The sequence below is a fragment of the Chiloscyllium punctatum genome, chromosome 7, assembly GCF_047496795.1.
Source record: "Chiloscyllium punctatum isolate Juve2018m chromosome 7, sChiPun1.3, whole genome shotgun sequence".
NCBI lineage: Eukaryota > Metazoa > Chordata > Chondrichthyes > Orectolobiformes > Hemiscylliidae > Chiloscyllium > Chiloscyllium punctatum.
The window spans coordinates 30,386,411-30,456,411 of record NC_092745.1 but is presented as its reverse complement, the minus strand read 5'-3'; positions in this window follow the sequence as shown (position 1 = coordinate 30,456,411).

The following is a 70,001-nucleotide window of genomic DNA, read 5'->3' as shown; positions in this document are numbered from 1 at the left end:
GCTTCTGCATCAGTACTCCCAGTTCAGTCTGTTGTTCCTGTATCTGTTCTCACAGTTGGGTGTGTTCTTTCTCCTGCTGTACTCGCATTTCGGTGTTTTGTTTGTCTATCTCTACTCACAGTTCAGTGTGTTGTTTCTCTATCTGTACTCGCAGTACAGTGTTTTGTTTCTCTACCTGTGTTTGCAATTCAGTGTGTTGTTTCTCTGTCTGTACTCTCAGTTCAGTGTCTTGTTTCTGTGTCTGTACTCACAGTTCAGTGTGTTGTTTCTCTATCGATACTCGCAATTCAGTGTGTTGTTTCTGTATCAGTACTCCAGGTTCAGTGTTTTGTTTCTCTATCTGTAATCACAGTTCAGTGTGTTGTTTCTCTATCTGTAATCACAGTTCAGTGTGTTGCTTCTGCATCAGTACTCCCAGTTCAGTCTGTTGTTCCTGTATCTGTTCTCACAGTTGGGTGTGTTCTTTATCTAGCTGTACTCTCAGTTCAGTGTGTTGTTTCTCTATCTGTACTCTCCGTTCAGTGTGTTGTTTCTGTGTCTGTACTCGCAGTTCAGTGTGTTGTTTCTGTATCTGTTCACACCGGTTGGTGTTTTCTTTCTCGAGCTGTACTCTCAATTCAATGTTTTGTTTCTCTATCTGTAATCAAAGTTCAGTGTGTTGTTTCTCTATCTGTACTCACAGTTGAATGTGTTAGTTCTCTCTCATTACTGTCAATTCAGTTTGTTGTTTCTCTATCTGTACTCGCAATTCAGTGTGTTGTTTCTCTGTCTGTACTCTCAGTTCAGTGTGTTGTTTCTCTGTCTGTACTCGCAGTTCAGTGTGTTGTTTCTCTATCTGTACTCACATTTCAGTACATTGTTTCTTGATCATTACTCTCAGTTCAATGTGTTGTTTCTCTGTCTGTACTCTCAGTTCAGTGTGTTGTTTCTGTGTCTGTACTCACAGTTCAGTGTGTTGTTTCTCTATCTATACTCTCAATTCAGTGTGTTGTTTCTGTATCAGGACTCTAGGTTCAGTGTTTTGTTTCTCAATATGTAATAACAGTTCAGTGTGTTGTTTCTCTATCTGTACTCGTAAATTAGTGTGTTTCCTTTCTGTATCAGTACTCTAGGTTCAGTGTTTTGTTTCTCTCTCTGTAATCACAGTTCAGTGTGTTGTTTCTCTATCCGCAATCACAGTTCAGTGTGTTGCTTCTGCATCTGTACTCCCAGTTCAGTCTGTTGTTCCTGTATCTCTTCTCACAGTTGGGTGTGTTCTTTCTCTAGCTGTACTCGCATTTCGGTGTTTTGTTCGTCTATCTCTACTCACAGTTCAGTGTGTTGTTTCTCTATCCTCACAATTCAGTCAGGTGTTTCTCGATCTGTAATCTCAATTCAGTGTGTTGTTTTTCTATCAGATCTCTCAGTCGATCTGTTTACTTAGTTCAGTGTTTTGCTTCAGCATCTGTACTCCCAATTCAGTGTGTTGTTTCTCTGTACTTACTCTCAGTTCAATGTTTTGTTTCTCTATCTGTAATCACAATTCAGTGTGTTGTTTCTCTAACTGTACTCTCAGGTCAGTGTGTTGTTTCTCTATCTGTACTCTCAGTTCAGTGTGTTGTTTCTGTGTCTGTACTCGCAGTTCAGTGTTGTTTCTGTATCTGTTCTCACAGGTTGGTGTGTTCTTTCTCGAGCTGTACTCTCAGTTCAATGTTTTGTTTCTCTATCTGTAATCACAGTTCAGTGTGTTGTTTGTCTATCTGTACTCGCAGTTCAGTGTGTTTTTTCTCTATCTGTACTCGCAATATAGAGTTTTGTTTCTCTATCTGTGTTTACAATTCAGTGAGGTGTTTCTCAATCTGTAATCACAGTTCAGTGTGTTGTTTCTCTATCCGTAATCACAGTTCAGTGTGTTGCTTCTGCATCTGTACTCCCAGTTCAGTCTGTTGTTTCTGTATCTGTTCTCATAGTTGGGTGTGTTCTTTCTCTTGCTGTACTCGCAGTACAGTGTGTTGTTTCTCTAACTGTACTCGCAGTTCAGTGCATTGTTTCATGATCGTTACTCTCAGTTCAGTGTGTTGTTTCTCTGTCTGTACTCACAGTTCAGTGCGTTATTTCTCAGTCTGTACTCGCAGTTCAGTGTGTTGTTTCTCTATCTGTACTCACAGTTCAGTGCATTGTTTCTTGATCGTTACTCTCAGTTCAATGTGTTGTTTCTCTGTCTGTACTCTCAGTTCAGTGTGTTGTTTCTGTGTCTGTACTCACAGTTCAGTGTGTTGTTTCTCTATCTATACTATCAATTCAGTGTGTTGTTTCTGTATCAGGACTCTAGGTTTAGTGTTTTGTTTCTCAATCTGTAATCACAGTTCAGTGTGTTGTTTCTCTATCTATACTCGTAAATCAGTGTGTTTCGTTTCTGTATCAGTACTCTAGGTTCAGTGTTTTCTTTCTCACTCTGCAATCACAGTTCAGTGTGTTGTTTCTCTATCTATACTCGTAAATCAGTGTGTTTCGTTTCTGTATCAGGACTCTAGGTTCAGTGTTTTGCTTCTCAATCTGTAATCACAGTTCAGTGTGCTGTTTCTCTATGCGTAATCACATTCAGTGTGTTGCTTTTGCATCTGTACTCCCAGTTCAGTCTGTTGTTTCTGTATCTGTTCTCACAGTTGGGTGTGTTCTTTCTCTAGCTGTACTCGCAGTTCCGTGTTTTGTTTGTCTATCTCTACTCACAGTTCAGTGTATTGTTTCTGTATCCTCACAATTCAGTGAGGTGTTTCTCGATCTGTAATCTCAATTCAGTGTGTTGTTTTTCTATCTGTACTCACAGTCCAATGTGTCAGTTCTCTCTCATTACTGTCAGTTCAGTTTGTTGTTTCTCTATCTGTACTCGCAATTCAGTGTGTTGTTTCTCTGTCTGTACTCTCAGTTCAGTGTGTTGTTTCTCTGTCTGTACACACAGTTCAGTGTGTTGTTTCTCTATCTATACTATCAATTCAGTGTGTTGTTTCTGTATCAGGACTCTAGGTTTAGTGTTTTGTTTCTCAATCTGTAATCACAGTTCAGTGTGTTGTTTCTCTATCCGCAATCACAGTTCAGTGTGTTGCTTCTGCATCTGTACTCCCAGTTCAGTCTGTTGTTCCTGTATCTCTTCTCACAGTTGGGTGTGTTCTTTCTCTAGCTGTACTCGCATTTCGGTGTTTTGTTCGTCTACCTCCACTCACAGTTCAGTGTGTTGTTTCTCTATCCTCACAATTCAGTCAGGTGTTTCTCGATCTGTAATCTCAATTCAGTGTGTTGTTTTTCTATCAGATCTCTCAGTCGATCTGTTTACTTAGTTCAGTGTTTTGCTTCAGCATCTGTACTCCCAATTCAGTGTGTTGTTTCTCTGTACTTACTCTCAGTTCAATGTTTTGTTTCTCTATCTGTAATCACAATTCAGTGTGTTGTTTCTCTAACTGTACTCTCAGGTCAGTGTGTTGTTTCTTTATCTGTACTCTCAGTTCAGTGTGTTGTTTCTGTGTCTGTACTCGCAGTTCAGTGTTGTTTCTGTATCTGTTCTCACAGGTTGGTGTGTTCTTTCTCGAGCTGTACTCTCAGTTCAATGTTTTGTTTCTCTATCTGTAATCACAGTTCAGTGTGTTGTTTGTCTATCTGTACTCGCAGTTCAGTGTGTTTTTTCTCTATCTGTACTCGCAATATAGAGTTTTGTTTCTCTATCTGTGTTTACAATTCAGTGAGGTGTTTCTCAATCTGTAATCACAGTTCAGTGTGTTGTTTCTCTATCCGTAATCACAGTTCAGTGTGTTGCTTCTGCATCTGTACTCCCAGTTCAGTCTGTTGTTTCTGTATCTGTTCTCATAGTTGGGTGTGTTCTTTCTCTTGCTGTACTCGCAGTACAGTGTGTTGTTTCTCTAACTGTACTCGCAGTTCAGTGCATTGTTTCATGATCGTTACTCTCAGTTCAGTGTGTTGTTTCTCTGTCTGTACTCACAGTTCAGTGCGTTATTTCTCAGTCTGTACTCGCAGTTCAGTGTGTTGTTTCTCTATCTGTACTCACAGTTCAGTGCATTGTTTCTTGATCGTTACTCTCAGTTCAATGTGTTGTTTCTCTGTCTGTACTCTCAGTTCAGTGTGTTGTTTCTGTGTCTGTACTCACAGTTCAGTGTGTTGTTTCTCTATCTATACTATCAATTCAGTGTGTTGTTTCTGTATCAGGACTCTAGGTTTAGTGTTTTGTTTCTCAATCTGTAATCACAGTTCAGTGTGTTGTTTCTCTATCTATACTCGTAAATCAGTGTGTTTCGTTTCTGTATCAGGACTCTAGGTTCAGTGTTTTGTTTCTCAATCTGTAATCACAGTTCAGTGTGCTGTTTCTCTATGCGTAATCACATTCAGTGTGTTGCTTCTGCATCTGTACTCCCAGTTCAGTCTGTTGTTTCTGTATCTGTTCTCACAGTTGGGTGTGTTCTTTCTCTAGCTGTACTCGCAGTTCAGTGCGTTGTTTCTCTATCTGTACTCGCAGTACAGTGTTTTATTTCTCTACCTGTGTTTGCAATTCAGTGAGGTGTTTCTCGATCTGTACTCTCAGTTCAGTGTGTTGTATCTGTGTCTGTACTCACAGTTCAGTGTGTTGTTTCTCTATCGATACTCGCAATTCAGTGTGTTGTTTCTGTATCAGTACTCTGGGTTCAGTGTTTTGTTTCTCTATCTATAATCACAGTACAGTGTGTTGTTTCTCTATCCGTAATCACAGTTCAGTGTGTTGCTTCTGCATCTGTACTCCCAGTTCAGTCTGTTGTTCCTGTATCTGTTCTCACAGTTGGGTGTGTTCTTTCTCGAGCTGTACTCGCAGTTCGGTGTTTTGTTTGTCTATCTCTACTCACAGTTCAGTGTGTTGGTTCTCTATCCTCACAATTCAGTGAGGTGTTTCTCGATCTGTAATCTCAATTCAGTGTGTTGTTTTTCTATCAGATCTCTCAGTCTATCTGTTTACTCAGTTCAGTGTTTTGCTTCAGCATCTGTACTCCCAGTTCAGTGTGTTGTTTCTCTGTACTTACTCTCAGTTCAATGTTTTGTTTCTCTATCTGTAATCACAATTCAGTGTGTTGTTTCTCTATCTGTACTCTCAGTTCAGTGTTTTGTTTCTCTATCTGTACTCTCAGTTCAGTGTGTTGTTTCTCTATCTATACTCGTAAATCAGTGTGTTTCGTTTCTGTATCAGTACTCTAGGTTCAGTGTTTTGTTTCTCTATCCGTAATCACAGTTCAGTGTGTTGCTTCTGCATCTGTACTCCCAGTTCAGTCTGTTGTTCCTGTATCTGTTCTCACAGTTGGGTGTGTTCTTTCTCTAGCTGTACTCGCAGTTCGGTGTTTTGTTTGTCTATCTCTACTCACAGTTCAGTGTGTTGTTTCTCTATCCTCACAATTCAGTGAGGTGTTTCTCGATGTTTAATTTCAATTCAGTGTGTTGTTATTCTATCAGATCTCTCAGTCTATCTGTTTACTCAGTTCAGTGTTTTGCTTCAGCATCTGTACTCCCAGTTCAGTGTGTTGTTTCTCTGTCTGTACTCTCAGTTCAATGTTTTGTTTCTCTATCTGTAATCACAATTCAGTGTGTTGTTTCTCTATCTGTACTCTCAGTTCAGTGTGTTGTTTCTCTATCTGTACTCTCAGTTCAGTGTGTTGTTTCTGTGTCTGTACTCGCAGTTCAGTGTGTTGTTTCTGTATCTGTTCACACAGGTTGGTGTTTTCTTTCTCGAGCTGTACTCTCAATTCAATGTTTTGTTTCTCTATCTGTAATCAAAGTTCAGTGTGTTGTTTCTCTATCTGTACTCACAGTTCAATGTGTTAGTTCTCTCTCATTACTGTCAGTTCAGTTTGTTGTTTCTCTATCTGTACTCGCAATTCAGTGTGTTGTTTCTCTGTCTGTACTCTCAGTTCAGTGTGTTGTTTCTCTGTCTGTACTCGCAGTTTAGTGTGTTGTTTCTCTATCTGTACTCACAGTTCAGGACATTGTTTCTTGATCGTTACTCTCAGTTCAATGTGTTGTTTCTCTGTCTGTACTCTCAGTTCAGTGTGTTGTTTCTGTGTCTGTATTCACAGTTCAGTGTGTTGTTTCTCTATCTATACTCTCAATTCAGTGTGTTGTTTCTGTATCAGGACTCTAGGTTCAGTGTTTTGTTTCTCAATATGTAATAAGAGTTCAGTGTGTTGTTTCTCTATCTATACTCGTAAATCAGTGTGTTTCGTTTCTGTATCAGTACTCTAGGTTCAGTGTTTTGTTTCTCTATCTGTAATCACAGTTCAGTGTGTTGTTTCTCTATCCGCAATCACAGTTCAGTGTGTTGCTTCTGCATCTGTACTCCCAGTTCAGTCTGTTGTTCCTGTATCTCTTCTCACAGTTGGGTGTGTTCTTTCTCTAGCTGTACTCGCAGTTCGGTGTTTTGTTCGTCTATCTCTACTCACAGTTCAGTGTGTTGTTTCTCTATCCTCACAATTCAGTCAGGTGTTTCTCGATCTGTAATCTCAATTCAGTGTGTTGTTTTTCTATCAGATCTCTCAGTCTATCTGTTTACTTAGTTCAGTGTTTTGCTTCAGCATCTGTACTCCCAATTCAGTGTGTTGTTTCTCTGTACTTACTCTCAGTTCAATGTTTTGTTTCTCTATCTGTAATCACAATTCAGTGTGTTGTTTCTCTAACTGTACTCTCAGTTCAGTGTGTTGTTTCTCTATCTGTACTCTCAGTTCAGTGTGTTGTTTCTGTGTCTGTACTCGCAGTTCAGTTTTGTTTCTGTATCTGTTCTCACAGGTTGGTGTGTTCTTTCTCGAGCTGTACTCTCAGTTCAATGTTTTGTTTCTCTATCTGTAATCACAGTTCAGTGTGTTGTTTGTCTATCTGTACTCGCAGTTCAATGTGTTTTTTCTCTATCTGTACTCGCAATATAGAGTTTTGTTTCTCTATCTGTGTTTACAATTCAGTGAGGTGTTTCTCAATCTGTAATCACAGTTCAGTGTGTTGTTTCTCTATCCGTAATCACAGTTCAGTGTGTTGCTTCTGCATCTGTACTCCCAGTTCAGTCTGTTGTTTCTGTATCTGTTCTCATAGTTGGGTGTGTTTTTTCTCTTGCTGTACTCGCAGTTCAGTGCATTGTTTCATGATCGTTACTCTCAGTTCAGTGTGTTGTTTCTCTGTCTGTACTCACAGTTCAGTGCGTTATTTCTCAGTCTGTACTCGCAGTTCAGTGTGTTGTTTCTCTATCTGTACTCACAGTTCAGTGCATTGTTTCTTGATCGTTACTCTCAGTTCAATGTGTTGTTTCTCTGTCTGTACTCTCAGTTCAGTGTGTTGTTTCTGTGTCTGTACTCACAGTTCAGTGAGTTGTTTCTCTATCTATACTATCAATTCAGTGTGTTGTTTCTGTATCAGGACTCTAGGTTTCGTGTTTTGTTTCTCAATCTGTAATCACAGTTCAGTGTGTTGTTTCTCTATCTATACTCGTAAATCAGTGTGTTTCGTTTCTGTATCAGTACTCTAGGTTCAGTGTTTTCTTTCTCACTCTGTAATCACAGTTCAGTGTGTTGTTTCTCTATCTATACTCGCAATTCAGTGTGTTTCGTTTCTGTATCAGGACTCTAGGTTCAGTGTTTTGTTTCTCAATCTGTAATCACAGTTCAGTGTGCTGTTTCTCTATGCGTAATCACATTCAGTGTGTTGCTTCTGCATCTGTACTCCCAGTTCAGTCTGTTGTTTCTGTATCTGTTCTCACAGTTGGGTGTGTTCTTTCTCTAGCTGTACTCGCAGTTCAGTGCGTTGTTTCTCTATCTGTACTCGCAGTACAGTGTTTTATTTCTCTACCTGTGTTTGCAATTCAGTGAGGTGTTTCTCGATCTGTACTCTCAGTTCAGTGTGTTGTATCTGTGTCTGTACTCACAGTTCAGTGTGTTGTTTCTCTATCGATACTCGCAATTCAGTGTGTTGTTTCTGTATCAGTACTCTGGGTTCAGTGTTTTGTTTCTCTATCTGTAATCACAGTACAGTGTGTTGTTTCTCTATACGTAATCACAGTTCAGTGTGTTGCTTCTGCATCTGTACTCCCAGTTCAGTCTGTTGTTCCTGTATCTGTTCTCACAGTTGGGTGTGTTCTTTCTCGAGCTGTACTCGCAGTTCGGTGTTTTGTTTGTCTATCTCTACTCACAGTTCAGTGTGTTGTTTCTCGATCTGTAATCTCAATTCAGTGTGTTGTTTTTCTATCAGATCTCTCAGTCTATCTGTTTACTCAGTTCAGTGTTTTGCTTCAGCATCTGTACTCCCAGTTCAGTGTGTTGTTTCTCTGTACTTACTCTCAGTTCAATGTTTTGTTTCTCTATCTGTAATCACAATTCAGTGTGTTGTTTCTCTATCTGTACTCTCAGTTCAGTGTTTTGTTTCTCTATCTGTACTCTCAGTTCAGTGTGTTGTTTCTCTATCTATACTCGTAAATCAGTGTGTTTCGTTTCTGTATCAGTACTCTAGGTTCAGTGTTTTGTTTCTCTATCCGTAATCACAGTTCAGTGTGTTGCTTCTGCATCTGTACTCCCAGTTCAGTCTGTTGTTCCTGTATCTGTTCTCACAGTTGGGTGTGTTCTTTCTCTAGCTGTACTCGCAGTTCGGTGTTTTGTTTGTCTATCTCTACTCACAGTTCAGTGTGTTGTTTCTCTATCCTCACAATTCAGTGAGGTGATTCTCGATGTTTAATTTCAATTCAGTGTGTTGTTATTCTATCAGATCTCTCAGTCTATCTGTTTACTCAGTTCAGTGTTTTGCTTCAGCATCTGTACTCCCAGTTCAGTGTGTTGTTTCTCTGTCTGTACTCTCAGTTCAATGTTTTGTTTCTCTATCTGTAATCACAATTCAGTGTGTTGTTTCTCTATCTGTACTCTCAGTTCAGTGTGTTGTTTCTCTATCTGTACTCTCAGTTCAGTGTGTTGTTTCTGTGTCTGTACTCGCAGTTCAGTGTGTTGTTTCTGTATCTGTTCACACAGGTTGGTGTTTTCTTTCTCGAGCTGTACTCTCAATTCAATGTTTTGTTTCTCTATCTGTAATCAAAGTTCAGTGTGTTGTTTCTCTATCTGTACTCACAGTTCAATGTGTTAGTTCTCTCTCATTACTGTCAGTTCAGTTTGTTGTTTCTCTATCTGTACTCGCAATTCAGTGTGTTGTTTCTCTGTCTGTACTCTCAGTTCAGTGTGTTGTTTCTCTGTCTGTACTCGCAGTTTAGTGTGTTGTTTCTCTATCTGTACTCACAGTTCAGTACATTGTTTCTTGATCGTTACTCTCAGTTCAATGTGTTGTTTCTCTGTCTGTACTCTCAGTTCAGTGTGTTGTTTCTGTGTCTGTATTCACAGTTCAGTGTGTTGTTTCTCTATCTATACTCTCAATTCAGTGTGTTGTTTCTGTATCAGGACTCTAGGTTCAGTGTTTTGTTTCTCAATATGTAATAAGAGTTCAGTGTGTTGTTTCTCTATCTATACTCGTAAATCAGTGTGTTTCGTTTCTGTATCAGTACTCTAGGTTCAGTGTTTTGTTTCTCTATCTGTAATCACAGTTCAGTGTGTTGTTTCTCTATCCGCAATCACAGTTCAGTGTGTTGCTTCTGCATCTGTACTCCCAGTTCAGTCTGTTGTTCCTGTATCTCTTCTCACAGTTGGGTGTGTTCTTTCTCTAGCTGTACTCGCAGTTCGGTGTTTTGTTCGTCTATCTCTACTCAGTTCAGTGTGTTGTTTCTCTATCCTCACAATTCAGTCAGGTGTTTCTCGATCTGTAATCTCAATTCAGTGTGTTGTTTTTCTATCAGATCTCTCAGTCTATCTGTTTACTTAGTTCAGTGTTTTGCTTCAGCATCTGTACTCCCAATTCAGTGTGTTGTTTCTCTGTACTTACTCTCAGTTCAATGTTTTGTTTCTCTATCTGTAATCACAATTCAGTGTGTTGTTTCTCTATCTGTAGTCTCAGTTCAGTGTGTTGTTTCTCTATCTGTACTCTCAGTTCAGTGTGTTGTTTCTGTGTCTGTACTCGCAGTTCAGTTTTGTTTCTGTATCTGTTCTCACAGGTTGGTGTGTTCTTTCTCGAGCTGTACTCTCAGTTCAATGTTTTGTTTCTCTATCTGTAATCACAGTTCAGTGTGTTGTTTGTCTATCTGTACTCGCAGTTCAATGTGTTTTTTCTCTATCTGTACTCGCAATATAGAGTTTTGTTTTTCTATCTGTGTTTACAATTCAGTGAGGTGTTTCTCAATCTGTAATCACAGTTCAGTGTGTTGTTTCTCTATCCGTAATCACAGTTCAGTGTGTTGCTTCTGCATCTGTACTCCCAGTTCAGTCTGTTGTTTCTGTATCTGTTCTCATAGTTGGGTGTGTTTTTTCTCTTGCTGTACTCGCAGTTCAGTGCATTGTTTCATGATCGTTACTCTCAGTTCAGTGTGTTGTTTCTCTGTCTGTACTCACAGTTCAGTGCGTTATTTCTCAGTCTGTACTCGCAGTTCAGTGTGTTGTTTCTCTATCTGTACTCACAGTTCAGTGCATTGTTTCTTGATCGTTACTCTCAGTTCAATGTGTTGTTTCTCTGTCTGTACTCTCAGTTCAGTGTGTTGTTTCTGTGTCTGTACTCACAGTTCAGTGAGTTGTTTCTCTATCTATACTATCAATTCAGTGTGTTGTTTCTGTATCAGGACTCTAGGTTTCGTGTTTTGTTTCTCAATCTGTAATCACAGTTCAGTGTGTTGTTTCTCTATCTATACTCGTAAATCAGTGTGTTTCGTTTCTGTATCAGTACTCTAGGTTCAGTGTTTTCTTTCTCACTCTGTAATCACAGTTCAGTGTGTTGTTTCTCTATCTATACTCGTAAATCAGTGTGTTTCGTTTCTGTATCAGGACTCTAGGTTCAGTGTTTTGTTTCTCAATCTGTAATCACAGTTCAGTGTGCTGTTTCTCTATGCGTAATCACATTCAGTGTGTTGCTTCTGCATCTGTACTCCCAGTTCAGTCTGTTGTTTCTGTATCTGTTCTCACAGTTGGGTGTGTTCTTTCTCTAGCTGTACTCGCAGTTCAGTGTGTTGTTTCTCTATCTGTACTCGCAGTACAGTGTTTTGTTTCTCTACCTGTGTTTGCAATTCAGTGAGGTGTTTCTCGATCTGTACTCTCAGTTCAGTGTGTTGTATCTGTGTCTGTACTCACAATTCAGTGTGTTGTTTCTCTATCTATACTCGCAATTCAGTGTGTTGTTTCTGTATCAGTACTCTAGGTTCAGTGTTTTGTTTCTCTCTCTGTAATCACAGTTCAGTGTGTTGTTTCTCTATACGTAATCACAGTTCAGTGTGTTGCTTCTGCATCTGTACTCCCAGTTCAGTCTGTTGTTCCTCTATCTGTTCTCACAGTTGGGTGTGTTCTTTCTCTAGCTGTACTCGCAGTTCCGTGTTTTGTTTGTCTATCTCTACTGACAGTTCAGTGTGTTGTTTCTCTATCCTCACAATTCAGTGAGGTGTTTCCCGATGTGTAATCTCAATTCAACGTGTTGTTTTTCTATCAGATCTCTCAGTCTATCTGTTTACTCAGTTCAGTGTTTTGCTTCAGCATCTGTACTCCCAGTTCAGTGTGTTGTTTCTCTGTACTTACTCACAGTTCAATGTTTTGTTTCTCTATCTGTTAACACAATTCAGTGTGTTGTTTCTCTATCTGTACTCTCAGTTCAGTGTGTTGTTTCTGTGTCTGTACTCGCAGTTCAGTGTGTTGTTTCTGTATCTGTTCACACAGGTTGGTGTTTAGTTTCTTGAGCTGTACTCTCAATTCAATGTTTAGTTTCTCTATCTGTAATCAAAGTTCAGTGTGTTGTTTCTCTATCTGTACTCACAGTTCAATGTGTTAGTTCTCTCTCATTACTGTCAGTTCAGTTTGTTGTTTCTCTATCTGTACTCTCAGTTCAGTGTGTTGTTTCTCTGTCTGTACTCGCAGTTCAGTGTGTTGTTTCTCTATCTGTACTCACAGTTCAGTGCATTGTTGCTTGATCGTTACTCTCAGTTCAATGTGTTGTTTCTCTGTCTGTACTCTCAGTTCAGTGTGTTGTTTCAGTGTCTGTACTCACAGTTCAGTGTGTTGTTTCTCTATCTATACTCTCAATTCAGTGTGTTGTTTCTGTATCAGGACTCTAGGTTCAGTGTTTTGTTTCTCAATCTGTAATCACAGTTCAGTGTATTGTTTCTCTATCTATACTCGTAAATCAGTGTGTTTCGTTTCTGTATCAGTACTCTAGGTTCAGTGTTTTGTTTCTCTATCTGTAATCACAGTTCAGTGAGTTGCTTCTGCATCAGTACTCCCAGTTCAGTCTGTTGTTCCTGTATCTGTTCTCACAGTTGGATGTGTTCTTTCTCTAGCTGTACTCGCATTTCGGTGTTTTGTTTGTCTATTTCTACTCACAGTTCAGTGTGTTGTTTCTCTATCTGTACTCGCAGTACAGTGTTTTGTTTCTCTACCTGTATTTGCAATTCAGTGTGTTGTTTCTCTATCTATACTCGCAATTCTGTGTGTTGTTTCTTGATCGTTACTCTCAGTTCAATGTGTTGTTTCTCTGTCTGTACTCTCAGTTCAGTGTGTTGTTTCTGTGTCTGTACTCACAGTTCAGTGTGTTGTTTCTCTATCTATACTATCAATTCAGTGTGTTGTTTCTGTATCAGGACTCTAGGTTCAGTGTTTTGTTTCTCAATCTGTAATCACAGTTCAGTGTGTTGTTTCTCTATCTATACTCGTAAATCAGTATGTTTCGTTTCTGTATCAGTACTCTAGGTTCAGTGTTTTCTTTCTCACTCTGCAATCACAGTTCAGTGTGTTGTTTCTCTATCTATACTCGTAAATCAGTGTGTTTCGTTTCTGTATCAGGACTCTAGGTTCAGTGTTTTGTTTCTCAATCTGTAATCACAGTTCAGTGTGCTGTTTCTCTATGCGTAATCACATTCAGTGTGTTGCTTCTGCATCTGTACTCCCAGTTCAGTGTATTGTTTCTGTATCTGTTCTCACAGTTGGGTGTGTTCTTTCTCTAGCTGTACACGCAGTACAGTGTGTTGTTTCTCTGTCCGTGTTTGCAATTCAGTGAGGTGTTTCTCGATCTGTACTGTCAGTTCAGTGTGTTGTTTCTGTGTCTGTACTCACAGTTCAGTGTGTTGTTTCTCTATCTATACTCTCAATTCAGTGTGTTGTTTCTGTATCAGGACTCTAGGTTCAGTGTTTTGTTTCTCAATCTGTAATCACAGTTCAGTGTGTCGTTTCTCTATCCGTAATACAGTTCAGTGTGTTGCTTCTGCACCTGTACTCCCAGTTTAGTGTATTGTTTCTGTATCTGTTCTCACAGTTGGGTGTCTTCTTTCTCTAGCTGTACTCGCAGTTCAGTGTGTTGTTTCTCTATCTGTACTCGCAGGACAGTGTTTTGTTTCTCTACCTGTGTTTGCAATTCAGTGAGGTGTTTCTCGATCTGTACACTCAGTTCAGTGTGTTGTTTCTGTGTCTGTACTCACAGTTCAGTGTGTTGTTTCACTATCTATACTCGCAATTCAGTGTGTTGTTTCTGTATCAGTACTCTAGGTTCAGTTTTTTGTTTCTGTATCTGTAATCACAGTTCAGTGTGTTGTTTCTCTATCTATACTCGTAAATCAGTGTGTTTCGTTTCTGTATCAGTACTCTAGGTTCAGTGTGTTGTTTCTCAATCTGTAATCACAGGTCAGTGTGTTGTTTCTCTATCCGTAATCACATTTCAGTGTGTTGCTTCTGCATCTGTACTCCCAGTTCAGCCTGTTGATTCTGTAGCTGTTCTCACAGTTGGGTGTGTTGTTTCTCTATCTGTACTCTCCGTTCAGTGTGTTGTTTCTCTATCTGTATTCGCAGTTCAATGCATTGTTTCATGATCGTTACTCCCAGGTCAGTGTGTTGTTTCTCTGTCTGTACTCACAGTTCAGTGTGTTATTTCTCAGTCTGTATTCGCAGTTCAGTGCATTGTTTCATGATCGTTACTCCCAGGTCAGTGTGTTGTTTCTCTATCTGTACTCACAGTTCAGTGCATTGTTTCATGATCGTTACTCTCAGTTCAGTGTGTTGTTTCTCTGTGTGTACTCTCAGTTCAGTGTGTTGTTTCTTGTCTGTACTCGCAGTTCAGTGTGTTGTTTCTCTATCTGTACTCGCAGTACAGTGTTTTGTTTCTCTACCTGTGTTTGCAATTCAGTGAGGTGTTTCTCGATCTGTACTCTCAGTTCAGTGTCTTGTTTCTGTGTCTCTACTCACAGTTCAGTGTGTTGTTTCTCTATCTATACTCGCAATTCTGTGTGTTGTTTCTGTATCAGTACTCTAGGTTCAGTGTTTTGTTTCTCTAATTGTAATCACAGTTCAGTGTGTTGTTTCTCTATCCGTAATCACAGTTCAGTGTGTTGCTTCTGCATCTGTACTCCCAGTTCATTCTGTTGTTCCTGTATCTGTTCTCACAGTTGGGTGTGTTCTTTCTCTAGCTGTACTCGCAGTTCGGTGTTTTGTTTGTCTATCTCTACTCACAGTTCAGTGTGTTGTTTCTCTATCCTCACAATTCAGTGAGGTGTTTCTCGATCTGTAATCTCAATTCAGTGTGTTGTTTTTCTATCAGATCTCTCAGTCTATCTGTTACTCAGTTCAGTGTTTTGCTTCAGCATCTGTACTCTCAGTTCAATGTTTTGTTTCTCTATCTGTAATCCCAATTCAGTGTGTTGTTTCTCTATCTGTACTCTCAGTTCAGTGTGTTGTTTCTCTATCTGTACTCTCAGTTCAGTGTGTTGTTTCTGTGTCTGCACTCACAGTTCAATGTATTGTTTCTCTATCTATACTCTCAATTCAGTGTGTTGTTTCTGTATCAGGACTCTAGGTTCAGTGTTTTGTTTCTCAATCTGTAATCACAGTTCAGTGTGTTGTATCTCTATCCGTAATCGCAGTTCAGTGTGTTGCTTCTGTATCTGTGCTCCCAGTTCAGTGTATTGTTTCTGTATCTGTTCTCACAGTTGGGTGTGTTCTTTCTCTAGCTGTACATGCAGTACAGTGTGTTGTTTCTCTGTCTGTGTTTGCAATTCAGTGAGGTGTTTCTCGATCTGTACTGTCAGTTCAGTGTGTTGTTTCTGTGTCTGTACTCACAGTTCAGTGTGTTGTTACTCTATGCGTAATCACATTCAGTGTGTTGCTTCTGCATCTGTATTCCCAGTTCAGTCTGTTGTTTCTGTATCTGTTCTCACAGTTGGGTGTGTTCTTTCTCTAGCTGTACTCGCAGTTCAGTGTGTTGTTTCTCTATCTGTACTCGCAGTACAGTGTTTTGTTTCTCTACCTGTGTTTGCAATTCAGTGAGGTGTTTCTCGATCTGTACACTCAGTTCAGTGTGTTGTTTCTGTGTCTGTACTCACAGTTCAGTGTGTTGTTTCACTATCTATACTCGCAATTCAGTGTGTTGTTTCTGTATCAGTACTCTAGGTTCAGTTTTTTGTTTCTGTATCTGTAATCACAGTTCAGTGTGTTGTTTCTCTATCTATACTCGTAAATCAGTGTGTTTCGTTTCTGTATCAGTACTCTAGGTTCAGTGTGTTGTTTCTCAATCTGTAATCACAGGTCAGTGTGTTGTTTCTCTATCCGTAATCACATTTCAGTGTGTTGCTTCTGCATCTGTACTCCCAGTTCAGCCTGTTGATTCTGTAGCTGTTCTCACAGTTGGGTGTGTTGTTTCTCTATCTGTACTCTCCGTTCAGTGTGTTGTTTCTCTGTCTGTATTCGCAGTTCAATGCATTGTTTCATGATCGTTACTCCCAGGTCAGTGTGTTGTTTCTCTGTCTGTACTCACAGTTCAGTGTGTTATTTCTCAGTCTGTATTCGCAGTTCAGTGCATTGTTTCATGATCGTTACTCCCAGGTCAGTGTGTTGTTTCTCTATCTGTACTCACAGTTCAGTGCATTGTTTCATGATCGTTACTCTCAGTTCAGTGTGTTGTTTCTCTGTGTGTACTCTCAGTTCAGTGTGTTGTTTCTTGTCTGTACTCGCAGTTCAGTGTGTTGTTTCTCTATCTGTACTCGCAGTACAGTGTTTTGTTTCTCTACCTGTGTTTGCAATTCAGTGAGGTGTTTCTCGATCTGTACTCTCAGTTCAGTGTCTTGTTTCTGTGTCTCTACTCACAGTTCAGTGTGTTGTTTCTCTATCTATACTCGCAATTCTGTGTGTTGTTTCTGTATCAGTACTCTAGGTTCAGTGTTTTGTTTCTCTAATTGTAATCACAGTTCAGTGTGTTGTTTCTCTATCCGTAATCACAGTTCAGTGTGTTGCTTCTGCATCTGTACTCCCAGTTCATTCTGTTGTTCCTGTATCTGTTCTCATAGTTGGGTGTGTTCTTTCTCTAGCTGTACTCGCAGTTCGGTGTTTTGTTTGTCTATCTCTACTCACAGTTCAGTGTGTTGTTTCTCTATCCTCACAATTCAGTGAGGTGTTTCTCGATCTGTAATCTCAATTCAGTGTGTTGTTTTTCTATCAGATCTCTCAGTCTATCTGTTACTCAGTTCAGTGTTTTGCTTCAGCATCTGTACTCTCAGTTCAATGTTTTGTTTCTCTATCTGTAATCCCAATTCAGTGTGTTGTTTCTCTATCTGTACTCTCAGTTCAGTGTGTTGTTTCTCTATCTGTACTCTCAGTTCAGTGTGTTGTTTCTGTGTCTGCACTCACAGTTCAATGTATTGTTTCTCTATCTATACTCTCAATTCAGTGTGTTGTTTCTGTATCAGGACTCTAGGTTCAGTGTTTTGTTTCTCAATCTGTAATCACAGTTCAGTGTGTTGTATCTCTATCCGTAATCGCAGTTCAGTGTGTTGCTTCTGTATCTGTGCTCCCAGTTCAGTGTATTGTTTCTGTATCTGTTCTCACAGTTGGGTGTGTTCTTTCTCTAGCTGTACATGCAGTACAGTGTGTTGTTTCTCTGTCTGTGTTTGCAATTCAGTGAGGTGTTTCTCGATCTGTACTGTCAGTTCAGTGTGTTGTTTCTGTGTCTGTACTCACAGTTCAGTGTGTTGTTACTCTATGCGTAATCACATTCAGTGTGTTGCTTCTGCATCTGTATTCCCAGTTCAGTCTGTTGTTTCTGTATCTGTTCTCACAGTTGGGTGTGTTCTTTCTCTAGCTGTACTCGCAGTTCAGTGTGTTGTTTCTCTATCTGTACTCGCAGTACAGTGTTTTGTTTCTCTACCTATGTTTGCAATTCAGTGAGGTGTTTCTCGATCTGTACACTCAGTTCAGTGTGTTGTTTCTGTGTCTGTACTCACAGTTCAGTGTGTTGTTTCACTATCTATACTCGCAATTCAGTGTGTTGTTTCTGTATCAGTACTCTAGGTTCAGTTTTTTGTTTCTGTATCTGTAATCACAGTTCAGTGTGTTGTTTCTCTATCTATACTCGTAAATCAGTGTGTTTCGTTTCTGTATCAGTACTCTAGGTTCAGTGTGTTGTTTCTCAATCTGTAATCACAGGTCAGTGTGTTGTTTCTCTATCCGTAATCACATTTCAGTGTGTTGCTTCTGCATCTGTACTCCCAGTTCAGCCTGTTGATTCTGTAGCTGTTCTCACAGTTGGGTGTGTTGTTTCTCTATCTGTACTCTCCGTTCAGTGTGTTGTTTCTCTATCTGTATTCGCAGTTCAATGCATTGTTTCATGATCGTTACTCCCAGGTCAGTGTGTTGTTTCTCTGTCTGTACTCACAGTTCAGTGTGTTATTTCTCAGTCTGTATTCGCAGTTCAGTGCATTGTTTCATGATCGTTACTCCCAGGTCAGTGTGTTGTTTCTCTATCTGTACTCACAGTTCAGTGCATTGTTTCATGATCGTTACTCTCAGTTCAGTGTGTTGTTTCTCTGTGTGTACTCTCAGTTCAGTGTGTTGTTTCTTGTCTGTACTCGCAGTTCAGTGTGTTGTTTCTCTATCTGTACTCGCAGTACAGTGTTTTGTTTCTCTACCTGTGTTTGCAATTCAGTGAGGTGTTTCTCGATCTGTACTCTCAGTTCAGTGTCTTGTTTCTGTGTCTCTACTCACAGTTCAGTGTGTTGTTTCTCTATCTATACTCGCAATTCTGTGTGTTGTTTCTGTATCAGTACTCTAGGTTCAGTGTTTTGTTTCTCTAATTGTAATCACAGTTCAGTGTGTTGTTTCTCTATCCGTAATCACAGTTCAGTGTGTTGCTTCTGCATCTGTACTCCCAGTTCATTCTGTTGTTCCTGTATCTGTTCTCACAGTTGGGTGTGTTCTTTCTCTAGCTGTACTCGCAGTTCGGTGTTTTGTTTGTCTATCTCTACTCACAGTTCAGTGTGTTGTTTCTCTATCCTCACAATTCAGTGAGGTGTTTCTCGATCTGTAATCTCAATTCAGTGTGTTGTTTTTCTATCAGATCTCTCAGTCTATCTGTTACTCAGTTCAGTGTTTTGCTTCAGCATCTGTACTCTCAGTTCAATGTTTTGTTTCTCTATCTGTAATCCCAATTCAGTGTGTTGTTTCTCTATCTGTACTCTCAGTTCAGTGTGTTGTTTCTCTATCTGTACTCTCAGTTCAGTGTGTTGTTTCTGTGTCTGCACTCACAGTTCAATGTATTGTTTCTCTATCTATACTCTCAATTCAGTGTGTTGTTTCTGTATCAGGACTCTAGGTTCAGTGTTTTGTTTCTCAATCTGTAATCACAGTTCAGTGTGTTGTATCTCTATCCGTAATCGCAGTTCAGTGTGTTGCTTCTGTATCTGTGCTCCCAGTTCAGTGTATTGTTTCTGTATCTGTTCTCACAGTTGGGTGTGTTCTTTCTCTAGCTGTACATGCAGTACAGTGTGTTGTTTCTCTGTCTGTGTTTGCAATTCAGTGAGGTGTTTCTCGATCTGTACTGTCAGTTCAGTGTGTTGTTTCTGTGTCTGTACTCACAGTTCAGTGTGTTGTTACTCTATGCGTAATCACATTCAGTGTGTTGCTTCTGCATCTGTATTCCCAGTTCAGTCTGTTGTTTCTGTATCTGTTCTCACAGTTGGGTGTGTTCTTTCTCTAGCTGTACTCGCAGTTCAGTGTGTTGTTTCTCTATCTGTACTCGCAGTACAGTGTTTTGTTTCTCTACCTGCGTTTGCAATTCAGTGAGGTGTTTCTCGATCTGTACTCTCAGTTCAGTGTGTTGTTTCTGTATCTGATCACACACGTTGGTGTTGTCTTTCTCGAGCTGTACTCTCAATTCAATGTTTTGTTTCTCTATCTGTAATCAAAGTTCAGTGTGTTGTTTCTCTATCTGTACTCACAGTTCAATGTGTTAGTTCTCTCTCATTACTGTCAGTTCAGTGTGTTGTTTCTCTATCTGTACTCGTAGTTCAGTGTGTTGTTTCTCTGTCTGTACTCTCAGTTCAGTGTGTTGTTTCTCTGTCTGTACACACAGTTCAGTGTGTTGTTTCTCAGTCTTTACTCGCAGTTCAGTGTGTTGTTTCTCTATCTGTACTCACAGTTCAGTGCATTGTTTCTTGATCGTTACTCTCAGTTCAATGTGTTGTTTCTCTGTCTGTCCTCTCAGTTGGGTGTGTTCTTTCTCTAGCTGTACTCACAGTTCGGTGTTTTGTTTGTCTATCTCTACTCACAGTTCAGTGTGTTTTTTCTCTATCCTCACAATTCAGTGAGGTGTTTCTCGATCTGTAATCTCAATTCAGCGTGTTGTTTCTCTATCTATACTCTCAATTCAGTGTGTTGTTTCAGTATCAGGACTCTAGGTTCAGTGTTTTGTTTCTCAATCTGTAATCACAGTTCAGTGTGTTGTTTCTCTATCCGTAATCACAGTGCAGTGTGTTGCTTCTGCATCTGTACTCCCAGTTCAGTGCATTGTTTCTGTATCTGTTCTCACAGTTGGGTGTGTTTTTTCTCTAGCTGTACATGCAGTACAGTGCGTTGTTTCTCTGTCTGTGTTTGCAATTCAGTGAGGTGTTTCTCGATCTGTACTCTCAGTTCAGTGTGTTGTTTCTGTGTCTGTACTCACAGTTCAGTGTGTTGTTTCTCTATCTATACTCGCAATTCAGTGTGTTGTTTCTGTATCAGTACTCTAGGTTGAGTGCTTTGTTTCTCAATCTGTAATCACAGTTCAGCGTGTTGTTTCTCTATCCGCAATCACAGTTCAGTGTGTTGCTTCTGCATCTGTACTCCCAGTTCAGTCTGTTGTTTCTGTATCTGTTCTCACAGTTGGGTGTGTTCTTTCTCTAGCTGTACTCGCAGTTCAGTGTGTTGTTTCTCTATCTGTACTCGCAGTACAGTGTTTTGTTTCTCTACCTGTGTTTGCAATTCAGTGAGGTGTTTCTCGATATGTACTCTCAGTTCAGTGTGTTGTTTCTGTGTCTGTTCTCACAGTTCAGTGTGTTGTTTCTCTATCTATACTCGCAATTCAGTATGTTGTTTCTGTATCAGTACTCTAGGTTCAGTGTTTTGTTTCTCTATCTGTAATCACAGTTCAGTGTGTTGTTTCTCTATCCGCAATCACAGTTCAGTGTGTTGCTTCTGCATCTGTACTCCCAGTTCAGTCTGTTGTTCCTGTATCTGTTCTCACAGTTGGGTGTGTTCTTTCTCTAGCTGTACTCGCAGTTCGGTGTTTTGTTTGTCTATCTCTACTCACAGTTCAGTGTATTGTTTCTCTATCCTCACAATTCAGTGAGGTGTTTCTCGATCTGTAATCTCAATTCAGTGTGTTGTTTTTCTATCAGATCTGTCAGTCTATCTGTTTACTCAGTTCAGTGTTTTGCTTCAGAATCTGTACTCCCAGTTCAGTATGTTGTTTCTCTGTACTTATTCACAGTTCAATGTTTTGTTTCTCTATCTGTTAACACAATTCAGTGTGTTGTTTCTCTATCTGTACTCTCAGTTCAGTGTGTTGTTTCTGTGTCTGTACTCGCAGTTCAGTGTGTTGTTTCTGTATCTGTTCACACAGGTTGGTGTTGTCTTTCTCGAGCTGTACTCTCAATTCAATGTTTTGTTTCTCTGTCTGTAATCAATGTTCAGTGTGTTGTTTCTCTATCTGTACTCACAGTTCAATGTGTTAGTTCTCTCTCATTACTGTCAGTTCAGTTTGTTGTTTCTCTATCTGTACTCGCAATTCAGTGTGTTGTTTCTCTGTCTGTACTCTCAGTTCAGTGTGTTGTTTCTCTGTCTGTACACACAGTTCAGTGTGCTGTTTCTCTGTCTGTACTCTCAGTTCAATGTTTTGTTTCTCTGTCTGTAATCACAATTCAGTGTGTTGTTTCTCTATCTGTACTCTCAGTTCAGTGTGTTGTTTCTCTATCTGTACTCTCAGTTCAGTGTGTTGTTTCTGTGTCTGCACTCACAGTTCAATGTGTTGTTTCTCTATCTATACTCTCAATTCAGTGTGTTGTTTCTCTATCTGTACTCTCAGTTCAGTGTGTTGTTTCTGTGTCTGTACTCGCAGTTCAGTGTTGTTTCTGTTTCTGTTCTCACAGGTTGGTGTGTTCTTTCTCGAGCTGTACTCTCAGTTCAATGTTTTGTTTCTCTATCTGTAATCACAGTTCAGTGTGTTGTTTCTCTATCTGTACTCGCAGTTCAGTGTGTTGTTTCTCTATCTGTACTCGCAATATAGAGTTTTGTTTCTCTATCTGTGTTTACAATTCAGTGAGGTGTTTCTCAATCTGTAATCACAGTTCAGAGTGTTGTTTCTCTATCCGTAGTCACAGTCCAGTGTGTTGCTTCCGCATCTGTACTCCCAGTTCAGTCTGTTGTTTCTGTATCTGTTCTCACAGTTGGGTGTGTTCTTTCTCTAGCTGTACTCGCAGTTCAGTGTGTTGTTTCTCTATCTGTACTCGCAATACAGTGTTTTGTTTCTCTATCTGTGTTTGCAATTCAGTGAGGTGTTTCTCGATCTGTACTCACAGATCAGTGTGTTGTTTCTGTGTCTGTACTCACAGTTCAGTGTGTTGTTTCTCTATCTATACTCTCAATTCAGTGTGTTGTTTCTGTATCAGGACTCTAGGTTCAGTGTTTTGTTTCTCAATCTGTAATCACAGTTCAGTGTGTTGTTTCTCTATCCGTAATCGCAGTTCAGTGTGTTGCTTCTGCATCTGTACTCCCAGTTCAGTGTATTGTTTCTGTATCTGTTCTCACAGTTGGGTGTGTTCTTTCTCTAGCTGTACACGGAGGACAGTGTGTTGTTTCTCTGTTTGTGTTTGCAATTCAGTGAGGTGTTTCTCGATCTGTCCTGTCAGTTCAGTGTGTTGTTTCTGTGTCTGTACTCACAGTTCAGTGTGTTGTTTCTCTATCTATACTCGCAATTCAGTGTGTTGTTTCTGTATCAGTACTCTAGGTTCAGTGTGTTGTTTCTCTATGCGTAATCACATTCAGTGTGTTGCTTCTGCATCTGTATTCCCTGTTCAGTCTGTTGTTTCTGTATCTGTTCTCACAGTTGGGTGTGTTCTTTCTCTAGCTGTACTCGCAGTTCAGTGTGTTGTTTCTCTATCTGTACTCGCAGTACAGTCTTTTGTTTCTCTACCTGTGTTTGTAATTCAGTGAGGTGTTTCTCGATCTGTACTCTCAGTTCAGTGTCTTGTTTCTGTGTCTGTACTCACAGTTCAGTGTGTTGTTTCTCTATCTATACTCGCAATTCAGTATGTTGTTTCTGTATCAGTACTCTAGGTTCAGTGTTTTGTTTCTCTATGTGTAATCACAGTTCAGTGTGTTGTTTCTCTATCCGCAATCACAGTTCAGTGTGTTGCTTCTGCATCTGTACTCCCAGTTCAGTCTGTTGTTTCTCTATCTGTACTCGCAATATAGAGTTTTGTTTCTCTATCTGTGTTTACAATTCAGTGAGGTGTTTCTCAATCTGTAATCACAGTTCAGTGTGTTGCTTCTGCATCTGTACTTCCAGTTCAGTCTGTTGTTCCTGTATCTGTTCTCACAGTTGGGTGTGTTCTTTCTCTAGCTGTACTCGCAGTTCGGTGTTTTGTTTGTCTATCTCTACTCACAGTTCAGTGTGTTTTTTCTCTATCCTCACAATTCAGTGAGGTGTTTCTCGATCTGTAATCTCAATTCAGTGTGTTGATTTTCTATCAGATCTCTCAGTCTATCTGTTTACTCAGTTCAGTGTTTTGCTTCAGCATCAACTATGTCTGTACTCACAGTTCAGTGTGTTGTTTCTCTATCTATACTCGCAATTCAGTGTGTTGTTTCTGTATCAGTACTCTAGGTTCAGTGTTTTGTTTCTTAATCTGTAATGACAGTTCAGTGTGTTGTTTCTCTATCCGTAATCACAGTTCAGTGTGTTGCTTCTGCATCTGTACTCCCAGTTCAGTGTGTTGTTTCTGTATCTGTTCTCACAGTTGGGTGTGTTCTTTCTCTAGCTGTACTCGCAGTTTGGTGTTTTGTTTGTCTATCTCTACTCACAGTTCAGTGTGTTGTTTCTCTATCCTCACAATTCAGTGAGGTGTTTCTCGATCTGTAATCTCAATTCAGTGTGTTGTTTATCTATCAGATCTCTCAGTCTATCTGTTTACTCAGTTCAGTGTTTAGCTTCAGCATCTGTACTCCCAGTTCAATGTGTTGTTTCTCTGTACTTACTCTCAGTTCAATGTTTTGTTTCTCTATCTGTAATCACAATTCAGTGTGTTGTTTCTCTATCTGTACTCGCAGTTCAGTGTGTTGTTTCTCTATGTGTACTCGCAATATAGAGTTTTCTTTCTCTATCTGTGTTTTCAATTCAGTGAGGTGTTTCTCAATCTGTAATCACAGTCCAGTGTGTTGCTTCTGCATCTGTACTCCCAGTTCAGTCTGTTGTTTCTGTATCTCTTCTCACAGTTGGGTGTGTTCTTTCTCTAGCTGTACTCGCAGTTCAGTGTGTTGTTTCTCTATCTGTACTCGCAGTTCAGTGCATTGTTTCATGATCGTTACTCTCAGTTCAGTGTGTTGTTTCTCTGTCTGTACTCACAGTTCAGTGTATTATTTCTCAGTCTGTACTCGCAGTTCAGTGTTTTGTTTCTCTATCTGTACTGACAGATCAGTGCATTGTTTCATGATCGTTACTCTCAGTTCAGTGTGTTGTTTCTCTGTCTGTACTCTCAGTTCAGTGTGTTGTTTCTGTGTCTTTATTCACAGTTCAGTGTGTTGTTTCTCTATCTATACTCTCAATTCAGTGTGTTGTTTCTGTATCAGGACTCTAGGTTCAGTGTTTTGTTTCTCAATCTGTAATCACAGTTCAGTGTGTTGTTTCTCTATCCGTAATCGCAGTTCAGTGTGTTGCTTCTGCATCTGTACTCCCAGTTCAGTGTATTGTTTCTGTATCTGTTCTCACAGTTGGGTGTGTTCTTTCTCCAGCTGTACACGCAGTACAGTGTGTTGTTTCTCTGTCTGTGTTTGCAATTCAGTGAGGTGTTTCTCGATATGTACTGTCAGTTCAGTGTGTTGTTTCTGTGTCTGTACACGCAGTTAAGTGTGTTGTTTCTCTATCTGTACTCGCAATACAGTGTTTTGTTTCTCTATCTGTGTTTGCAATTCAGTGAGGTGTTTCTCGATCTGTACTCTCAGTTCAGTGTGTTGTTTCTGTGTCTGTACACGCAGTTCAGTGTGTTGTTTCTCTATCTGTACTCGGAATACAGTGTTTTGTTTCTCTATCTGTGTTTGCAATTCAGTGAGGTGTTTCTCGATCTGTTCTCTCAGTTCAGTGTGTTGTTTCTGTGTCTGTACTCACAGTTCAGTGTGTTGTTTCTCTATCTATACTCTCAATTCAGTGTGTTGTTTCTGAATCAGGACTCTAGGTTCCGTGTTTTGTTTCTCAATCTTTAATCACAGTTCAGTGTGTTGTTTCTCTATCCGTAATCGCAGTTCAGTGTGTTGCTTCTGCATCTGTACTCCCAGTTCAGTGTATTGTTTCTGTATCTGTTCTCACTGTTGGGTGTGTTCTTTCTCTAGCTGTACACGGAGGACAGTGTGTTGTTTCTCTGTCTGTGTTCGCAATTCAGTGAGGTGTTTCTCGATCTGTCCTGTCAGTTCAGTGTGTTGTTTCTGTGTCTGTACTCACAGTTCAGTGTGTTGTTTCTCTATCTATACTCGCAATTCAGTGTGTTGTTTCTGTATCAGTACTCTAGGTTCAGTGTTTTGTTTCTCAATCTGTAATCACAGTTCAGTGTGTTGTTTCTCTATGCGTAATCACATTCAGTGTGTTGCTTCTGCATCTGTACTCCCAGTTCAGTCTGTTGTTTCTGTATCTGTTCTCACAGTTGGGTGTGTTCTTTCTCTAGCTGTACTCGCAGTTCAGTGTGTTGTTTCTCTATCTGTACTCGCAGTACAGTGTTTTGTTTCTCTACCTGTGTTTGCAATTCAGTGAGGTGTTTCTCGATCTGTACTCTCAGTTCAGTGTGTTGTTTCTGTGTCTGTACTCACAGTTCAGTGTGTTGTTTCTCTATCTATACTCGCAATTCAGTGTGTTGTTTCTGTGTCAGTACTCTAGGTTCAGTGTTTTGTTTCTCTATGTGTAATCACAGTTCAGTGTGTTGTTTCTCTATCCGCAATCACAGTTCAATGTGTTGCTTCTGCATCTGTACTCCCAGTTCAGTCTGTTGTTTCTCTATCTGTACTCGCAATATAGAGTTTTGTTTCTCTATCTGTGTTTACAATTCAGTGAGGTGTTTCTCAATCTGTAATCACAGTTCAGTGTGTTGCTTCTGCATCTGTACTCCCAGTTCAGTCTGTTGTTCCTGTATCTGTTCTCACAGTTGTGTGTGTTCTTTCTCTAGCTGTACTCGCAGTTCGGTGTTTTGTTTGTCTATCTCTACTCACAGTTCAGTGTGTTGTTTCTCTATCCTCACAATTCAGTGAGGTGTTTCTCGATCTGTAATCTCAATTCAGTGTGTTGATTTTCTATCAGATCTCTCAGTCTATCTGTTTACTCAGTTCAGTGTTTTGCTTCAGCATCAACTATGTCTGTACTCACAGTTCAGTGTGTTGTTTCTCTATCTATACTCGCAATTCAGTGTGTTGTTTCTGTATCAGTACTCTAGGTTCAGTGTTTTGTTTCTTAATCTGTAATGACAGTTCAGTGTGTTGTTTCTCTATCCGTAATCACAGTTCAGTGTGTTGCTTCTGCATCTGTACTCCAAGTTCAGTGTGTTGTTTCTGTATCTGTTTCACAGTTGGGTGTGTTCTTTCTCTAGCTGTACTCGCAGTTCGGTGTTTTGTTTGTCTATCTCTACTCACAGTTCAGTGTGTTGTTTCTCTATCCTCACAATTCAGTGAGGTGTTTCTCGATCTGTAATCTCAATTCAGTGTGTTGTTTATCTATCAGATCTCTCAGTCTATCTGTTTACTCAGTTCAGTGTTTAGCTTCAGCATCTGTACTCCCAGTTCAATGTGTTGTTTCTCTGTAGTTACTCTCAGTTCAATGTTTTGTTTCTCTATCTGTAATCACAATTCAGTGTGTTGTTTCTCTATCTGTACTCTCAGTTCAGTGTGTTGTTTCTCTATCTGTACTCTCAGTTCAGTGTGTTGTTTCTGTGTCTGTACTCGCAGTTCAGTGTTGTTTCTGTATCTGTTCTCACAGGTTGGTGTGTTCTTTCTCGAGCTGTACTCTCAGTTCAATGTTTTGTTTCTCCATCTGTAATCACAGTTCAGTGTGTTGTTTCTCTATCTGTACTCGCAGTTCAGTGTGTTGTTTCTCTATCTGTACTCGCAATATAGAGTTTTGTTTCTCTATCTGTGTTTACAATTCAGTGAGGTGTTTCTCAATCTGTAATCACAGTTCAGTGTATTGTTTCTCTATCCGTAATCACAGTCCAGTGTGTTGCTTCTGCATCTGTACTCCCAGTTCAGTCTGTTGTTTCTGTATCTCTTCTCACAGTTGGGTGTGTTCTTTCTCTAGCTGTACTCGCAGTTCAGTGTGTTGTTTCTCTGTCTGTACTCACAGTTCAGTGTATTATTTCTCAGTCTGTACTCGCAGTTCAGTGTTTTGTTTGTCTATCTGTACTCACAGATCAGTGCATTGTTTCATGATCGTTCCTCTCAGTTCAGTGTGTTGTTTCTCTGTCTGTACTCTCAGTTCAGTGTGTTGTTTCTGTGTCTGTATTCACTGTTCAGTGTGTTGTTTCTCTATCTATACTCTCAATTCAGTGTGTTGTTTCTGTATCAGGACTCTAGGTTCAGAGTTTTGTTTCTCAATCTGTAATCACTGTTCAGTGTGTTGTTTCTCTATCCGTAATCACAGTTCAGTGTGTTGCTTCTGCATCTGTACTCCCAGTTCAGTCTGTTGTTCCTGTATCTGTTCTCACAGTTGGGTGTGTTCTTTCTCTAGCTGTACTCGCAGTTCGGTGTTTTGTTTGTCTATCTCTACTAACAGTTCAGTGTGTTGTTTCTCTATCCTCACAATTCTGTGAGGTGTTTCTCGATCTGTAATCTCAATTCAGTGTGTTGTTTTTCTATCAGACCTCTCAGTCTATCTGTTTACTCAGTTCAGTGTTTTGCTTCAGCATCAACTATGTCTGTTCTCACAGTTCAGTGTGTTGTTTCTCTATTTATACTCGCAATTCAGTGTGTTGTTTCTGTATCAGTACTCTAGGTTCAGTGTTTTGTTTCTTAATCTGTAATGACAGATCAGTGTGTTGTTTCTCTATTCGTAATCACAGTTCAGTGTGTTGCTTCTGCATCTGTACTCCCAGTTCAGTGTGTTGTTTCTGTATCTGTTCTCACAGTTGGGTGTGTTCTTTCTCTAGTTGTACTCGCAGTTCGGTGTTTTGTTTGTCTATCTCTACGCACAGTTCAGTGTGTTGTTTCTCTATCCTCACAATTCAGTGAGGTGTTTCTCGATCTGTCATCTCAATTCAGTGTGTTGTTTTTCTATCAGATCTCTCAGTCTATCTGTTTACTCAGTTCAGTATTTTGCTTCAGCATCTGTACTCCCAGTTCAGTGTGTTGTTTCTCTGTACTTACTCTCAGTTCAAAGTTTTGTTTCTCGATCTGTAATCACAAATCAGTGTGTTGTTTCTCTGTCTGTACTCTCAGTTCAGTGTGTTGTTTCTCTATCTGTACTCTCAGTTCAGTGTGTTGTTTCTGTGTCTGTACTCGCAGTTCAGTGTTGTTTCTGTATCTGTTCTCACAGGTTGGTGTGTTCTTTCTCGAGCTGTACTCTCAGTTCAATGTTTTGTTTCTCTATCTGTAATCCCAGTTCAGTGAGTTGTTTCTCTATCTGTACTCGCAGTTCAGTGTGTTGTTTCTCTATCTGTACTCGCAATATAGAGTTTTGTTTCTCTATCTGTGTTTACAATTCAGTGAGGTGTTTCTCAATCCGTAATCACAGTCCAGTGTGTTGCTTCTGCATCTGTACTTCCAGTTCCAGTCTGTTGTTTCTGTATCTGTTCTCACAGTTGGGTGTGTTCTTTCTCTAGCTGTACTCGCAGTTCAGTGTGTTTTTTCTCTATCTGTACTCGCAGTTCAGTGCATTGTTTCATGATCATTACTCTCAGTTCAGTGTGTTGTTTCTCTGTCTGTACTCACAGTTCAGGGTATTATTTCTCAGTCTGTACTCGCAGTTCAGTGTTTTGTTTCTGTATCTGTACTGACAGATCAGTGCATTGTTTCATGATCGTTACTCTCAGTTCAGTGAGGTGTTTCTCGATCTGTACTGTCAGTTCAGTGTGTTGTTTCTGTGTCTGTACTCACAGTTCAGTGTGTTGTTTCTCTATCTATACTCTCAATTCAGTGTGTTGTTTCTGTATCAGGACTCTAGGTTCAGTGTTTTGTTTCTCAATCTGTAATCACAGTTCAGTGTGTTGTTTCTCTATCCGTAATCGCAGTTCAGTGTGTTGCTTCTGCATCTGTACTCCCAGTTCAGTGTATTGTTTCTGTATCTGTTCTCACAGTTGGGTGTGTTCTTTCTCTAGCTGTACACGCAGTACAGTGTGTTGTTTCTCTGTCTGTGTTTGCAATTCAGTGAGGTGTTTCTCGATCTGTACTGTCAGTTCAGTGTGTTGTTTCTGTGTCTGTACACGCAGTTCAGTGTGTTGTTTCTCTATCTGTACTCGCAATACAGTGTGTTGTTTCTCTGTCTGTGTTTGCAATTCAGTGAGGTGTTTCTCGATCTGTCCTGTCAGTTCAGTGTGTTGTTTCTGTGTCTGTACTCACAGTTCAATGTGTTGTTTCGCTATCTATACTCGCAATTCAGTGTGTTGTTTCTGTATCAGTACTCTAGGTTCAGTGTTTTGTTTCTCAATCTGTAATCACAGTTCAGTGTGTTGTTTCTCTATGCGTAATCACATTCAGTGTGTTGCTTCTGCATCTGTACTCCCAGTTCAGTCTGTTGTTTCTGTATCTGTTCTCACAGTTGGGTGTGTTCTTTCTCTAGCTGTACTCGCAGTTCAGTGTGTTGTACTCTATCTGTACTCGCAGTACAGTGTTTTGTTTCTCTACCTGTGTTTGCAATTCAGTGAGGTGTTTCTCGATCTGTACTCTCAGTTCAGTGTGTTGTTTCTGTGTCTGTACTCACAGTTCAGTGTGTTGTTTCTCTATCTATACTCGCAATTCAGTGTGTTGTTTCTGTGTCAGTACTCTAGGTTCAGTGTTTTGTTTCTCTATGTGTAATCACAGTTCAGTGTGTTGTTTCTCTATCTGTACTCGCAGTTCAGTGTGTTGTTTCTCTATCTGTACTCGCAATATAGAGTTTTGTTTCTCTATCTGTGTTTACAATTCAGTGAGGTGTTTCTCAATCTGTAATCACAGTTCAGTGTGTTGTTTCTCTATCCGTAATCACAGTCCAGTGTGTTGCTTCTGCATCTGTACTCCCAGTTCAGTCTGTTGTTTCTGTATCTGTTCTCACAGTTGGGTGTGTTCTTTCTCTAGCTGTACTCGCAGTTCAGTGTGTTGTTTCTCTATCTGTACTCGCAGTTCAGTGCATTGTTTCATGATCGTTACTCTCAGTTCAGTGTGTTGTTTCTCTGTCTGTACTCACAGTTCAGGGTATTATTTCTCAGTCTGTACTCGCAGTTCAGTGTTTTGTTTCTCTATCTGTACTGACAGATCAGTGCATTGTTTCATGATCGTTACTCTCAGTTCAGTGTGTTGTTTCTCTGTCTGTACTCTCAGTTCAGTGTGTTGTTTCTGTGTCTTTATTCACAGTTCAGTGTGTTGTTTCTCTATCTATACTCTCAATTCAGTGTGTTGTTTCTGTATCAGGACTCTAGGTTCAGTGTTTTGTTTCTCAATCTGTAATCACAGTTCAGTGTGGTGTTTCTCTATCCGTAATCGCAGTTCAGTGTGTTGCTTCTGCATCTGTACTCCCAGTTCAGTGTATTGTTTCTGTATCTGTTCTCACAGTTGGGTGTGTTCTTTCTCTAGCTGTACACGCAGTACAGTGTGTTGTTTCTCTGTCTGTGTTTGCAATTCAGTGAGGTGTTTCTCGATCTGTACTGTCAGTTCAGTGTGTTGTTTCTGTGTCTGTACACGCAGTTCAGTGTGTTGTTTCTCTATCTGTACTCGCAATACAGTGTTTTGTTTCTCTATCTGTGTTTGCAATTCAGTGAGGTGTTTCTCGATCTGTACTCTCAGTTCAGTGTGTTGTTTCTGTGTCTGTACTCACAGTTCAGTGTGTTGTTTCTCTATCTATACTCTCAATTCAGTGTGTTGTTTCTGTATCAGGACTCTAAGTTCAGTGTTTTGTTTCTCAATCTGTAATCACAGTTCAGTGTGTTGTTTCTCTATCCGTAATCGCAGTTCAGTGTGTTGCTTCTGCATCTGTACTCCCAGTTCAGTGTATTGTTTCTGTATCTGTTCTCACAGTTGGGTGCGTTCTTTCTCTAGCTGTACACGGAGGACAGTGTGTTGTTTCTCTGTCTGTGTTTGCAATTCAGTGAGGTGTTTCTCGATCTGTCCTGTCAGTTCAGTGTGTTGTTTCTGTGTCTGTACTCGCAGTTCAGTGTGTTGTTTCTCTATCTGTACTCGCAGTACAGTTTTTTGTTTCTCTACCTGTGTTTGCAATTCAGTGAGGTGTTTCTCGATCTGTACTCTCAGTTCAGTGTGTTGTGTCTGTGTCTGTACTCACAGTTCAGTGTGTTGTTTCTCTATCTATACTCGCAATTCAGTGTGTTGTTTCTGGATCAGTACTCTAGGTTCAGTGTTTTGTTTCTCTATCTGTAATCACAGTTCAGTGTGTTGTTTCTCTATCCGCAATCACAGTTCAGTGTGTTGCTTCTGCATCTGTACTCCCAGTTCAGTCTGTTGTTTCTCTATCTGTACTCGCAATATAGAGTTTTGTTTCTCTATCTGTGTTTACAATTCAGTGAGGTGTTTCTCAATCTGTAATCACAGTTCAGTGTGTTGTTTCTCTATCCGTAATCACAGTCCAGTCTGTTGCTTCTGCATCTGTACTCCCAGTTCAGTGTATTTTTTCTGTATCTGTTCTCACAGTTGGGTGTTCTTTCTCTAGCTGTACACGCAGTACAGTGTGTAGTTTCTCTGTCTGTGTTTGCAATTCAATGAGGTGTTTCTCGATCTGTACTCTCAGTTCAGTGTGCTGTTTCTGTGTCTGTACTCACAGTTCAGTGTGTTGTTTTTCTATCTATACTCTCAATTCAGTGTGTTGTTTCTGTATCAGGACTCGAGGTTCAGTGTTTTGTTTCTCAATCTGTAATCACAGTTCAGTGTGTTGTTTCTCTATCCGTAATCGCAGTTCAGTGTGTTGCTTCTGCATCTGTACTCCCAGTTCAGTGTGTTGTTTCTGTATCTGTTCTCACAGTTGGGTGTGTTCTTTCTCTTGTTGTACTCGCAGTTCGGTGTTTTGTTTGTCTGTCTGTGTTTGCAATTTAGTGAGGTGTTTCTCGATCTGTACTGTCAGTTCAGTGTGTTGTTTCTGTGTCTGTACTCACAGTTCAGTGTGTTGTTTCTCTATCTATACTCGCAATTCAGTGTGTTGTTTCTGTATCAGTACTGTAGGTTCAGTGTTTTGTTTCTCAATCTGTAATCACAGTTCAGTGTGTTGTTTCTCTATGCGTAATCACATTCAGTGTGTTGCTTCTGTATCTGTACTCCCAGTTCAGTCTGTTGTTTCTGTATCTGTTCTCACAGTTGGGTGTGTTCTTTCTCTAGTTGTACTCGCAGTTCGGTGTTTTGTTTGTCTATCTCTACTCACAGTTCAGTGTGTTGTTTCTCTATCCTCACAATTCAGTGAGGTGTTTCTCGATCTGTAATCTCAATTCAGTGTGTTGATTGTCTATCAGATCTCTCAGTCTATTTGTTTACTCAGTTCAGTGTTTTTCTTCAGCATCAACTGTGTCTGTACTCACTGTTCAGTGTGTTGTTTCTCTATCTATACTCGCAAGTCAGTGTGTTGTTTCTGTATCAGTACTCTAGGTTCAGTGTTTTGTTTCTTAATCTGTAATGACAGTTCAGTGTGTTGTTTCTCTATCCGTAATCACAGTTCAGTGTGTTCCTTCTGCATCTGTACTCCCAGTTCAGTGAGTTGTTTCTGTATCTGTTATCACAGTTGGGTGTGTTCTTTCTCTAGTTGTTCTCGCAGTTCGGTGTTTTGTTTGTCTATCTCTACTCACAGTTCAGTGTGTTGTTTCTCTATCCTCACAATTCAGTGAGGTGTTTCTCGATCTGTCATCTCAATTCAGTGTGTTGTTTTTCTATCAGATCTCTCAGTCTATCTGTTTACTCAGTTCAGTGTTTTGCTTCAGCATCTGTACTCCCAGATCAGTGTGTTGTTTCTCTGTACTTACTCTCAGTTCAATGTTTTGTTCCTCTATCTGTAATCACAATTCAGTGTGTTGTTTCTCTATCTGTACTCTCAGTTCATTGTGTTGTTTCTGTGTCTGTACTCGCAGTTCAGTGTTGTTTCTGTATCCGTTCTCACAGGTTGGTGTGTTCTTTCTCGAGCTGTACTCTCAGTTCAATGTTATGTTTCTCTATCTGTAATCACAGTTCAGTGTGTTGTTTCTCTATCTGTACTCGCAGTTCAGTGTGTTGTTTCTCTATCTATACTCGCAATGTAGAGTTTTGTTTCTCAATCTGTGTTTACAATTCAGTGAGGTGTTTCTCAATCTGTAATCACAGTTCAGTGTGTTGTTTCTCTATCCGTAATCACAGTCCAGTGTGTTGCTTCTGCATCTGTACTCCCAGTTCAGTCTGTTGTTTCTGTATCTGTTCTCACAGTTGGGTGTGTTCTTTCTCTAGCTTTACTCGCAGTTCAGTGTGTTGTTTCTCTATCTGTACTCGCAGTTCAGTGCATTGTTTCATGATCGTTACTCTCAGTTCAGTGTGTTGTTTCTCTGTCTGTACTCACAGTTCAGTGTATTATTTCTCAGTCTGTACTCGCAGTTCAGTGTGTTGTTTCTCTATCTGTACTCGCAGTTCAGTGCATTGTTTCATGATCGTTACTCTCAGTTCAGTGTGTTGTTTCTCTGTCTGTACTCTCAGTTCAGTGTTTTGTTTCTTTGTCTGTATTCACAGTTCAGTGTGTTGTTTCTCTATCTAAACTCTCAATTCAGTGTGTTGTTTCTGTATCAGGACTCTAGGTTCAGTGTTTTGTTTCTCAATCTGTAATCACAGTTAAGTGTTTTGTTTCTCTATCCGTAATCGCAGTTCAGTGTTTTGCTTCTGCATCTGTACTCCCAGTTCAGTGTATTGTTTCTGTATCTGTTCTCACAGTTGGGTGTGTTCTTTCTCTTGCTATACACGCAGTACAGTGTGTTGTTTCTCTGTCTGTGTTTGCAATTCAGTGAGGTGTTTCTCGATCTGTACTGTCAGTTCAGTGTGTTGTTTCTGTGTCTGTACACGCAGTTCAGTGTGTTGTTTCTCTATCTGTAGTCCCAATACAGTGTTTTGTTTCTCTATCTGTGTTTGCAATTCAGTGAGGTGTTTCTCGATCTGCACTCTCAGTTCAGTGTGCTGTTTCTGTGTCTGTACTCACAGTTCAGTGTGTTGTTTCTCTATCTATACTCTCAATTCAGTGTGTTGTTTCTGTATCAGGACTCGAGGTTCAGTGTTTTGTTTCTCAATCTGTAATCACAGTTCAGTGTGTTGTTTCTCTATCCGTAATCGCAGTTCAGTGTGTTGCTTCTGCATCTGTACTCCCAGTTCAGTGTGTTGTTTCTGTATCTGTTCTCACAGTTGGGTGTGTTCTTTCTCTTGTTGTACTCGCAGTTCGGTGTTTTGTTTGTCTGTCTGTGTTTGCAATTTAGTGAGGTGTTTCTCGATCTGTACTGTCAGTTCAGTGTGTTGTTTCTGTGTCTGCACTCACAGTTCAGTGTGTTGTTTCTCTATCTATACTCGCAATTCAGTGTGTTGTTTCTGTATCAGTACTGTAGGTTCAGTGCTTTGTTTCTCAATCTGTAATCACAGTTCAGTGTGTTGTTTCTCTATGCGTAATCACATTCAGTGTGTTGCTTCTGTATCTGTACTCCCAGTTCAGTCTGTTGTTTCTGTATCTGTTCTCACAGTTGGGTGTGTTCTTTCTCTAGCTGTACTCGCAGTTCAGTGTGTTGTTTCTCTATCTGTACTCGCAGTACAGTGTTTTATTTCTCTACCTGTGTTTGCAATTCAGTGAGGTGTTTCTCGATCTGTACTGTCAGTTCAGTGTGTTGTTTCTGTGTCTGTACTCACAGTTCAGTGTGTTGTTTCTCTATCTATACTCGCAATTCAGTGTGTTGTTTCTGTTTCTGTACTCTAGGTTCAGTGTTTTGTTTCTCTATGTGTAATCACAGTTCAGTCTGTTGTTTCTCTATCCGCAATCACAGTTCAGTGTGTTGCTTCTGCATCTGGACTCCCAGTTCAGTCTGTTGTTCCTGTATCTGTTCTCAAAGTTGGGTGTGTTCTTTCTCTAGCTGTACTCGCAGTTCGGTGTTTTGTTTGTCTATCTCTACTCACAGTTCAGTGTGTTGTTTCTCTATCCTCACAATTCAGTGAGGTGTTTCTCGATCTGTCATCTCAATTCAGTGTGTTGTTTTTCTATCAGATCTCTCAGTCTATCTGTTTACTCAGTTCAGTGTTTTGCTTCAGCATCTGTACTCCCAGTTCAGTGTGTTGTTTCTCTGTAGTTACTCTCAGTTCAATGTTTTGTTTCTCTATCTGTAATCACAATTCAGTGTGTTGTTTCTCTATCTGTACTCTCAGTTCAGTGTGTTGTTTCTCTATCTGTACTCTCAGTTCAGTGTGTTGTTTCTGTGTCTGTACTCGCAGTCAGTGTTGTTTCTGTATCTGTTCTCACAGGTTGGTGTGTTCTTTCTCGAGCTGTACTCTCAGTTCAATGTTTTGTTTCTCTATCTGTAATCACAGTTCAGTGTGTTGTTTCTCTATCTATACTCGCAATTCAGTGTGTTGTTTCTGTATCAGTACTGTAGGTTCAGTGCTTTGTTTCTCAATCTGTAATCACAGTTCAGTGTGTTGTTTCTCTATGCGTAATCACATTCAGTGTGTTGCTTCTGTATCTGTACTCCCAGTTCAGTCTGTTGTTTCTGTATCTGTTCTCACAGTTGGGTGTGTTCTTTCTCTAGCTGTACTCGCAGTTCAGTGTGTTGTTTCTCTATCTGTACTCGCAGTACAGTGTTTTATTTCTCTACCTGTGTTTGCAATTCAGTGAGGTGTTTCTCGATCTGTACTGTCAGTTCAGTGTGTTGTTTCTGTGTCTGTACTCACAGTTCAGTGTGTTGTTTCTCTATCTATACTCGCAATTCAGTGTGTTGTTTCTGTTTCTGTACTCTAGGTTCAGTGTTTTGTTTCTCTATGTGTAATCACAGTTCAGTCTGTTGTTTCTCTATCCGCAATCACAGTTCAGTGTGTTGCTTCTGCATCTGGACTCCCAGTTCAGTCTGTTGTTCCTGTATCTGTTCTCAAAGTTGGGTGTGTTCTTTCTCTAGCTGTACTCGCAGTTCGGTGTTTTGTTTGTCTATCTCTACTCACAGTTCAGTGTGTTGTTTCTCTATCCTCACAATTCAGTGAGGTGTTTCTCGATCTGTCATCTCAATTCAGTGTGTTGTTTTTCTATCAGATCTCTCAGTCTATCTGTTTACTCAGTTCAGTGTTTTGCTTCAGCATATGTACTCCCAGTTCAGTGTGTTGTTTCTCTGTAGTTACTCTCAGTTCAATGTTTTGTTTCTCTATCTGTAATCACAATTCAGTGTGTTGTTTCTCTATCTGTACTCTCAGTTCAGTGTGTTGTTTCTCTATCTGTACTCTCAGTTCAGTGTGTTGTTTCTGTGTCTGTACTCGCAGTCAGTGTTGTTTCTGTATCTGTTCTCACAGGTTGGTGTGTTCTTTCTCGAGCTGTACTCTCAGTTCAATGTTTTGTTTCTCTATCTGTAATCACAGTTCAGTGTGTTGTTTCTCTATCTGTACTCGCAATATAGAGATTTGTTTCTCTATCTCTGTTTACAATTCAGTGAGGTGTTTCTCAATCTGTAATCACAGTTCAGTGTGTTGTTTCTCTATCCGTAATCACAGTCCAGTGTGTTGCTTCTGCATCTGTAGTCCCAGTTCAGTGTATTGTTTCTGTATCTGTTCTCACAGTTGGGTGTGTTCTTTCTCTAGCTGTACACGCCGTACAGTGTGTTATTTCTCTGTCTGTGTTTGCAATTCAATGAGGTGTTTCTCGATCTGTACTCCCAGTTCAGTGTGTTGTTTCTGTGACTGTACTCACAGTTCAGTGTGTTGTTTCTCTATCTATACTCGCAATTCAGTGTGTTGTTTCTGTATCAGAACTCTAGGTTCAGTGTTTTGTTTCTCTATCTGTAATCACAGTTCAGTGTAATGTTTCTCTATCCGTAATCACAGTTCAGTGTGTTGCTTCTGCATCTGTACTCCCAGTTCAGTCTGTTGTTCCTGTATCTGTTCTCACAGTTGGGTGTGTTCTTTCTCTAGCTGTACTCGCAGTTCGGTGTTTTGTTTGTCTATCTCTACTCACAGTTCAGTGTGTTGTTTCTCTATCCTCACAATTCAGTGAGGTGTTTCTCGATCTGTAATCTCAATTCAGTGTGTTGATTTTCTATCAGATCTCTCAGTCTATTTGTTGACTCAGTTCAGTGTTTTGCTTCAGCATCAACTGTGTCTGTACTCACAGTTCAGTGTGTTGTTTATCTATACTCGCAATTCAGTGTGTTGTTTCTGTATCTGTACTCTAGGTTCAGTGTTTTGTTTCTTAATCTGTAATGACAGTTCAGTGTGTTGTTTCTCTATCTGTAATCACAGTTCAGTGTTTTGCTTCAGCATCAACTGTGTCTGTACTCACAGTTCAGTGTGTTGTTTATCTATACTCGCAATTCAGTGTGTTGTTTCTGTATCTGTACTCTAGGTTCAGTTTTTTGTTTCTTAATCTGTAATGACAGTTCAGTGTGTTGTTTCTCTATCCGTAATCACAGTTCAGTGTGTTGCTTCTGCATCTGTACTCCCAGTTCAGTGTGTTGTTTCTGTATCTGTTCTCACAGTTGGGTGTGTTCTTTCTCTAGTTGTACTCGCAGTTCGGTGTTTTGTTTGTCTATCTCTACTCACAGTTCAGTGTGTTGTTTCTCTATCCTCACAATTCAGTGAGGTGTTTCTCGATCTGTCATCTCAATTCAGTGTGTTGTTTTTCTATCAGATCTCTCAGTCTATCTGTTTACTCAGTTCAGTGTTTTGCTTCAGCATCTGTACTCCCAGTTCAGTGTGTTGTTTCTCTGTACTTACTCTCAGTTCAATGTTTTGTTTCTCTATCTGTAATCACAATTCAGTGTGTTGTTTCTCTATCTGTACTCTCAGTTCCGTGTGTTGTTTCTCTATCTGTACTCTCAGTTCAGTGTGTTGTTTCTGTGTCTGTACTCGCAGTTCAGTGTTGTTTCTGTATCTGTTCTCACAGGTTGGTGTGTTCTTTCTCGAGCTGTACTCTCAGTTCAATGTTTTGTTTCTCTATCTGTAATCACAGTTCAGTGTGTTGTTTCTCGATCTGTACTCGCAGTTCAGTGTGTTGTTTCTCTATCTATACTCGCAATATAGAGTTTTGTTTCTCTATCTGTGTTTACAATTCAGTGAGGTGTTTCTCAATCTGTAATCACAGTTCAGTGTGTTGTTTCTCTATCCGTAATCACAGTCCAGTGTGTTGCTTCTGCATCTGGACTCCCAGTTCAGTCTGTTGTTTCTGTATCTGTTCTCACAGTTGGGTGTGTTCTTTCTCTAGCTGTACTCGCAGTTCAGTGTGTTGTTTCTCTATCTGTACTCGCAGTTCAGTGCATTGTTTCATGATCGTTACTCTCAGTTCAGTGTGTTGTTTCTCTGTCTGTACTCACAGTTCAGTGTATTATTTCTCAGTCTGTACTCGCAGTTCAGTGTTTTGTTTCTCTATCTGTACTCACAGATCAGTGCATTGTTTCATGATCGTTCCTCTCAGTTCAGTGTGTTGTTTCTGTGTCTGTATTCGCAGTTCAGTGTGTTGTTTCTGTATCTGTTCACACAGGTTGGTGTTTTCTTTCTCGAGCTGTACTCTCAATTCAATGTTGTGTTTCTCTATCTGTAATCACAGTTCAGTGTGTTGTTTCTCTATCTATACTCACAGTTCAATGTCTTAGTTCTGTCTCATTACTGTCAGTTCAGTTTGTTGTTTCTCTACCTGTACTCGCAATTAAGTGTGTTGTTTCTCTGTCTGTACTCTCAGTTCAGTGATTTGTTTCTCCGTCTGTACACACAGTTCAGTGTGTTTTTTCTCAGTCTGTACACGCAGTTGAGTGTGTTGTTTCTCTATCTGTACTCACAGTTCAGTGCATTTTTTCTTGATCGTTACTCAGTTCAATGTGTTGTTTCTGTGTCTGTACTCACAGTTCAGGGTGTTGTTTCTCTATCTATACTCGCGATTCAGTGTGTTGTTTCTGTATCAGTACTCTAGGTTCAGTGTTTTGTTTCTTAATCTGTAATCACAGTTCAGTGTGTTGTTTCTCTATCCGTAATCACAGTTCAGTGTGTTGCTTCTGCATCTGTACTCCCAGTTCAGTGTGTTGTTTCTGTGTCTGTTCTCACAGTTGGGTGTGTTCTTTCTCTAGTTGTACTCGCAGGTCGGTGTTTTGTTTGTCTATCTCTACTCACAGTTCAGTGTGTTGTATCTCTATCCTCACAATTCAGTGAGGTGTTTCTCGATCTGTCATCTCAATTCAGTGTGTTGTTTTTCTATTAGATCTCTCAGTCTATCTGTTTACTCAGTTCAGTGTTTTGCTTCAGCATCTGTACTCCCAGTTCAGTGTGTTGTTTCTCTGTACTTACTCTCAGTTCAATGTTTTGTTTCTCTATCTGTAATCACAATTCAGTGTGTTGTTTCTCTATCTGTACTCTCAGTTCAGTGTGTTGTTTCTCTATCTGTACTCTCAGTTCAGTGTGTTGTTTCTGTGTCTGTACTCGCAGTTCAGTGTTGTTTCTGTATCTGTTCTCACAGGTTGGTGTGTTCTTTCTCGAGCTGTACTCTCAGTTCAATGTTTTGTTGCTCTATCTGTAATCACAGTTCAGTGTGTTGTTTCTCTATCTGTACTCGCAGTTCAGTGTGTTGTTTCTCTATCTGTACTCGCAATATAGAGTTTTGTTTCTCTATCTGTGTTTACAATTCAGTGAGGTGTTTCTCAATCTGTAATCACAGTTCAGTGTGTTGTTTCTCTATCCGCAATCACAGTTCAGTGTGTTGCTTCTGCATCTGTACTCCCAGTTCAGTCTGTTGTTCCTGTATCTGTTCTCACAGTTGGGTGTGTTCTTTCTCTAGCTGTACTCGCAGTTCGGTGTTTTGTTTGTCTATCTCTACTCACAGTTCAGTGTGTTGTTTCTCTATCCTCACAATTCAGTGAGGTGTTTCTCGATCTGTGATCTCAATTCAGTGTGTTGTTTTTCTATCAGATCTCTCAGTCTATCTGTTTACTCAGTTCAGTGTTTTGCTTCAGCATCTGTACTCCCAGTTCAGTGTGTTGTTTCTCTGTAGTTACTCTCAGTTCAATGTTTTGTTTCTCTATCTGTAATCACAATTCAGTGTGTTGTTTCTCTATCTGTAGTCTCAGTTCAGTGTGTTGTTTCTATATCTGTACTCTCAGTTCAGTGTGTTTTTTCTCAGTCTGTACACGCAGTTCAGTGTGTTGTTTCTCTATCTGTACTCACAGTTCAGTGCATTTTTTCTTGATCGTTACTCAGTTCAATGTGTTGTTTCTGTGTCTTTACTCACAGTTCAGGGTGTTGTTTCTCTATCTATACTCGCGATTCAGTGTGTTGTTTCTGTATCAGTACTCTAGGTTCAGTGTTTTGTTTCTTAATCTGTAATCACAGTTCAGTGTGTTGTTTCTCTATCCGTAATCACAGTTCAGTGTGTTGCTTCTGCATCTGTACTCCCAGTTCAGTGTGTTGTTTCTGTGTCTGTTCTCACAGTTGGGTGTGTTCTTTCTCTAGTTGTACTCGCAGGTCGGTGTTTTGTTTGTCTATCTCTACTCACAGTTCAGTGTGTTGTATCTCTATCCTCACAATTCAGTGAGGTGTTTCTCGATCTGTCATCTCAATTCAGTGTGTTGTTTTTCTATTAGATCTCTCAGTCTATCTGTTTACTTAGTTCAGTGTTTTGCTTCAGCATCTGTACTCCCAATTCAGTGTGTTGTTTCTCTGTACTTACTCTCAGTTCAATGTTTTGTTTCTCTATCTGTAATCACAATTCAGTGTGTTGTTTCTCTATCTGTACTCTCAGTTCAGTGTGTTGTTTCTCTATCTGTACTCTCAGTTCAGTGTGTTGTTTCTGTGTCTGTACTCGCAGTTCAGTGTTGTTTCTGTATCTGTTCTCACAGGTTGGTGTGTTCTTTCTCGAGCTGTACTCTCAGTTCAATGTTTTGTTGCTCTATCTGTAATCACAGTTCAGTGTGTTGTTTCTCTATCTGTACTCGCAGTTCAGTGTGTTGTTTCTCTATCTGTACTCGCAATATAGAGTTTTGTTTCTCTATCTGTGTTTACAATTCAGTGAGGTGTTTCTCAATCTGTAATCACAGTTCAGTGTGTTGTTTCTCTATCCGCAATCACAGTTCAGTGTGTTGCTTCTGCATCTGTACTCCCAGTTCAGTCTGTTGTTCCTGTATCTGTTCTCACAGTTGGGTGTGTTCTTTCTCTAGCTGTACTCGCAGTTCGGTGTTTTGTTTGTCTATCTCTACTCACAGTTCAGTGTGTTGTTTCTCTATCCTCACAATTCAGTGAGGTGTTTCTCGATCTGTCATCTCAATTCAGTGTGTTGTTTTTCTATCAGATCTCTCAGTCTATCTGTTTACTCAGTTCAGTGTTTTGCTTCAGCATCTGTACTCCCAGTTCAGTGTGTTGTTTCTCTGTAGTTACTCTCAGTTCAATGTTTTGTTTCTCTATCTGTAATCACAATTCAGTGTGTTGTTTCTCTATCTGTAGTCTCAGTTCAGTGTGTTGTTTCTCTATCTGTACTCTCAGTTCAGTGTGTTGTTTCTGTGTCTGTACTCGCAGACAGTGTTGTTTCTTTATCTGTTCTCACAGGTTGGTGTGTTCTTTCTCGAGCTGTACTCTCAGTTCAATGTTTTGTTTCTCTATCTGTAATCACAGTTCAGTGTGTTGTTTCTCTTTCTGTACTCGCAATATAGAGTTTTGTTTCGCTATCTGTGTTTACAATTCAGTGAGGTGTTTCTCAATCTGTAATCACAGTTCAGTGTGTTGTTTCTCTATCCGTAATCACAGTCCAGTGTGTTGCTTCTGCATCTGTAGTCCCAGTTCAGTGTATTGTTTCTGTATCTGTTCTCACAGTTGGGTGTGTTCTTTGTCTAGCTGTACACGCCGTACAGTGTGTTATTTCTCTGTCTGTGTTTGCAATTCAATGAGGTGTTTCTCGATCTGTACTCACAGTTCAGTGTGTTGTTTCTGTGACTGTACTCACAGTTCAGTGTGTTGTTTCTCTATCTATACTCGCAATTCAGTGTGTTGTTTCTGTATCAGAACTCTAGGTTCAGTGTTTTGTTTCTCTATCTGTAATCACAGTTTAGTGTGTTGTTTCTCTATCCGTAATCACAGTTCAGTGTGTTGCTTCTGCATCTGTACTCCCAGTTCAGTCTGTTGTTCCTGTATCTGTTCTCACAGTTGGGTGTGTTCTTTCTCTAGCTGTACTCGCAGTTCAGTGTTATGTTTGTCTATCTCTACTCACAGTTCAGTGTGTTGTTTCTCTATCCTCACAATTCAGTGAGGTGTTTCTCGATCTGTAATCTCAATTCAGTGTGTTGATTTTCTATCAGATCTCTCAGTCTATTTGTTGACTCAGTTCAGTGTTTTGCTTCAGCATCAACTGTGTCTGTACTCACAGTTCAGTGTGTTGTTTATCTATACTCGCAATTCAGTGTGTTGTTTCTGTATCTGTACTCGAGGTTCAGTTTTTTGTTTCTTAATCTGTAATGACAGTTCAGTGTGTTGTTTCTCTATCCGTAATCACAGTTCAGTGTGTTGCTTCTGCATCTGTACTCCCAGTTCAGTGTGTTGTTTCTGTATCTGTTCTCACAGTTGGGTGTGTTCTTTCTCTAGTTGTACTCGCAGTTCGGTGTTTTGTTTGTCTATCTCTACTCACAGTTCAGTGTGTTGTTTCTCTATCCTCACAATTCAATGAGGTGTTTCTCGATCTGTCATCTCAATTCAGTGTCTTGTTTTTCTATCAGATCTCTCAGTCTATCTGTTTACTCAGTTCAGTGTTTTGCTTCAGCATCTGTACTCCCAGTTCAGTGTGTTGTTTCTCTGTACTTACTCTCAGTTCAATGTTTTGTTTCTCTATCTGTAATCACAATTCAGTGTGTTGTTTCTCTATCTGTACTCTCAGTTCCGTGTGTTGTTTCTCTATCTGTACTCTCAGTTCAGTGTGTTGTTTCTGTGTCTGTATTCACAGTTCAGTGTGTTGTTTCTCTATCTATACTCGCAATTCAGTGTGTTGTTTCTGTATCTGTACTCTAGGTTCAGTGTTTTGTTTCTTAATCTGTAATGACAGTTCAGTGTGTTGTTTCTCTATCCGTAATCACAGTTCAGTGTTTTGCTTCAGCATCAACTGTGTCTGTACTCACAGTTCAGTGTGTTGTTTATCTATACTCGCAATTCAGTGTGTTGTTTCTGTATCTGTACTCTAGGTTCAGTTTTTTGTTTCTTAATCTGTAATGACAGTTCAGTGTGTTGTTTCTCTATCCGTACTCACAGTTCAGTGTGTTGCTTCTGCATCTGTACTCCCAGTTCAGTGTGTTGTTTCTGTATCTGTTCTCACAGTTGGGTGTGTTCTTTCTCTAGTTGTACTCGCAGTTCGGTGTTTTGTTTGTCTATCTCTACTCACAGTTCAGTGTGTTGTTTCTCTATCCTCACAATTCAGTGAGGTGTTTCTCGATCTGTGATCTCAATTCAGTGTGTTGTTTTTCTATCAGATCTCTCAGTCTATCTGTTTACTCAGTTCAGTGTTTTGCTTCAGCATCTGTACTCCCAGTTCAGTGTGTTGTTTCTCTGTTGTTACTCTCAGTTCAATGTTTTGTTTCTCTATCTGTAATCACAATTCAGTGTGTTGTTTCTCTATCTGTAGTCTCAGTTCAGTGTGTTGTTTCTCTATCTGTACTCTCAGTTCAGTGTGTTGTTTCTGTGTCTGTACTCGCAGACAGTGTTGTTTCTTTATCTGTTCTCACAGGTTGGTGTGTTCTTTCTCGAGCTGTACTCTCAGTTCAATGTTTTGTTTCTCTATCTGTAATCACAGTTCAGTGTGTTGTTTCTCTTTCTGTACTCGCAATATAGAGTTTTGTTTCGCTATCTGTGTTTACAATTCAGTGAGGTGTTTCTCAATCTGTAATCACAGTTCAGTGTGTTGTTTCTCTATCCGTAATCACAGTCCAGTGTGTTGCTTCTGCATCTGTAGTCCCAGTTCAGTGTATTGTTTCTGTATCTGTTCTCACAGTTGGGTGTGTTCTTTCTCTAGCTGTTCACGCCGTACAGTGTGTTATTTCTCTGTCTGTGTTTGCAATTCAATGAGGTGTTTCTCGATCTGTACTCCCAGTTCAGTGTGTTGTTTCTGTGACTGTACTCACAGTTCAGTGTGTTGTTTCTCTATCTATACTCGCAATTCAGTGTGTTGTTTCTGTGTCAGAACTCTAGGTTCAGTGTTTTGTTTCTCTATCTGTAATCACAGTTTAGTGTGTTGTTTCTCTATCCGTAATCACAGTTCAGTGTGTTGCTTCTGCATCTGTACTCCCAGTTCAGTCTGTTGTTCCTGTATCTGTTCTCACAGTTGGGTGTGTTCTTTCTCTAGCTGTACTCGCAGTTCAGTGTTATGTTTGTCTATCTCTACTCACAGTTCAGTGTGTTGTTTCTCTATCCTCACAATTCAGTGAGGTGTTTCTCGATCTGTAATCTCAATTCAGTGTGTTGATTTTCTATCAGATCTCTCAGTCTATTTGTTGACTCAGTTCAGTGTTTTGCTTCAGCATCAACTGTGTCTGTACTCACAGTTCAGTGTGTTGTTTATCTATACTCGCAATTCAGTGTGTTGTTTCTGTATCTGTACTCTAGGTTCAGTTTTTTGTTTCTTAATCTGTAATGACAGTTCAGTGTGTTGTTTCTCTATCCGTAATCACAGTTCAGTGTGTTGCTTCTGCATCTGTACTCCCAGTTCAGTGTGTTGTTTCTGTCTCTGTTCTCACAGTTGGGTGTGTTCTTTCTCTAGTTGTACTCGCAGTTCGGTGTTTTGTTTGTCTATCTCTACTCACAGTTCAGTGTGTTGTTTCTCTATCCTCACAATTCAATGAGGTGTTTCTCGATCTGTCATCTCAATTCAGTGTCTTGTTTTTCTATCAGATCTCTCAGTCTCTCTGTTTACTCAGTTCAGTGTTTTGCTTCAGCATCTGTACTCCCAGTTCAGTGTGTTGTTTCTCTGTACTTACTCTCAGTTCAATGTTTTGTTTCTCTATCTGTAATCACAATTCAGTGTGTTGTTTCTCTATCTGTACTCTCAGTTCCGTGTGTTGTTTCTCTATCTGTACTCTCAGTTCAGTGTGTTGTTTCTGTGTCTGTATTCACCGTTCAGTGTGTTGTTTCTCTATCTATACTCGCAATTCAGTGTGTTGTTTCTGTATCTGTACTCTAGGTTCAGTGTTTTGTTTCTTAATCTGTAATGACAGTTCAGTGTGTTGTTTCTCTATCCGTAATCACAGTTCAGTGTTTTGCTTCAGCATCAACTGTGTCTGTACTCACAGTTCAGTGTGTTGTTTATCTATACTCGCAATTCAGTGTGTTGTTTCTGTATCTGTACTCTAGGTTCAGTTTTTTGTTTCTTAATCTGTAATGACAGTTCAGTGTGTTGTTTCTCTATCCGTACTCACAGTTCAGTGTGTTGCTTCTGCATCTGTACTCCCAGTTCAGTGTGTTGTTTCTGTATCTGTTCTCACAGTTGGGTGTGTTCTTTCTCTAGTTGTACTCGCAGTTCGGTGTTTTGTTTGTCTATCTCTACTCACAGTTCAGTGTGTTGTTTCTCTATCCTCACAATTCAGTGAGGTGTTTCTCGATCTGTGATCTCAATTCAGTGTGTTGTTTTTCTATCAGATCTCTCAGTCTATCTGTTTACTCAGTTCAGTGTTTTGCTTCAGCATCTGTACTCCCAGTTCAGTGTGTTGTTTCTCTGTAGTTACTCTCAGTTCAATGTTTTGTTTCTCTATCTGTAATCACAATTCAGTGTGTTGTTTCTCTATCTGTAGTCTCAGTTCAGTGTGTTGTTTCTCTATCTGTACTCTCAGTTCAGTGTGTTGTTTCTGTGTCTGTACTCGCAGACAGTGTTGTTTCTTTATCTGTTCTCACAGGTTGGTGTGTTCTTTCTCGAGCTGTACTCTCAGTTCAATGTTTTGTTTCTCTATCTGTAATCACAGTTCAGTGTGTTGTTTCTCTTTCTGTACTCGCAATATAGAGTTTTGTTTCGCTATCTGTGTTTACAATTCAGTGAGGTGTTTCTCAATCTGTAATCACAGTTCAGTGTGTTGTTTCTCTATCCGTAATCACAGTCCAGTGTGTTGCTTCTGCATCTGTAGTCCCAGTTCAGTGTATTGTTTCTGTATCTGTTCTCACAGTTGGGTGTGTTCTTTGTCTAGCTGTACACGCCGTACAGTGTGTTATTTCTCTGTCTGTGTTTGCAATTCAATGAGGTGTTTCTCGATCTGTACTCCCAGTTCAGTGTGTTGTTTCTGTGACTGTACTCACAGTTCAGTGTGTTGTTTCTCTATCTATACTCGCAATTCAGTGTGTTGTTTCTGTATCAGAACTCTAGGTTCAGTGTTTTGTTTCTCTATCTGTAATCACAGTTTAGTGTGTTGTTTCTCTATCCGTAATCACAGTTCAGTTTGTTGCTTCTGCATCTGTACTCCCAGTTCAGTCTGTTGTTCCTGTATCTGTTCTCACAGTTGGGTGTGTTCTTTCTCTAGCTGTACTCGCAGTTCAGTGTTATGTTTGTCTATCTCTACTCACAGTTCAGTGTGTTGTTTCTCTATCCTCACAATTCAGTGAGGTGTTTCTCGATCTGTAATCTCAATTCAGTGTGTTGATTTTCTATCAGATCTCTCAGTCTATTTGTTGACTCAGTTCAGTGTTTTGCTTCAGCATCAACTGTGTCTGTACTCACAGTTCAGTGTGTTGTTTATCTATACTCGCAATTCAGTGTGTTGTTTCTGTATCTGTACTCTAGGTTCAGTGTTTTGTTTCTTAATCTGTAATGACAGTTCAGTGTGTTGTTTCTCTATCCGTAATCACAGTTCAGTGTTTTGCTTCAGCATCAACTGTGTCTGTACTCACAGTTCAGTGTGTTGTTTATCTATACTCGCAATTCAGTGTGTTGTTTCTGTATCTGTACTCTAGGTTCAGTTTTTTGTTTCTTAATCTGTAATGACAGTTCAGTGTGTTGTTTCTCTATCCGTAATCACAGTTCAGTGTGTTGCTTCTGCATCTGTACTCCCAGTTCAGTGTGTTGTTTCTGTATCTGTTCTCACAGTTGGGTGTGTTCTTTCTCTAGTTGTACTCGCAGTTCGGTGTTTTGTTTGTCTATCTCTACTCACAGTTCAGTGTGTTGTTTCTCTATCCTCACAATTCAGTGAGGTGTTTCTCGATCTGTCATCTCAATTCAGTGTCTTGTTTTTCTATCAGATCTCTCAGTCTATCTGTTTACTCAGTTCAGTGTTTTGCTTCAGCATCTGTACTCCCAGTTCAGTGTGTTGTTTCTCTGTACTTACTCTCAGTTCAATGTTTTGTTTCTCTATCTGTAATCACAATTCAGTGTGTTGTTTCTCTATCTGTACTCTCAGTTCCGTGTGTTGTTTCTCTATCTGTACTCTCAGTTCAGTGTGTTGTTTCTGTGTCTGTACTCGCAGTTCAGTGTTGTTTCTGTATCTGTTCTCACAGGTTGGTGTGTTCTTTCTCGAGCTGTACTCTCAGTTCAATGTTTTGTTTCTCTATCTGTAATCACAGTTCAGTGTGTTGTTTCTCGATCTGTACTCGCAGTTCAGTGTGTTGTTTCTCTATCTATACTCGCAATATAGAGTTTTGTTTCTCTATCTGTGTTTACAATTCAGTGAGGTGTTTCTCAATCTGTAATCACAGTTCAGTGTGTTGTTTCTCTATCCGTAATCACAGTCCAGTGTGTTGCTTCTGCATCTGGACTCCCAGTTCAGTCTGTTGTTTCTGTATCTGTTCTCACAGTTGGGTGTGTTCTTTCTCTAGCTGTACTCGCAGTTCAGTGTGTTGTTTCTCTATCTGTACTCGCAGTTCAGTGCATTGTTTCATGATCGTTACTCTCAGTTCAGTGTGTTGTTCCTCTGTCTGTACTCACAGTTCAGTGTATTATTTCTCAGTCTGTACTCGCAGTTCAGTGTTTTGTTTCTCTATCTGTACTCCCAATACAGTGTTTTGTTTCTCTATCTGTGTTTGCAATTCAGTGAGGTGATTCTCGATATGTACTCTCAGTTCAGTGTGTTGTTTCTGTGTCTGTACTCACAGTTCAGTGTGTTGTTTCTCTATCTGTACTCTCAATTCAGTGTGTTGTTTCTGTATCAGGACTCTAGGTTCAGTGTTTTGTTTCTCAATCTGTAATCACGGTTCAGTGTGTTGTTTCTCTATCCGTAATCGCAGTTCAGTGTGTTGCTTCTGCATCTGTACTCACAGTTCAGTGTATTGTTTCTGTATCTGTTCTCACAGTTGGGTGTGTTCTTTCTCGAGCTGTACTCGCAGTTCGGTGTTTTGTTTGTCTATCTCTACTCACAGTTCAGTGTGTTGTTTCTCTATCCTCACAATTCAGTGAGGTGTTTCTCGATCTGTAATCTCAATTCATTGTGTTGTATATCTGTCAGATCTCTCAGTCTATCTGTTTACTCAGTTCATTGTTTTGCTTCAGCATCTGTACTCCCAGTTCAGTGTGTTGTTTCTCTGTACTTACTCACAGTTCATTGTTTTGTTTCTCTATCTGTACTCTCAGTTCAGTGTGTTGTTTCTGTGTCTGTATTCGCAGTTCAGTGTGTTGTTTCTGTATCTGTTCACACAGGTTGGTGTTTTCTTTCTCGAGCTGTACTCTCAATTCAATGTTGTGTTTCTCTATCTGTAATCACAGTTCAGTGTGTTGTTTCTCTATCTATACTCACAGTTCAATGTCTTAGTTCTGTCTCATTACTGTCAGTTCAGTTTGTTGTTTCTCTATCTGTACTCGCAATTAAGTGTGTTGTTTCTCTGTCTGTACTCTCAGTTCAGTGATTTGTTTCTCCGTCTGTACACACAGTTCAGTGTCTTTTTTCTCAGTCTGTACACGCAGTTCAGTGTGTTGTTTCTCTATCTGAACTCACAGTTCAGTGCATTGTTTCTTGATCGTTACTCAGTTCAATGTGTTGTTACTGTGTCTGTACTCACAGTTCAGGGTGTTGTTTCTCTATCTATACTCGCGATTCAGTGTGTTGTTTCTGTATCAGTACTCTAGGTTCAGTGTTTTGTTTCTTAATCTGTAATCACAGTTCATTGTGTTGTTTCTCTATCCGTAATCACAGTTCAGTGTGTTGCTTCTGCATCTGTACTCCCAGTTCAGTGTGTTGTTTCTGTGTCTGTTCTCACAGTTGGGTGTGTTCTTTCTCTAGTTGTACTCGCAGGTCGGTGTTTTGTTTGTCTATCTCTACTCACAGTTCAGTGTGTTGTATCTCTATCCTCACAATTCAGTGAGGTGTTTCTCGATCTGTCATCTCAATTCAGTGTGTTGTTTTTCTATCAGATCTCTCAGTCTATCTGTTTACTCAGTTCAGTGTTTTGCTTCAGCATCTGTACTCCCAGTTCAGTGTGTTGTTTCTCTGTACTTACTCTCAGTTCAATGTTTTGTTTCTCTATCTGTAATCACAATTCAGTGTGTTGTTTCTCTATCAGTACTCTCAGTTCAGTGTGTTGTTTCTCTATCTGTACTCTCAGTTCAGTGTGTTGTTTCTGTGTCTGTACTCGCAGTTCAGTGTTGTTTCTGTATCTGTTCTCACAGGTTGGTGTGTTCTTTCTCGAGCTGTACTCTCAGTTCAATGTTTTGTTTCTCTATCTGTAATCACAGTTCAGTGTGTTGTTTCTCTATCTGTACTCGCAGTTCAGTGTGTTGTTTCTCTATCTGTACTCGCAATATAGAGTTTTGTTTCTCTATCTGTGTTTACAATTCAGTGAGGTGTTTCTCAATCTGTAATCACAGTTCAGTGTGTTGTTTCTCTATCCGTAATCGCAGTTCAGTGTGTTGCTTCTGCATCTGTACTCCCAGTTCAGTGTATTGTTTCTGTATCTGTTCTCACAGTTGGTGGGTTCTTTCTCTAGCTGTACACGCAGTACAGTGTGTTGTTTCTGTATCAGTACTCGCAGTACAGTGTTTTGTTTCTCTGTCTGTGTTTGCAATTCAGTGAGGTGTTTCTCGATCTGTACTGTCAGTTCAGTGTGTTGTTTCTGTGTCTGTACTCACAGTTCAGTGTATTGTTTCTCTATCTATACTCGCAATTCAGTGTGTTGTTTCTGTATCAGTACTCTAGGTTCAGTGTTTTGTTTCTCAAACTGTAATCACAGTTCAGTGTGTTGTTTCTCTATGCGTAATCACATTCAGTGTGTTGCTTCTGCATCTGTACTCCCAGTTCAGTCTGTTGTTTCTGTATCTGTTCTCACAGTTGGGTGTGTTCTTTCTCTAGCTGTACTCGCAGTTCAGTGTGTTGTTTCTCTATCTGTACTCGCAGTACAGTGTTTTGTTTCTCTACCTGTGTTTGCAATTCAGTGAGGTGTTTCTCGATCTGTAATCTCAGTTCAGTGTGTTGTTTCTCTATCCGTAATCGCAGTCCAGTGTGTTGCTTCTGAATCTGTACTCCCAGTTCAGTGTATTGTTTCTGTATCTGTTCTCACAGTTGGGTGTGTTCTTTCTCGAGCTGTACACGCAGTACAGTATGTTGTTTCTCTGTCTGTGTTTGCAATTCAGTGAGGTGTTTCTCGATCTGTACTGTCAGTTCAGTGTGTTGTTTCTGTGTCTGTACTCACAGTTCAGTGTGTTGTTTCTCTATCTATACTCGCAATTCAGTGTGTTGTTTCTGGATCATTACTGTAGGTTCAGTGTTTTGTTTCTCAATCTGTAATCACAGTTCAGTGTGTTGTTTCTCTATGCGTAATCACATTCAGTGTGTTGCTTCTGCATCTGTACTCCCAGTTCAGTCTGTTGTTTCTGTATCTGTTCTCACAGTTGGGTGTGTTCTTTCTCTAGCTGTACTCGCAGTTCAGTGTGTTGTTTCTCTATCTGTACTCGCAGTACAGTGTTTTGTTTCTCTACCTGTGTTTGCAATTCAGTGAGGTGTTTCTCGATATGTACTCTCAGTTCAGTGTGTTGTTTCTGTGTCTGTACTCACAGTTCAGTGTGTTGTTTATCTATATACACTCGCAATTCAGTGTGTTGTTTCTGTATCTGTACTCCAGGTTCAGTGTTTTGTTTCTCTATGTGTAATCACAGTTCAGTGTGTTGTTTCTCTATCCGCAATCACAGTTCAGTGTGTTGCTTCTGCATCTGTACTCCCAGTTCAGTCTGTTGTTCCTGTATCTGTTCTCACAGTTGGGTGTGTTCTTTCTCTAGCTGTACTCGCAGTTCAGTGTTTTGTTTGTCTATCTCTACTCACAGTTCAGTGTGTTGTTTCTCTATCCTCACAATTCAGTGAGGTGTTTCTCGATCTGTGATCTCAATTCAGTGTGTTGTTTTTCTATCAGATCTCTCAATCTATCTGTTTACTCAGTTCAGTGTTTTGCTTCAGCTTCTGTACTCCCAGTTCAGTGTGTTGTTTCTCTGTACTTACTCTCAGTTCAATGTTTTGTTTCTCTATCTGTAATCACAATTCAGTGTGTTGTTTCTCTATCTGTACTCTCAGTTCAGTGTGTTGTTTCTCTATCTGTACTCTCAGTTCAGTGTGCTGTTTCTGTGTCTGTACTCGCAGTTCAGCGTTGTTTCTGTATCTGTTCTCACAGGTTGGTGTGTTCTTTCTCGAGCTGTACTCTCAGTTCAATGTTTTGATTCTCTATCTGTAATCACAGTTCAGTGAGTTGTTTCTCTATCTGTACTCGCAGTTCAGTGTGTTGTTTCTCTATCTGTACTCGCAATATAGAGTTTTGTTTCTCTATCTGTGTTTACAATTCAGTGAGGTGTTTCTCAATCTGTAATCACAGTTCAGTGTGTTGTTTCTCTATCCGTAATCACAGTCCAGTGTGTTGCTTCTGCATCTGTATTCCCAGTTCAGTGTATTGGTTCTGTATCTGTTCTCACAGTTGGGTGTGTTCTTTCTCTAGCTGTACACGCAGTACAGTGTGTTGTTTCTCTTTCTGTGTTTGCAATTCAATGAGGTGTTTCTCGATCTGTACTCTCAGTTCAATGTGTTGTTTCTGTGACTGTACTCACAGTTCAGTGTGTTGTTTCTCTATCTATACTCGCAATTCAGTGTGTTGTTTCTGTATCAGTACTCTAGGTTCAGTGTTTTGTTTCTCTATCTGTAATCACAGTTCAGTGTGTTGTTTCTCTATCCGTAATCACAGTTCAGTGTGTTGCTTCTGCATCTGTACTCCCAGTTCAGTCTGTTGTTCCTGTATCTGTTCTCACAGTTGGGTGTGTTCTTTCTCTAGCTATACTCGCAGTTCGGTGTTTTGTTTGTCTATCTCTACTCACAGTTCAGTGTGTTGTTTCTCTATCCTCACAATTCAGTGAGGTGTTTCTCGATCTGTAATCTCAATTCAGTGTGTTGATTTTCTATCAGATCTCTCAGTCTATTTGTTTACTCAGTTCAGTGTTTTTCTTCAGCATCAACTGTGTCTGTACTCACAGTTCAGTGTGTTGTTTCTCTATCTATACTCGCAATTCAGTGTGTTGTTTCTGTATCAGTACTCTAGGTTCAGTGTTTTGTTTCTTAATCTGTAATGACAGTTCAGTGTGTTGTTTCTCTATCCGTAATCACAGTTCAGTGTGTTGCTTCTGCATCTGTACTCTCAGTTCAGTGTGTTGTTTCTGTATCTGTTCTCACAGTTGGGTGTGTTCTTTCTCTAGTTGTACTCGCAGTTCGGTGTTTTGTTTGTCTATCTCTACTCACAGTTCAGTGTGTTGTTTCTCTATCCTCACAATTCAGTGAGGTGTTTCTCGATCTGTCATCTCAATTCAGTGTGTTGTTTTTCTATCAGATCTCTCAGTCTATCTGTTTACTCAGTTCAGTGTTTTGCTTCAGCATCTGTACTCCCAGTTCAGTGTGTTGTTTCTCTGTACTTACTCTCAGTTCAATGTTTTGTTTCTCTATCTGTAATCACAATTCAGTGTGTTGTTTCTGTGTCTGTACTCGCAGTTCAGTGTTGTTTCTGTATCTGTTCTCACAGGTTGGTGTGTTCTTTCTCGAGCTGTACTCTCAGTTCAATGTTATGTTTCTCTATCTGTAATCACAGTTCAGTGTGTTGTTTCTCTATCTGTACTCGCAGTTCAGTGTGTTGTTTCTCTATCTATACTCGCAATATAGAGTTTTGTTTCTCAATCTGTGTTTACAATTCAGTGAGGTGTTTCTCAATCTGTAATCACAGTTCAGTGTGTTGTTTCTCTATCCGTAATCACAGTCCAGTGTGTTGCTTCTGCATCTGTACTCCCAGTTCAGTCTGTTGTTTCTGTATCTGTTCTCACAGTTGGGTGTGTTCTTTCTCTAGCTTTACTCGCAGTTCAGTGTGTTGTTTCTCTATCTGTACTCGCAGTTCAGTGCATTGTTTCATGATCGTTACTCTCAGTTCAGTGTGTTGTTTCTCTGTCTGTACTCACAGTTCAGTGTATTATTTCTCAGTCTGTACTCGCAGTTCAGTGTGTTGTTTCTCTATCTGTACTCGCAGTTCAGTGCATTGTTTCATGATCGTTACTCTCAGTTCAGTGTGTTGTTTCTCTGTCTGTACTCACAGTTCAGTGTATTATTTCTCAGTCTGTACTCGCAGTTCAGTGTGTTGTTTCTCTATCTGTACTCGCAGTTCAGTGCATTGTTTCATGATCGTTACTCTCAGTTCAGTGTGTTGTTTCTCTGTCTGTACTCTTAGTTCAGTGTGTTGTTTCTGTGTCTGTATTCACAGTTCAGTGTGTTGTTTCTCTATCTATACTCTCAATTCAGTGTGTTGTTATTGTATCAGGACTCTAGGTTCAGTGTTTTGTTTCTCAATCTGTAATCACAGTTCAGTGTGTTGTTTCTCTATCCGTAATCGCAGTTCAGTGTGTTGCTTCTGCATCTGTCCTCCCAGTTCAGTGTATTGTTTCTGTATCTGTTCTCACAGTTGGGTGTGTTCTTTCTCTAGCTGTACACGCAGTACAGTGTGTTGTTTCTCTGTCTGTGTTTGCAATTCAGTGAGGTGTTTCTCGATCTGTCCTGTCAGTTCAGTGTGTTGTTTCTGTGTCTGTACACGCAGTTCAGTGTGTTGTTTCTCTTTCTGTACTCCCAATACAGTGTTTTGTTTCTCTATCTTTGTTTGCAATTCAGTGAGGTGTTTCTCGATCTGTACTCTCAGTTCAGTGTGTTGTTTCTGTGTCTGTACTCACAGTTCAGTGTGTTGTTTCTCTATCTATACTCTCAATTCAGTGTGTTGTTTCTTTATCAGGACTCTAGGTTCAGTGTTTTGTTTCTCAATCTGTAATCACAGTTCAGTGTGTTGTTTCTCTATCCGTAATCGCAGTTCAGTGTGTTGCTTCTGCATCTGTATTCCCAGTTCAGTGTATTGTTTCTGTATCTGTTCTCACAGTTGGGTGTGTTCTTTCTCTAGCTGTACACGCAGTACAGTGTATTGTTTCTCTGTCTGTGTTTGCAATTCAGTGAGGTGTTTCTCGATCTGTACTGTCAGTTCAGTGTGTTGTTTCTGTGTCTGTACTCACAGTTCAGTGTGTTGTTTCTCTATCTATACTCGCAATTCAGTGTGTTGTTTCTGTATCAGTACTGTAGGTTCAGTGTTTTGTTTCTCAATCTGTAATCACAGTTCAGTGTGTTGTTTCTCTATGCGTAATCACATTCAGTGTGTTGCTTCTGCATCTGTACTCCCAGTTCAGTCTGTTGTTTCTGTATCTGTTCTCACAGTTGGGTGTGTTCTTTCTCGAGCTGTACTCGCAGTTCAGTGTGTTGTTTCTCTATCTGTACTCGCAGTACAGTGTTTTGTTTCTCTACCTGTGTTTGCAATTCAGTGAGGTGTTTCTCGATCTGTACTCTCAGTTCAGTGTGTTGTTTCTGTGTCTGTACTCACAGTTCAGTGTGTTGTTTATCTATCTATACTCGCAATTCAGTGTGTTGTTTCTGTATCTGTACTCTAGGTTCAGTGTTTTGTTTCTCTATGTGTAATCACAGTTCAGTGTGTTGTTTCTCTATCCGCAAACACAGTTCAGTGTGTTGCTTCTGCATCTGGACTCCCAGTTCAGTCTGTTGTTCCTGTATCTGTTCTCACAGTTGGGTGTGTTCTTTCTCTAGCTGTACTCGCAGTTCGGTGTTTTGTTTGTCTATCTCTACTCACAGTTCAGTGTGTTGTTTCTCTATCCTCACAATTCAGTGAGGTGTTTCTCGATCTGTCATCTCAATTCAGTGTGTTGTTTTTCTATCAGATCTCTCAGTCTATCTGTTTACTCAGTTCAGTGTTTTGCTTCAGCATCTGTACTCCCAGTTCAGTGTGTTGTTTCTCTGTAGTTACTCTCAGTTCAATGTTTTGTTTCTCTATCTGTAATCACAATTCAGTGTGTTGTTTCTCTATCTGTACTCTCAGTTCAGTGTGTTGTTTCTCTATCTGTACTCTCAGTTCAGTGTGTTGTTTCTGTGTCTGTACTCGCAGTTCAGTGTGTTGTTTCTGTATCTGTTCTCACAGGTTGGTGTGTTCTTTCTCGAGCTGTACTCTCAGTTCAATGTTTTGTTTCTCTATCTGTAATCACAGTTCAGTATGTTGTTCCTCTATCTGTACTCGCAATATAGAGTTTTGTTTCTCTATCTGTGTTTACAATTCAGTGAGGTGTGTCTCAATCTGTAATCACAGTTCAGTGTGTTGTTTCTCTATCCGTAATCACAGTCCAGTGTGTTGCTTCTGCATCTGTACACCCAGTTCAGTGTATTGGTTCTGTATCTGTTCTCACAGTTGGGTGTGTTCTTTCTCTTGCTGTACACGCAGTACAGTGTGTTATTTCTCTGTCTGTGTTTGCAATTCAATGAGGTGTTTCTCGATCTGTACTCACAGTTCAGTGTGTTGTTTCTGTGACTGTACTCACAGTTCAGTGTGTTGTTTCTCTATCTATACTCGCAATTCAGTGTGTTGTTTCTGTATCAGAACTCTAGGTTCAGTGTTTTGTTTCTCTATCTGTAATCACAGTTCAGTGTGTTGTTTCTCTATCCGTAATCACAGTTCAGTGTGTTGCTTCTGCATCTGTACTCCCAGTTCAGTCTGTTGTTCCTGTATCTGTTCTCACAGTTGGGTGTGTTCTTTCTCTAGCTGTACTCGCAGTTCGGTGTTTTGTTTGTCTATCTCTACTCACAGTTCAGTGTGTTGTTTCTCTATCCTCACAATTCAGTGAGGTGTTTCTCGATCTGTAATCTCAATTCAGTGTGTTGATTTTCTATCAGGTCTCTCAGTCTATTTGTTTACTCAGTTCAGTGTTTTGCTTCAGCATCAACTGTGTCTGTACTCACAGTTCAGTGTGTTGTTTATCTATCTATACTCGCAATTCAGTGTGTTGTTTCTGTATCAGTACTCCAGGTTCAGTGTTTTGTTTCTTAATCTGTAATGACAGTTCAGTGTGTTGTTTCTCTATCCGTAATCACAGTTCAGTGTGTTGCTTCTGCATCTGTACTCCCAGTTCAGTGTGTTGTTTCTGTATCTGTTCTCACAGTTGGGTGTGTTCTTTCTCTAGCTGTACTCGCAGTTCGGTGTTTTGTTTGTCTATCTCTACTCACAGTTCAGTGTGTTGTTTCTCTATCCTCACAATTCAGTGAGGTGTTTCTCGATCTGTCATCTCAATTCAGTGTGTTGTTTTTCTATCAGATCTCTCAGTCTATCTGTTTACTCAATTCAGTGTTTTGCTTCAGCATCTGTACTCCCAGTTCAGTGTGTTGTTTCTCTGTACTTACTCTCAGTTCAATGTTTTGTTTCTCTATCTGTAATCACAATTCAGTGTGTTGTTTCTCTATCTGTACTCTCAGTTCAGTGTGTTGTTTCTCTATATGTACTCTCAGTTCAGTGTGTTGTTTCTGTGTCTGTACTCGCAGTTCAGTGTTGTTTCTGTATCTGTTCTCACAGGTTGGTGTGTTCTTTCTCGAGCTGTACTGTCAGTTCAATGTTTTGTTTCTCTATCTGTAATCACAGTTCAGTGTGTTGTTTCTCTATCTGTACTCGCAGTTCAGTGTGTTGTTTCTCTATCTATACTCGCAAAATAGAGTTTTGTTTCTCTATCTGTGTTTACAATTCAGTGAGGTGTTTCTCAATCTGTAATCACAGTTCAGTGTGTTGTTTCTCTATCCGTAATCACAGTCCAGTGTGTTGCTTCTGCATCTGGACTCCCAGTTCAGTCTGTTGTTTCTGTATCTGTTCTCACAGTTGGGTGTGTTCTTCCTCTAGCTTTACTCGCAGTTCAGTGTGTTGTTTCTCTATCTGTACTCGCAGTTCAGTGCATTGTTTCATGATCGTTACTCTCAGTTCAGTGTGTTGTTTCTCTGTCTGTACTCACAGTTCAGTGTATTATTTCTCAGTCTGTACTCGCAGTTCAGTGTGTTGTTTCTCTATCTGTACTCGCAGTTCAGTGCATTGTTTCATGATCGTTACTCTCAGTTCAGTGTGTTGTTTCTCTGTCTGTACTCACAGTTCAGTGTATTATTTCTCAGTCTGTACTCGCAGTTCAGTGTGTTGTTTCTCTATCTGTACTCGCAGTTCAGTGCATTGTTTCATGATCGTTACTCTCAGTTCAGTGTGTTGTTTCTCTGTCTGTACTCTTAGTTCAGTGTGTTGTTTCTGTGTCTGTATTCACAGTTCAGTGTGTTGTTTCTCTATCTATACTCTCAAGTCAGTGTGTTGTTATTGTATCAGGACTCTAGGTTCAGTGTTTTGTTTCTCAATCTGTAATCACAGTTCAGTGTGTTGTTTCTCTATCCGTAATCGCAGTTCAGTGTGTTGCTTCTGCATCTGTCCTCCCAGTTCAGTGTATTGTTTCTGTATCTGTTCTCACAGTTGGGTGTGTTCTTTCTCTAGCTGTACACGCAGTACAGTGTGTTGTTTCTCTGTCTGTGTTTGCAATTCAGTGAGGTGTTTCTCGATCTGTCCTGTCAGTTCAGTGTGTTGTTTCTGTGTCTGTACACGCAGTTCAGTGTGTTGTTTCTCTTTCTGTACTCCCAATACAGTGTTTTGTTTCTCTATCTTTGTTTGCAATTCAGTGAGGTGTTTCTCGATCTGTACTCTCAGTTCAGTGTGTTGTTTCTGTGTCTGTACTCACAGTTCAGTGTGTTGTTTCTCTATCTATACTCTCAATTCAGTGTGTTGTTTCTTTATCAGGACTCTAGGTTCAGTGTTTTGTTTCTCAATCTGTAATCACAGTTCAGTGTGTTGTTTCTCTATCCGTAATCGCAGTTCAGTGTGTTGCTTCTGCATCTGTATTCCCAGTTCAGTGTATTGTTTCTGTATCTGTTCTCACAGTTGGGTGTGTTCTTTCTCTAGCTGTACACGCAGTACAGTGTATTGTTTCTCTGTCTGTGTTTGCAATTCAGTGAGGTGTTTCTCGATCTGTACTGTCAGTTCAGTGTGTTGTTTCTGTGTCTGTACTCACAGTTCAGTGTGTTGTTTCTCTATCTATACTCGCAATTCAGTGTGTTGTTTCTGTATCAGTACTGTAGGTTCAGTGTTTTGTTTCTCAATCTGTAATCACAGTTCAGTGTGTTGTTTCTCTATGCGTAATCACATTCAGTGTGTTGCTTCTGCATCTGTACTCCCAGTTCAGTCTGTTGTTTCTGTATCTGTTCTCACAGTTGGGTGTGTTCTTTCTCGAGCTGTACTCGCAGTTCAGTGTGTTGTTTCTCTATCTGTACTCGCAGTACAGTGTTTTGTTTCTCTACCTGTGTTTGCAATTCAGTGAGGTGTTTCTCGATCTGTACTCTCAGTTCAGTGTGTTGTTTCTGTGTCTGTACTCACAGTTCAGTGTGTTGTTTATCTATCTATACTCGCAATTCAGTGTGTTGTTTCTCTATCTGTACTCCCAATACAGTGTTTTGTTTCTCTATCTGTGTTTGCAATTTAGTGAGGTGTTTCTCGATCTGTACTCTCAGTTCAGTGTGTTGTTTCTGTGTCTGTACTCACAGTTCAGTGTGTTGTTTCTCTATCTATACTCTCAATTCAGTGTGTTGTTTCTTTATCAGGACTCTAGGTTCAGTGTTTTGTTTCTCAATCTGTAATCACAGTTCAGTGTGTTGTTTCTCTATCCGTAATCGCAGTTCAGTGTGTTGCTTCTGCATCTGTATTCCCAGTTCAGTGTATTGTTTCTGTATCTGTTCTCACAGTTGGGTGTGTTCTTTCTCTAGCTGTACACGCAGTACAGTGTGTTGTTTCTCTGTCTGTGTTTGCAATTCAGTGAGGTGTTTCTCGATCTGTACTGTCAGTTCAGTGTGTTGTTTCTGTGTCTGTACTCACAGTTCAGTGTGTTGTTTCTCTATCTATACTCGCAATTCAGTGTGTTGTTTCTGTATCAGTACTGTAGGTTCAGTGTTTTGTTTCTCAATCTGTAATCACAGTTCAGTGTGTTGTTTCTCTATGCGTAATCACATTCAGTGTGTTGCTTCTGCATCTGTACTCCCAGTTCAGTCTGTTGTTTCTGTATCTGTTCTCACAGTTGGGTGTGTTCTTTCTCGAGCTGTACTCGCAGTTCAGTGTGTTGTTTCTCTATCTGTACTCGCAGTACAGTGTTTTGTTTCTCTACCTGTGTTTGCAATTCAGTGAGGTGTTTCTCGATCTGTACTCTCAGTTCAGTGTGTTGTTTCTGTGTCTGTACTCACAGTTCAGTGTGTTGTTTATCTATCTATACTCGCAATTCAGTGTGTTGTTTCTGTATCTGTACTCTAGGTTCAGTGTTTTGTTTCTCTATGTGTAATCACAGTTCAGTGTGTTGTTTCTCTATCCGCAAACACAGTTCAGTGTGTTGCTTCTGCATCTGGACTCCCAGTTCAGTCTGTTGTTCCTGTATCTGTTCTCACAGTTGGGTGTGTTCTTTCTCTAGCTGTACTCGCAGTTCGGTGTTTTGTTTGTCTATCTCTACTCACAGTTCAGTGTGTTGTTTCTCTATCCTCACAATTCAGTGAGGTGTTTCTCGATCTGTCATCTCAATTCAGTGTGTTGTTTTTCTATCAGATCTCTCAGTCTATCTGTTTACTCAGTTCAGTGTTTTGCTTCAGCATCTGTACTCCCAGTTCAGTGTGTTGTTTCTCTGTTCTTACTCTCAGTTCAATGTTTTGTTTCTCTATCTGTAATCACAATTCAGTGTGTTGTTTCTCTATCTGTACTCTCAGTTCAGTGTGTTGTTTCTCTATCTGTACTCTCAGTTCAGTGTGTTGTTTCTGTGTCTGTACTCGCAGTTCAGTGTGTTGTTTCTGTATCTGTTCTCACAGGTTGGTGTGTTCTTTCTCGAGCTGTACTCTCAGTTCAATGTTTTGTTTCTCTATCTGTAATCACAGTTCAGTGTGTTGTTCCTCTATCTGTACTCGCAATATAGAGTTTTGTTTCTCTATCTGTGTTTACAATTCAGTGAGGTGTGTCTCAATCTGTAATCACAGTTCAGTGTGTTGTTTCTCTATCCGTAATCACAGTCCAGTGTGTTGCTTCTGCATCTGTACACCCAGTTCAGTGTATTGGTTCTGTATCTGTTCTCACAGTTGGGTGTGTTCTTTCTCTTGCTGTACACGCAGTACAGTGTGTTATTTCTCTGTCTGTGTTTGCAATTCAATGAGGTGTTTCTCGATCTGTACTCACAGTTCAGTGTGTTGTTTCTGTGACTGTACTCACAGTTCAGTGTGTTGTTTCTCTATCTATACTCGCAATTCAGTGTGTTGTTTCTGTATCAGAACTCTAGGTTCAGTGTTTTGTTTCTCTATCTGTAATCACAGTTCAGTGTGTTGTTTCTCTATCCGTAATCACAGTTCAGTGTGTTGCTTCTGCATCTGTACTCCCAGTTCAGTCTGTTGTTCCTGTATCTGTTCTCACAGTTGGGTGTGTTCTTTCTCTAGCTGTACTCGCAGTTCGGTGTTTTGTTTGTCTATCTCTACTCACAGTTCAGTGTGTTGTTTCTCTATCCTCACAATTCAGTGAGGTGTTTCTCGATCTGTAATCTCAATTCAGTGTGTTGATTTTCTATCAGATCTCTCAGTCTATTTGTTTACTCAGTTCAGTGTTTTGCTTCAGCATCAACTGTGTCTGTACTCACAGTTCAGTGTGTTGTTTATCTATCTATACTCGCAATTCAGTGTGTTGTTTCTGTATCAGTACTCCAGGTTCAGTGTTTTGTTTCTTAATCTGTAATGACAGTTCAGTGTGTTGTTTCTCTATCCGTAATCACAGTTCAGTGTGTTGCTTCTGCATCTGTACTCCCAGTTCAGTGTGTTGTTTCTGTATCTGTTCTCACAGTTGGGTGTGTTCTTTCTCTAGCTGTACTCGCAGTTCGGTGTTTTGTTTGTCTATCTCTACTCACAGTTCAGTGTGTTGTTTCTCTATCCTCACAATTCAGTGAGGTGTTTCTCGATCTGTCATCTCAATTCAGTGTGTTGTTTTTCTATCAGATCTCTCAGTCTATCTGTTTACTCAATTCAGTGTTTTGCTTCAGCATCTGTACTCCCAGTTCAGTGTGTTGTTTCTCTGTACTTACTCTCAGTTCAATGTTTTGTTTCTCTATCTGTAATCACAATTCAGTGTGTTGTTTCTCTATCTGTACTCTCAGTTCAGTGTGTTGTTTCTCTATATGTACTCTCAGTTCAGTGTGTTGTTTCTGTGTCTGTACTCGCAGTTCAGTGTTGTTTCTGTATCTGTTCTCACAGGTTGGTGTGTTCTTTCTCGAGCTGTACTGTCAGTTCAATGTTTTGTTTCTCTATCTGTAATCACAGTTCAGTGTGTTGTTTCTCTATCTGTACTCGCAGTTCAGTGTGTTGTTTCTCTATCTATACTCGCAATATAGAGTTTTGTTTCTCTATCTGTGTTTACAATTCAGTGAGGTGTTTCTCAATCTGTAATCACAGTTCAGTGTGTTGTTTCTCTATCCGTAATCACAGTCCAGTGTGTTGCTTCTGCATCTGGACTCCCAGTTCAGTCTGTTGTTTCTGTATCTGTTCTCACAGTTGGGTGTGTTCTTCCTCTAGCTTTACTCGCAGTTCAGTGTGTTGTTTCTCTATCTGTACTCGCAGTTCAGTGCATTGTTTCATGATCGTTACTCTCAGTTCAGTGTGTTGTTTCTCTATCTGTACTCGCAGTTCAGTGCATTGTTTCATGATCGTTACTCTCAGTTCAGTGTGTTGTTTCTCTGTCTGTACTCACAGTTCAGTGTATTATTTCTCAGTCTGTACTCGCAGTTCAGTGTGTTGTTTCTCTATCTGTACTCGCAGTTCAGTGCATTGTTTCATGATCGTTACTCTCAGTTCAGTGTGTTGTTTCTCTGTCTGTACTCACAGTTCAGTGTATTATTTCTCAGTCTGTACTCGCAGTTCAGTGTGTTGTTTCTCTATCTGTACTCGCAGTTCAGTGCATTGTTTCATGATCGTTACTCTCAGTTCAGTGTGTTGTTTCTCTGTCTGTACTCTTAGTTCAGTGTGTTGTTTCTGTGTCTGTATTCACAGTTCAGTGTGTTGTTTCTCTATCTATACTCTCAAGTCAGTGTGTTGTTATTGTATCAGGACTCTAGGTTCAGTGTTTTGTTTCTCAATCTGTAATCACAGTTCAGTGTGTTGTTTCTCTATCCGTAATCGCAGTTCAGTGTGTTGCTTCTGCATCTGTCCTCCCAGTTCAGTGTATTGTTTCTGTATCTGTTCTCACAGTTGGGTGTGTTCTTTCTCTAGCTGTACACGCAGTACAGTGTGTTGTTTCTCTGTCTGTGTTTGCAATTCAGTGAGGTGTTTCTCGATCTGTCCTGTCAGTTCAGTGTGTTGTTTCTGTGTCTGTACACGCAGTTCAGTGTGTTGTTTCTCTTTCTGTACTCCCAATACAGTGTTTTGTTTCTCTATCTGTGTTTGCAATTCAGTGAGGTGTTTCTCGATCTGTACTCTCAGTTCAGTGTGTTGTTTCTGTGTCTGTACTCACAGTTCAGTGTGTTGTTTCTCTATCTATACTCTCAATTCAGTGTGTTGTTTCTTTATCAGGACTCTAGGTTCAGTGTTTTGTTTCTCAATCTGTAATCACAGTTCAGTGTGTTGTTTCTCTATCCGTAATCGCAGTTCAGTGTGTTGCTTCTGCATCTGTATTCCCAGTTCAGTGTATTGTTTCTGTATCTGTTCTCACAGTTGGGTGTGTTCTTTCTCTAACTGTACACGCAGTACAGTGTATTGTTTCTCTGTCTGTGTTTGCAATTCAGTGAGGTGTTTCTCGATCTGTACTGTCAGTTCAGTGTGTTGTTTCTGTGTCTGTACTCACAGTTCAGTGTGTTGTTTCTCTATCTATACTCGCAATTCAGTGTGTTGTTTCTGTATCAGTACTGTAGGTTCAGTGTTTTGTTTCTCAATCTGTAATCACAGTTCAGTGTGTTGTTTCTCTATGCGTAATCACATTCAGTGTGTTGCTTCTGCATCTGTACTCCCAGTTCAGTCTGTTGTTTCTGTATCTGTTCTCACAGTTGGGTGTGTTCTTTCTCGAGCTGTACTCGCAGTTCAGTGTGTTGTTTCTCTATCTGTACTCGCAGTACAGTGTTTTGTTTCTCTACCTGTGTTTGCAATTCAGTGAGGTGTTTCTCGATCTGTACTCTCAGTTCAGTGTGTTGTTTCTGTGTCTGTACTCACAGTTCAGTGTGTTGTTTATCTATCTATACTCGCAATTCAGTGTGTTGTTTCTCTATCTGTACTCCCAATACAGTGTTTTGTTTCTCTATCTGTGTTTGCAATTCAGTGAGGTGTTTCTCGATCTGTACTCTCAGTTCAGTGTGTTGTTTCTGTGTCTGTACTCACAGTTCAGTGTGTTGTTTCTCTATCTATACTCTCAATTCAGTGTGTTGTTTCTTTATCAGGACTCTAGGTTCAGTGTTTTGTTTCTCAATCTGTAATCACAGTTCAGTGTGTTGTTTCTCTATCCGTAATCGCAGTTCAGTGTGTTGCTTCTGCATCTGTATTCCCAGTTCAGTGTATTGTTTCTGTATCTGTTCTCACAGTTGGGTGTGTTCTTTCTCTAGCTGTACACGCAGTACAGTGTGTTGTTTCTCTGTCTGTGTTTGCAATTCAGTGAGGTGTTTCTCGATCTGTACTGTCAGTTCAGTGTGTTGTTTCTGTGTCTGTACTCACAGTTCAGTGTGTTGTTTCTCTATCTATACTCGCAATTCAGTGTGTTGTTTCTGGATCAGTACTGTAGGTTCAGTGTTTTGTTTCTCAATCTGTAATCACAGTTCAGTGTGTTGTTTCTCTATGCGTAATCACATTCAGTGTGTTGCTTCTGCATCTGTACTCCCAGTTCAGTCTGTTGTTTCTGTATCTGTTCTCACAGTTGGGTGTGTTCTTTCTCTAGCTGTACTCGCAGTTCAGTGTGTTGTTTCTCTATCTGTACTCGCAGTACAGTGTTTTGTTTCTCTACCTGTGTTTGCAATTCAGTGAGGTGTTTCTCGATATGTACTCTCAGTTCAGTGTGTTGTTTCTGTGTCTGTACTCACAGTTCAGTGTGTTGTTTATCTATATACACTCGCAATTCAGTGTGTTGTTTCTGTATCTGTACTCCAGGTTCAGTGTTTTGTTTCTCTATGTGTAATCACAGTTCAGTGTGCTGTTTCTCTATGCGTAATCACATTCAGTGTGTTGCTTCTGCATCTGTACTCCCAGTTCAGTCTGTTGTTTCTGTATCTGTTCTCACAGTTGGGTGTGTTCTTTGTCGAGCTGTACTCGCAGTTCAGTGTGTTGTTTCTCTATCTGTACTCGCAGTACAGTGTTTTGTTTCTCTACCTGTGTTTGCAATTCAGTGAGGTGTTTCTCGATCTGTACTCTCAGTTCAGTGTGTTGTTTCTGTGTCTGTACTCACAGTTCAGTGTGTTGTTTATCTATCTATACTCGCAATTCAGTGTGTTGTTTCTCTATCTGTACTCCCAATACAGTGTTTTGTTTCTCTATCTGTGTTTGCAATTCAGTGAGGTGTTTCTCGATCTGTACTCTCAGTTCAGTGTGTTGTTTCTGTGTCTGCACTCACAGTTCAGTGTGTTGTTTCTCTATCTATACTCTCAATTCAGTGTGTTGTTTCTTTATCAGGACTCTAGGTTCAGTGTTTTGTTTCTCAATCTGTAATCACAGTTCAGTGTGTTGTTTCTCTATCCGTAATCGCAGTTCAGTGTGTTGCTTCTGCATCTGTATTCCCAGTTCAGTGTATTGTTTCTGTATCTGTTCTCACAGTTGGGTGTGTTCTTTCTCTAGCTGTACACGCAGTACAGTGTGTTGTTTCTCTGTCTGTGTTTGCAATTCAGTGAGGTGTTTCTCGATCTGTACTGTCAGTTCAGTGTGTTGTTTCTGTGTCTGTACTCACAGTTCAGTGTGTTGTTTCTCTATCTATACTCGCAATTCAGTGTGTTGTTTCTGTATCAGTACTGTAGGTTCAGTGTTTTGTTTCTCAATCTGTAATCACAGTTCAGTGTGTTGTTTCTCTATGCGTAATCACATTCAGTGTGTTGCTTCTGCATCTGTACTCCCAGTTCAGTCTGTTGTTTCTGTATCTGTTCTCACAGTTGGGTGTGTTCTTTCTCGAGCTGTACTCGCAGTTCAGTGTGTTGTTTCTCTATCTGTACTCGCAGTACAGTGTTTTGTTTCTCTACCTGTGTTTGCAATTCAGTGAGGTGTTTCTCGATCTGTACTCTCAGTTCAGTGTGTTGTTTCTGTGTCTGTACTCACAGTTCAGTGTGTTGTTTATCTATCTATACTCGCAATTCAGTGTGTTGTTTCTGTATCTGTACTCTAGGTTCAGTGTTTTGTTTCTCTATGTGTAATCACAGTTCAGTGTGTTGTTTCTCTATCCGCAAACACAGTTCAGTGTGTTGCTTCTGCATCTGGACTCCCAGTTCAGTCTGTTGTTCCTGTATCTGTTCTCACAGTTGGGTGTGTTCTTTCTCTAGCTGTACTCGCAGTTCGGTGTTTTGTTTGTCTATCTCTACTCACAGTTCAGTGTGTTGTTTCTCTATCCTCACAATTCAGTGAGGTGTTTCTCGATCTGTCATCTCAATTCAGTGTGTTGTTTTTCTATCAGATCTCTCAGTCTATCTGTTTACTCAGTTCAGTGTTTTGCTTCAGCATCTGTACTCCCAGTTCAGTGTGTTGTTTCTCTGTTCTTACTCTCAGTTCAATGTTTTGTTTCTCTATCTGTAATCACAATTCAGTGTGTTGTTTCTCTATCTGTACTCTCAGTTCAGTGTGTTGTTTCTCTATCTGTACTCTCAGTTCAGTGTGTTGTTTCTGTGTCTGTACTCGCAGTTCAGTGTGTTGTTTCTGTATCTGTTCTCACAGGTTGGTGTGTTCTTTCTCGAGCTGTACTCTCAGTTCAATGTTTTGTTTCTCTATCTGTAATCACAGTTCAGTGTGTTGTTCCTCTATCTGTACTCGCAATATAGAGTTTTGTTTCTCTATCTGTGTTTACAATTCAGTGAGGTGTGTCTCAATCTGTAATCACAGTTCAGTGTGTTGTTTCTCTATCCGTAATCACAGTCCAGTGTGTTGCTTCTGCATCTGTACACCCAGTTCAGTGTATTGGTTCTGTATCTGTTCTCACAGTTGGGTGTGTTCTTTCTCTTGCTGTACACGCAGTACAGTGTGTTATTTCTCTGTCTGTGTTTGCAATTCAATGAGGTGTTTCTCGATCTGTACTCACAGTTCAGTGTGTTGTTTCTGTGACTGTACTCACAGTTCAGTGTGTTGTTTCTCTATCTATACCCGCAATTCAGTGTGTTGTTTCTGTATCAGAACTCTAGGTTCAGTGTTTTGTTTCTCTATCTGTAATCACAGTTCAGTGTGTTGTTTCTCTATCCGTAATCACAGTTCAGTGTGTTGCTTCTGCATCTGTACTCCCAGTTCAGTCTGTTGTTCCTGTATCTGTTCTCACAGTTGGGTGTGTTCTTTCTCTAGCTGTACTCGCAGTTCGGTGTTTTGTTTGTCTATCTCTACTCACAGTTCAGTGTGTTGTTTCTCTATCCTCACAATTCAGTGAGGTGTTTCTCGATCTGTAATCTCAATTCAGTGTGTTGATTTTCTATCAGATCTCTCAGTCTATTTGTTTACTCAGTTCAGTGTTTTGCTTCAGCATCAACTGTGTCTGTACTCACAGTTCAGTGTGTTGTTTATCTATCTATACTCGCAATTCAGTGTGTTGTTTCTGTATCAGTACTCCAGGTTCAGTGTTTTGTTTCTTAATCTGTAATGACAGTTCAGTGTGTTGTTTCTCTATCCGTAATCACAGTTCAGTGTGTTGCTTCTGCATCTGTACTCCCAGTTCAGTGTGTTGTTTCTGTATCTGTTCTCACAGTTGGGTGTGTTCTTTCTCTAGCTGTACTCGCAGTTCGGTGTTTTGTTTGTCTATCTCTACTCACAGTTCAGTGTGTTGTTTCTCTATCCTCACAATTCAGTGAGGTGTTTCTCGATCTGTCATCTCAATTCAGTGTGTTGTTTTTCTATCAGATCTCTCAGTCTATCTGTTTACTCAATTCAGTGTTTTGCTTCAGCATCTGTACTCCCAGTTCAGTGTGTTGTTTCTCTGTACTTACTCTCAGTTCAATGTTTTGTTTCTCTATCTGTAATCACAATTCAGTGTGTTGTTTCTCTATCTGTACTCTCAGTTCAGTGTGTTGTTTCTCTATATGTACTCTCAGTTCAGTGTGTTGTTTCTGTGTCTGTACTCGCAGTTCAGTGTTGTTTCTGTATCTGTTCTCACAGGTTGGTGTGTTCTTTCTCGAGCTGTACTGTCAGTTCAATGTTTTGTTTCTCTATCTGTAATCACAGTTCAGTGTGTTGTTTCTCTATCTGTACTCGCAGTTCAGTGTGTTGTTTCTCTATCTATACTCGCAATATAGAGTTTTGTTTCTCTATCTGTGTTTACAATTCAGTGAGGTGTTTCTCAATCTGTAATCACAGTTCAGTGTGTTGTTTCTCTATCCGTAATCACAGTCCAGTGTGTTGCTTCTGCATCTGGACTCCCAGTTCAGTCTGTTGTTTCTGTATCTGTTCTCACAGTTGGGTGTGTTCTTCCTCTAGCTTTACTCGCAGTTCAGTGTGTTGTTTCTCTATCTGTACTCGCAGTTCAGTGCATTGTTTCATGATCGTTACTCTCAGTTCAGTGTGTTGTTTCTCTGTCTGTACTCACAGTTCAGTGTATTATTTCTCAGTCTGTACTCGCAGTTCAGTGTGTTGTTTCTCTATCTGTACTCGCAGTTCAGTGCATTGTTTCATGATCGTTACTCTCAGTTCAGTGTGTTGTTTCTCTGTCTGTACTCACAGTTCAGTGTATTATTTCTCAGTCTGTACTCGCAGTTCAGTGTGTTGTTTCTCTATCTGTACTCGCAGTTCAGTGCATTGTTTCATGATCGTTACTCTCAGTTCAGTGTGTTGTTTCTCTGTCTGTACTCTTAGTTCAGTGTGTTGTTTCTGTGTCTGTATTCACAGTTCAGTGTGTTGTTTCTCTATCTATACTCTCAAGTCAGTGTGTTGTTATTGTATCAGGACTCTAGGTTCAGTGTTTTGTTTCTCAATCTGTAATCACAGTTCAGTGTGTTGTTTCTCTATCCGTAATCGCAGTTCAGTGTGTTGCTTCTGCATCTGTATTCCCAGTTCAGTGTATTGTTTCTGTATCTGTTCTCACAGTTGGGTGTGTTCTTTCTCTAGCTGTACACGCAGTACAGTGTGTTGTTTCTCTGTCTGTGTTTGCAATTCAGTGAGGTGTTTCTCGATCTGTACTGTCAGTTCAGTGTGTTGTTTCTGTGTCTGTACTCACAGTTCAGTGTGTTGTTTCTCTATCTATACTCGCAATTCAGTGTGTTGTTTCTGTATCAGTGCTGTAGGTTCAGTGTTTTGTTTCTCAATCTGTAATCACAGTTCAGTGTGTTGTTTCTCTATGCGTAATCACATTCAGTGTGTTGCTTCTGCATCTGTACTCACAGTTCAGTCTGTTGTTTCTGTATCTGTTCTCACAGTTGGGTGTGTTCTTTCTCGAGCTGTACTCGCAGTTCAGTGTGTTGTTTCTCTATCTGTACTCGCAGTACAGTGTTTTGTTTCTCTACCTGTGTTTGCAATTCAGTGAGGTGTTTCTCGATCTGTACTCTCAGTTCAGTGTGTTGTTTCTGTGTCTGTACTCACAGTTCAGTGTGTTGTTTATCTATCTATACTCGCAATTCAGTGTGTTGTTTCTCTATCTGTACTCCCAATACAGTGTTTTGTTTCTCTATCTGTGTTTGCAATTCAGTGAGGTGTTTCTCGATCTGTACTCTCAGTTCAGTGTGTTGTTTCTGTGTCTGTACTCACAGTTCAGTGTGTTGTTTCTCTATCTATACTCTCAATTCAGTGTGTTGTTTCTTTATCAGGACTCTAGGTTCAGTGTTTTGTTTCTCAATCTGTAATCACAATTCAGTGTGTTGTTTCTCTATCCGTAATCGCAGTTCAGTGTGTTGCTTCTGCATCTGTATTCCCAGTTCAGTGTATTGTTTCTGTATCTGTTCTCACAGTTGGGTGTGTTCTTTCTCTAGCTGTACACGCAGTACAGTGTGTTGTTTCTCTGTCTGTGTTTGCAATTCTGTGAGGTGTTTCTCGATCTGTACTGTCAGTTCAGTGTGTTGTTTCTGTGTCTGTACTCACAGTTCAGTGTGTTGTTTCTCTATCTATACTCGCAATTCAGTGTGTTGTTTCTGTATCAGTGCTGTAGGTTCAGTGTTTTGTTTCTCAATCTGTAATCACAGTTCAGTGTGTTGTTTCTCTATGCGTAATCACATTCAGTGTGTTGCTTCTGCATCTGTACTCACAGTTCAGTCTGTTGTTTCTGTATCTGTTCTCACAGTTGGGTGTGTTCTTTCTCGAGCTGTACTCGCAGTTCAGTGTGTTGTTTCTCTATCTGTACTCGCAGTACAGTGTTTTGTTTCTCTACCTGTGTTTGCAATTCAGTGAGGTGTTTCTCGATCTGTACTCTCAGTTCAGTGTGTTGTTTCTCTGTCTGTACTCGCAGTTCAGTGTTGTTTCTGTATCTGTTCTCACAGGTTGGTGTGTTCTTTCTCGAGCTGTACTGTCAGTTCAATGTTTTGTTTCTCTATCTGTAATCACAGTTCAGTGTGTTGTTTCTCTATCTGTACTCGCAGTTCAGTGTGTTGTTTCTCTATCTATACTCGCAATA